We start from the raw sequence: 72089 nt of genomic DNA, 5'->3' as shown, positions 1-72089 counted from the left end.
CTAGTGCCAAATATGTTGAAGCCCCGAAAATCGGGTCGACAACAAGGGGGATACTTGCCCTGTCCTGACCTTGGTTGGCAGCTCCTTATCCGTTTGGTATAGTGAGTCCGACTGGGGATAATGGGACCAATTTCCCAATATACGAGTGTGTGTGTGTAGAATTTGATGTTCCTAGTCTAACAATTCGTAATTAAGATATTCTAATTCTAACTTTAATCTAATGCTATGCTATTGTAATCTAATAAGCAACACCATCTAAGTCTATACTAACCTGGGATGTAATTCTTCTATTATGCGATCTAAAGAGATTTCAAATAACAACTGGTAATAAAGATCATTCAGCGATTATAAGAAAGGAAAACAATAAGGATGAACCACTTTGCATAAAAAGTTAGACGAAACAGTTGTAAAAAACATATCGCATAATGAGCTATTCATACATTAAGCATAAATAAATAGCTATCACCGTATAAAAGTGCCAAATGATAACTCAGGCATTCATGCAATAATACATAAACAACTAAATACTGTATATCACTTTAACACATAAGAAGCAATGGTCAAGAGATAAAAGTACCATTTATAACTAGTCCTACTCATGAGCTTCAAGCGACAATGATTTATCTCTCCTTGCTTTAGCATCCACTAAGAGTACAGAAGTGCAACATCAGTAGCAGATATCAAATGCAAACATCAACAAATCTTGTTCCATTCATTCATCAAAACCTCCTCGGAGGGTGCAAAAGTGCAAGACATGAGGACAAGTTTTTGATAAATTTCTAGACCCTTCTCTAAATGCATGAGAAGGGTTTAAATACTACTAACTAAATAAATTAATTACACAGATTCAGGATACGGTTTAAATGACCACCCTTTTTCTAAGCAAAAATAAAACATTAATACATAAACAACTAAATACTGTATATCACTTTAACACATAAGCAGCAATGGTCAAGAGATAAAAGTACCATTTATGACTAGTCCTATTCATGTGCTTCAAGCGACAATGATTTATCTCTCCTTTCTTTAGCATCCACTAAGAGTACAGAAGTGCAACATCAGTAGCAGATATCAAATGCAAACATCAACAAATCTTCTTCCATTCATTCATCAAAACCTCCTCGGAGGGTGCAAAAGTGCAAGTTCTGAGGACAAGTTTTTGATAAATTTCTAGACGCTTCTCTAAATGCATGAGAAGGGTTTAAATACTACTAACTAAATAAATTAATTACACAGATTTAGGATACGGTTTAAATGACCACCCTTTTTCTAAGAAAAAATAAAACAAAACTATTTCTAAAATTAAATCTAATATCTAACTATTTCTGGATTTTCTCCTTAATATTGCAAGCATTCAGTATTTGCCTGGGTAGAGTCGGCTGACTGTCTTCCACTTTTGGTTGCGCTAAGCAAACATAATTGGTAAGAGATGGCACCACCTTCTCAGCAAAATCGATGATATGCTCGAGAGTCATCCTCTGACTATGTGGCTTTACCGCGTATGCCCAGTAATAATCCAAGTTCAACTTGGTTAACCCTTGAATTGCTTTCACCTTTTCTTTGGCTTTTGTTTCCAATTTGTTCTTTACCATTGGTTTCTTGCATTTTTTGGGCTTACAGGTGACTGAGCCGTTAGAGGCTTTACTTTTTGAGCAAGTTTTCTCTGCGATGCGCGATTAGCGCTAGGCGCTAATCGCGCATCGGAAACTGCCTCTGTTCCTTGATCCGGGCCTCTCTGATGCGTTTTTTGCCTTTTGCGCCTTTTTCTTCACTAGGTATAAAGCTTCAAAACTTGTAAAAATAAGGCTTTCGTGAGCTCTTGACCCTGAGCATTAAACTGTCTGTCTCTGATATCAGCATCGCTCAGTACCCATTCAACCATGGCTGTATATGAAAGATCTGTAATGGATGGCTCAGCAACATTCTGTGAATCTGTGGCTCTATTGCATGCGGTATCTATTTATGAGGGCGTCTTTTCTCTGTCTTTGAACATTGGAGCGTTACCCTTTTTCCTCATAGCTTCCTGCACATTGCTTTGTGTAACTTTTGTTTTTCGTTCCTGCAGTTCACAAGTGAGGAAAGAGTAATGACAATAAACAACGACAGGAAAGCTTTAAATGCTACGGATATGCAAAAACATGCCACCTGACGTGAACTGACTCTTCGAACAACACAAAACCATATTTTATTAACAACTGGCATATAATTCATTAATTATCATTAAAGCGTGTATCCAGTTCTTGGTTTATGGAAAAAAATTTCTTGAATGTTGAGCCGGGAAAATCTGCGATGGAATGTTTCTGCGATTTGCATCGCAGTATCGCATTTCGTAGTATCACATTACCGCAATTTCATCGTGCTGTGCTATCGCAAGGTTGGTTGATTGCGCTATTGCAAGATCGCAGATCGCAGTATCGAAGAATCACAGATCGCAGATCGCATTAATCGTTAAATCGTTATGTGTCTTTCATGCAATTTTGCGAGAAGCGATATGCGATATCGCATATCGGCGATTCTTTGAGGTTTTCCAACGTGAGTTTTTTATTAATGCATGCGATGTGATGGAGTTCACGTCGCAATCTCACAGTTTATCATTCTTACTCATAAGAAAATGCCCTATCATTCTTTGTGCGATGCGATGTTTCTTAAGGAGTAAGATATATGAGCACTAATTGATTTTTTGAATTTTTTGACTAAGGGTCCCCACTTACTTAGTGTTATTGCTAATACTAAATAAGGAGGGGGGTTGTTGGTGGCCACAATAGAAGGTTAAAGCTCTATGGAGTGATAACAGTGGTTAGTATCTCTCCAATGAGTTTAAGAAATTATGTGTAGCGGAAGGGATTAAATGCAAGTTGATGGCACCTCATAACCCTCAACAAAATGGGGTTGCTAAGAGGAAGAACAGAAGCATAGTAGGGGTAGCAAGGGCGATGTTGCATGATCAGGGCCTACCACTACACTTGTGGGCTGAGGCATGCAACACAACGGTTTATGTTCAAAACCGTAGCCCACATCAGATACTTGAGATGACTACACCAGAGGATGCTTATTCTGGTAAGAGGCCAGATGTTGGTCACTTTAGGATTTTTGGGTCATCGGTTTATTGCCATGTGACCAAAGATGCATGAAAGAAGCTTGAGCCAACAAAAGAGTTTAGGATGTTTGTGGGGTACACTAATACACCCAACAACTATCGGGTGTACATGCTAACCAGTCAGATGACAGTGGTTTGCAGGGATATCAGGTTCGATGAGGAGAAGGCCATGTGAGTATCCATTGAGAGGGAGCTTGAGCTACATGCATATGAGGAAATTTTAGCTCCTAAGGTTGAGGGGCCTCAGATTGATGTGGATTAGCCACATGCAGAGGTTTAAAGGGTGGAGACATTCACTCATGTAGAGTCTTCCAGAGAGGGAAGAAAGCGCACTAGAGACACTGACAAATTGTTGGATGATGCACAAAAGAATGTGGGAGCACCCTCTTCTCAGCGTGGACAGAGAAGGTCACCAGAGAAGTACACTGGATACATGGAACTTATGGGTGCATGTGTTGTGATAGAGCCATCTTTGTTTCAGGAACGGATGCAGCAGTTGGTTTGAGTTGATGTTATGGTGGAGGAGTATGACTCCATAGTTTGAAACAATGTTTGGGATGTGGTCCTGAGACCAGAGTACAAGTCAGTTATGAGCTCCCATTTGATTTACAAGGCAAAGAAAACTACAGATGGTAGTGTGGAGAAGCATAAGGCCATATTTGTGGCCCATGGCTTTTCATAGGTAGAGGGGATTGACTATGATGAGACCTTTGCTCCTGTTGCAAGGTACTTTTCAATCAGATCTATTTTCGCACTATCATCACATATGGGTTGGAATATCCATCATATGGATGTGAAGACTACCTTCCTCAATGGAATGATTGAGGAAGAGGTGTACATAGAGCAACCTAAAGGTTTTGAAACCTTGGACCATGAGTTGCATGTGTGCTGATGCAAGACAGTGTTGTATGGGCTGAAGCAAACACCCCACACTTGGTACACCGAGATAAATAACTACTTCTATTGGCTTATGGTGGTCCTAACCTAGGTTCAGAGTTAGTTGCACCAAAAACATCCCTACACTACTATCCCTTTCAACACGAATCCATGGTGCATGGACTGAAGTCTCACTTGATGTAGTATGGGGGGTTGCTGGAACGAAGTTTCCGCACCTATATATCAGTGCGATGTCCTTTTGTGACCTAGATCTAGCTACATGCAGATCAATAAGTCTTTATGGATTATCGATGTACTTTCTTTAATCAGCCTCTAGACCTCTGCAAAGGTCTATGACTGGCTTTTGCGGACCCTGAACAGGCGAATTAGCTACTTACATGCACCATAGATTACTCTTAGACCATTATTTGTTCAGATCTAATAAAGTGTTTGATAACTTTAACAAAAAGCGTTATAATCTTCACATAATCACTTATCATTAAATCCGTTCAGATAAAAATACAGATTAGGTAAATTTGCGCATCAATACATCATTATTTCACGAAACCATTATTCATCACAGCATAAAGCACATTCATACATAACATAAGTTAATAGATAAAACACAGGAATGTTTGCAACAATCTTCTTTTTTGGTATTCAGTTAATCTTACAAACTCAATACTTCCCTACGCACTCAACTGCATGGGTCCACGCACTCAGCTACGGACACTACTCTAGGCTTATGCGCACTCAGCTACGAATCCTTTCCCTCCTTTAAGACTTCTACTCCTGCACTAGACTTCTGCGCTCGTACCCATAGATTTCTTCAATTACTTGCCTTAGACTCTCTAAGACACACTTATTTATACAATCCCATGGTCCACGGACCATGGGTAGATCTTCAAAAGCCGACTCAAGTTACATAAAAGAAGGGTAAAACCCTTTTTGACTCTTAACTAGCTACGCGCTCCGTGACCACAATTTGTGGAGACTTTACATCTTTTTACATCAAAACTTGGGCTTTTTCCCCAAAACTAACCCAGGGGACCCCATCCCAATAGGTCCCCAACACAAAGATCATGAATCGCCCTCATGTCAGTTAGTTGGTGTAGAGATCTTGCTGCGAAGATCACCTAGCTCCACTTGCACCATTCCTACTTCAGCCACGCTTTGCCTGGCTTCCTGCTTCACCTGTTTGACCAACTGTTATGTGGCTGGTCCTTCACTATCCTACTTGATCTTCTGATGCGTAAGCTGCAAGTTCAACAACTTTTCTTGTATGCTGGAAGAGACTTGGTAGGCTTCTTCATCCCAAGGATCCAACCACACCTTAAGTACTGCCTCTTTTTTCTGTGTGGCTTCCTCTTGTGCAAGGAGTTGCTTCCCCTCCTGGAACTTAGCAAGGCACTGTGCTATAGCCAATGTGTGTGCCATCACCCTCACTTCGTCATACTATTGTTGATGCTCGCAGGTCTCTGTCTTTAATCTCTATAGGTTGGGATCTTCCTGTAGAGCTGTCACTACTTCTATGTCCTGCTCAAACAATGTTGTGCAGTCCACAACAACGACATCGATAGTAGCAATTCCATCCTTAACAGCTACTTCGCGTTGTTCCCTGACTGTTGGCGGGGTCAAAGACTATGACTTGAGCTCCAATTATGTGAATTTCATGTTTAGCTCAAACTAAACTCTAGCCACCTCTGCCTTGGCATCGCGGACACCCACTGTAAGATTCTTGATCTTCGCCTCAAGCAGTGCCTCCTAATGTATGTACAAATCCGACACTGTCTTGCATGCTTCGGCCACCCCGACCATGAGCTAGGCACTCTGTGCCTAGATTGTCTCCTTTGTCTTCAATGCCTCTGTCTTCTCGGTGAACATTTTCTCATTGTTCACGTGATATTCACTTATTAGGCTAAGAGCACGTTGCTCCCACACTCGTAACTCCGTTGTCACACCTGTTTGTAGTGGGTGAAGATACTCGTTAGGGAGCACTATGAGGTTGAGGCCAATATTACTCAGAGTAATTATGAAGACCTTGTCATCAGCTGATTCCATGGTCAAAGACCCTTCGGGTAGTGTGGCTACCCAGAGATCGACTTATTTGACCATCTCTATAGCCTAACTAGTCCCTAGTGCCAAGCTCTTCTATGCGGCAATCACTTGTCCTGTGCCCACTTGGATCCTACTGGTTTGGATCTGCAACTCACGCAGATCCTTCTTAAGAGTGCCTAGCGACTATAGGTGTTTCTGTTTGAACTACTCCAATAGTTCTGCTATGGTATCATGCAATTTATCTCCAATATTGTCGAGATTACCTTCTGTGAGTGTGATGGGATCCAGTGGTGGATTCGATGCTTTCAACTTATTTAGGGAACCCTCCTTCTGCTGTTCCCTGTACCTCTTCACTCGGAATGGAGTGCTTTGTTCTTCATCTCCACCACCTCCCTGCTTTGACTGCTCCTCTTCCTCAGTCTGGGGTGAAGGGGATTTACTGCTCCGCTCAAAGTCATGTTGTTCCTACTTAGCCTACTGCTTTGCAGCACACTCATTTTCCAGCCAGGCCTTCTCCTCGGCCTCCTTCCTTCACTTCTTGGCCAATTACTGGATTGTTTGTTTTGCTGCCTCCTTCTTATTTTTCTCCGCAGAACTCCTCGCACCTTTGCTAGTGCCTATGGCTAGATTATATGGAGAATGCCAATCTTCCATACAACACTTGATAACCTCCTGAATGGCATCGTCTATGGCAAGATAAGGCAGATCAAACCACTTCTGCTGTGGATACTTCTGCGCCCTGATATACATGCAGTGGAAGTTTGCCTTAAACTCCACGTACTTTGATAACTGCTCAAACATAGTTGAGGATAAACGTAGCTTTTGGTTGATGGCCATGTGAAGGCTCGCCTCCATCAGCACCCAGAAAATTTTTGTCTTTGTGACCCATGCAGAGTCCTTTGTGGCCCAAAGGGAGGAAAACTGTGTAGCCCCTTCGGCAATCCTTTCTCTAAGGGAGGAAACTGGCTGTCCTCCGGCAACTCCCAAGGTACTAGCAGGATGGAGAGAAAAAATCACGCATAGTGGAATGTTTTTCTCTCGTCCTAAGCCTCATGAAAATTCACAAGGAACTTATTATAGAGGTAGCGCAATAAGTTAAACTGCATGCCTTCTACACACTATGCAACTAACGAGATTACTGGCACTAGAACCTCGTCTACGCGACATTTCCTCATGACCTTACCAACGAGGATTTGTGTGGCAATTTTCACCGTGGGGTTGGTGATAGACGTGATGGAGTAACCACGTGGCTTCTCAACTAGCTTGAACTTCTCCTTCATTTTTTCTGCCAGGTCATGCTCACTGGTTTTTCTGCCAAACTCCTTGGATGGATTCAAGCTTGAATGTGGCAAGAGCATGATTCTATGGATCAGCATGTCTATAATTGGGATCGATGAACTCAGCCACAAAAATCCGTCATGTACTAGGGTCAAAAATTGCTTGATACTGATGATATTAATGTTGGAGCAGTGGTAGTGGGTAACCCACAGCAGGTTCAGCAACCTTGACTGATTCACTCCATGAATCCACTCGACTGGCTCCAACATAGTGACATTGGATTTTTTATAGTATACCCGCTTCATGTAGTTCTCCATTGCGAGGTGGGGGAACCTCTTATGGTCCTCCAAATCCCAGCCTTCCATTTTTAAATGGGGAATCCGTGCCAGGTACGAGCCTTCAAAGGTGATGCCTTTTGGTAGCAGGGGCATATTTATGAGGAATTTCCCCGCATTTGGGTCCTTAGTGACCTTCACCTTTCCCTTACATGGAGGGATGTAATCCGGCAGTTTGGAGATGGGCTCCATGCCCTCAGCATCTATATCCTCCGCACCCTCTTTGACCTCCAAATCTACAACTTTGTCCTTATCCTTCACCAAATGTTTATCTTTCTTTTGGGCCTAGGTAATAGAGTGCTTCCTCAGTGACTTGCGCATCAGCATTGGCCTCTTCTAATTGTCTTTCTTCAGCTTGGGATTTTCATGCACTGGTGTAGGCTTTGACCTAGGTGACCTCGATGTCGTAGGCACAAGAGTCAGAGCCCCCATGTTTACAACTTTTGGAGCCACTCCCTCGGAGGCAAAAGTTCCTCTAGTGCTTGCAGTCTCACCTGTTCCCGACATTATGCTAAGAAAAAACTACTGGGTATCCTTAGGAAAATTATGAAACATAGAGTTAGCAACTAAATCTGAAAAAAAATGAGGATTCATAAACGACGGACAACAAAACTTAAAAATTCTAAGGATGAAAAATGTTCTCTGTTGGATAGCGATGGGTCATTTAAAGGAGAATTTGAACTCAAATTCGATCGCCCCCCCGCCCAAAATCCACCCATACATGCTGATTTGGTAGCATATCTTCAAATATTTCAGCCTTAAATGCCCCCCCCAGCTCCTCTTAACTGTCTTTTAGCTATCAAATCATGAAAAATTATTGTAAAGGTCATTTTCTGGCTATGCTATGTAGTGTCTCCCCTCATAGCGCAGCTCCCTTCACGGGCCTTCTAATAACGTGACATCACCCTTTTCTGCACAACCCCTCTATCGCGTAGTTCCATGGACCGGGCAGTGTAGTTTATAGTCCCGTGCTCCCTTGTAGTTGCCTAGAGCGCTAAGACTGTCCTATCGTCATGTAGTCATTGAGACAAATTCCCTGTGAGTGGCTTCAACCAACTTCCATTTACCCTTCCCAGAAATGGTTCTCCATTCAACTTTGTGAGCTGAACTACACCACCATCTGTAATTTCTTTGATGACATATGGCCCCACCAGTGCATCTGAAACTTTCCTGGAAACTTAGCAAACTTACTATCATATAATAAAACTAAGTCATTTACCTTGAAGGTGCACAGTTTGATGTGCTGATCATGCCAAGATTTTTCACGTTCCTTCTGAACCTGCTAATGGAATCTAGCCAAAAACCTATCTTCTTTGAGCTCCATTAGCTACGTGAGTCATTCTTCTAAGGCTCCGCAATCCGCCATTCTTGTGAAAGCCACTATGCGTAGACTAGGCACGATATATGCCACAGGCATTACAACCTCTACACCATAAACCAATCAGAAAGGTTTCTGAATGGTTAGCTTTCTGCAAATAGTCATGTATGCCCATAATACTGCTGGTACATGCATGTCCCAGTCATTCGGCTATGCGTTGCAAATATTTTTCTGTTCATTCTCCAATATCTTATTGAAAGTCTCAACTATTCCATTGAGCTGAGGATGATATGGTGTACTTTTCTGATGGTAAACCTGGAACTCTTCAGTCAGCGTGCTGATCATTTCATTGAGAAAGTGTGCACTGCAGTCACTCATCAATACTTTTAGGCAACCGAACTTGGTCAACACATATTCAAACAAAAGCTTTGCTGTTGTTACCCCTGTATAGTCCTTCACAAGCTGTGCTTCCGCCGATCTGGTCAAATATTCTGTCACGTTGATGAGGTAGCGCACACCTGTTTTCTTACCTGGGGGCTGAATCGATCCTACAAAATCAATTGCCCATTTCTCAAATGGCTGTAATGACACTTGCGGATTCAATGTCAACTTATCCCTCCACGATGTGCTACCCATCCTCTTACATGCATCACATCCTTACAATATTCTTAGAATCTTTATGCAGCGTCAACCACTACAATCCAGCATGCAAAATTTTCTGCGTTGTTGCCTGTCCTACATAGTGCCCTCCCATGGCTCCTCCATAAGCTTCAGCGAGGATACTATTTCATTCAAAATTGGGCACATATCATTGAAGTATCTCAACTGATCCCATTTTATACAAATGTCCTGTAATTACTGAGAAATCGTCCATGCACACCACCAACTCTTTCTTCTACTTACTGGTGCATCCTTCTGGAGCCATCCCTATAGTTAAGAAGTCAATAATATCCATGAAGTGGTTATCTACTACACGCACTGTGAAGAGATTTGCATCGATCAACCCTTCCTCCAAATTAGTAGGCTCCTCTCCTGTCTCAATGTGCGACAGATGGTCAGGTCCTGCATTCAACATTCCTGGTTTCAAAATTACCTCAAAATCATATTCTTGGAATAACAATAGCCATCTGCATATTCCCCCCCCAACACAGGCTTATTGACTAGGTACTTCAAGGTGGAGTGGTTTGTCTACATATTGAAATGTCCACCCAACAGATAGTTCCTGAACTTTTGGAGTGTGTAGACCATAGCCAATCCTTTGTTCTACGTTGTGGAGTAATTCTTCTCAGCCTTTGACAATTTTCTGCTTGCAAATGCTATAGGGTGATCTAGTTCTCCTTCGCCAGCCTGTGTCAGCACTGCTCCCAATGCAATACACGAGGCATCAATGTGCACATGGAATTCTTTCTTCCAGTCTAGGAAGACCAAGATCAACATGGTAACCATTTTCTCCTTCAAGACATCCATACTGTGCTGACATTATTCATTCCAACAGAATGTAGCATCCTTCTTTAGCAACTTTTCCATGGGCACGGTAATCTGAGCATAAGCCTTGATGAACTTTCAATAATACCCGGTATGGCCTAGCGTTGTGTGCAGTTGTTTAACACTCCTTGGGGCTTCCAAATTGATTATTACCGAGATCTTGTCAGGGTCCACAATGAGTCCTTGCCTGCATACAACTTGGCCCAAAAAAATCCGAAAGGGGACACAAAATAAGCACTTCTTTAGGTTCAGTGCAACATGATATCTTCAGCACATATCCAACATTAATTGCAGACTATCTACATGGCACTTGACTAGCCCAAACACTGTCCAAACATTGAAATATACCTTAAAAGAATTGTGAATAAACTCTTTGAACACCACGATGACTACATAAGAGAATATTTCCGGCGCATCCTTGAGTCTGAAGGGCATCACCGTATACTAAAAACAACCCCATTCCATTGCAAAGGTTGTTTTACTCTTGTCTTCTGGCACGATCTTGATCTGATGGTATCTAGAGAACCCGTCAGTCAATGAATAGGCCTCCTTTCCTCCAACATTGTCCAGGACCTCATTAGTAAACGGTGTCGAGAAAGGATCATGGACACACACATCGTTAAGCTTTCTTAGATCTACAAAAATCCTTATTTCATCCTTCTGCTTCTTTTCCTAAACTACCATTGGGCTTGCACAATCAGATTCCTCGACTGGTTCAATAATACATGCTTCAAGCATCTTGTCCAACTCCAAGCAAACCTTTTCATTGTATTTGGGATTAAGGCGATATGGCCTCTTCTTGACAGGCTTCGCATCCAATTTCATAGTTATTTTCATCACTCCCAAATTGCCTATGATGCCTTTCAAGTCCGAAAATTTTGTATGGAATAAATCCTAATATTCGTGGAGCAACTCAGCTACTTTATCTATTGTAGCATCGTCCCAGTAATCCCCAATCTTCGCAAACTTTGGCTCCATCTCTATGCCAATGTTTACTTGCCTAGTTTTCAATGGTGTGGTGATGTCTAGATTCTCTATCTGCAGTCCCTCAACCTCGCTGGCCTTATTCCTCTGGGATGTTGATATTCCTTCGATCCTCATCCTCCACTTCAGTAGTCATATTATAGAGTTCCAGTGCATGGCGCAACTGGGTGCTCCAATGTAGTTGAATAAATTCCAAAGGATCATACAGGATTCAGAAGGTCGTTGCCTTAAACTCTTGCAGTGCCTCATTAATTCTTTCGAACCCGTCTTCAAAGATGAATGTCCTCACGAACCCTTCTCTTAATACATCCCACTTCGCGGTGCCGTGGCAGAGCTCCGTTTCCAAATACCAATTCATAGGGATTATGTCCAAAGTGTGAAAGAATAAATGCACCCATTTTGGCTGCGACTCCGTTCCATATACCTTAGTCCATTTGGCTAAATTATCACGTGGATCATTCCTCCCATCATATTTCTCAATTATCTATACTTTAGGATGACCAAATCGCATCCTCATCATCCTTTTGTAATCGTGCCACTCATCAAATTTGTCTTTGTGTGTACCCCACCACCGAGTGGGCGTAGCTCGCATTTCCCAATCCAATGCCTGATAGACATGATGGAGTACCCGTGCAGCTTCTTAACTAGCTTGAACTTCTCCTTCATTTTTTCTGCCAGGTCATGCTCATTGGTTTTTCCGCCAAACTCCTTCTCTGGATTCAAGCCTGAATGTGGCAGGAGTGTGATCTGATGGATCATCATGTCTATAATTGGGATTGGTGTGCTCAGCCACAAACATCCATCATGTAAAAGGGTCAGCTATTGCTTGATATTGATGATATTAATGTTGGAGCAGTGGTAGTGGGACGCCCACAACAAGTTCAACAGCCTCGACTGATTCACTCTGTGAATCCACTCAACTAGCTCTTGCATAATGACACCAAATAATTTATAGTACACCCGCTTCTTGTAGTTCTTCGTCACGAGGTGGGGGAACCTCTCATGGTTTTCCAAATCCAAGTCTTCCATTTTTAAATGGGGAATCCGTGCTAGATGCGGGCCTTCAAAGGTGATACCTTCTGGTAGCAGGGGCGTTTTTATGAGGAATTTCCCTGCATCTAGGTCCTTAGTGAACTTCACCTTTCCCTTACATGGAGGGATGTAATCCAACAGTTTGGAGATGGGCTCCACGCCCTCAGCATATATATCCTCCATGCCCTATTCGACCTCCAAATATACAACTTTGTCCTTATCCTTTGCCGACTTTTTATCTTTCTTTTGGGCCAAGGAAGCAGAGTTCTTCCTCGATGACTTGTGTACCAACATTGACCTCTTCTACTTATCTTTCTTGGGGTTGGGATTTTCACGCACTTGTGTAGGCTTCGACCTAGGTGACCTTAGCATCATAGGCATAGGAGTCGGAGCCTCCGTGCTTACAACTTCTGGAGCCACTCCCTCAGAAGCAACAGTTCCTCTGGTGATTGTAGTTTCACTTGGTTTAGACATAGTGCTGAGAATAAACTACTGGGTATCCCTAGGCAAATTATGAAACTCAGAGCTGGCAACTAAATCTACAAAAAAATGAGGATCCATAAACGACAGAAGACACAGCTAAAAAATTCTGAGGATGCAAAGTGTTCTCTGCTAGACAGCCACACATAATTTATAGGCAAATTTGAATTCAAATTCGATCGTTCCCCCCAAAATCCATCCATAAATGCTAATTTGGTGGCAGATCTTCAAATATTTCAACCTTAAATGCTGCCCCCCCCACTCCTCTTAACCATCTCTTGGCTGTCAAATCATGAAAAATTATTATAACGGTCATTTTCTGGCTGTGCTGTGCGGTGTCTCCCCTCATAGCGTAGCTCCCTTCGTGCACCTTCTGATACTGTGACATCACCCTTTTCCTCGCAACCCCTCTATTGCGTAGTTCTACCGACCGGGTAGTGTAGTTTATAGTCCTATGCTCCCTTGTAGCTGCCTGGAGTGCTAAGACTGTCCTACCATCATGTAGTCATTGAAATGGATCCCCTATGTATGGCTTCAACTAGCTTCCATTTACCCTTCCTGGAAATGGTTCTCCATTCAACTTTGCGAGTTGAACTATGCCACCATCTGTAATTTCTTTGACAACATATGGCCCTAGCCAGTGCATCTAAAACTTTCCTAGAAACTTAGCGAACTTGCTATCATATAATAAAACCAAGTCATTTACCTTGAAGGTGAGTAGTTTTATGTGCCAATAATACCAAGCTTTTTCATGTTCCTTCTGAACCTGTTGATGGAATCCAACCAAAAACCTATCTTCGTCGAGCTCCATTAGCTACGTGAGCCGTTATTTTACAGCTTCGCGATCTGCCATTCGTATGAAAGCCTCTATGCATAGATTAGGCACGATATATTCCATAGGAATTACAACCTCTACACAATAAACCAATCGGGCATCTGACCGGTCAAATTTTTGCAAGTAGTCCTGTATGCCCATAATATCGCTGGTACGCGCACGTCCTAGTCATTCCACTATGTGTTGCAAATCTTCATCAGCACACTATCTAATATCTTATTGAAAGCCTTAACTATTCCATTGGCTTGAGGATGATATGGTGTAATTTTATGATGGTAAACCTGGAACTCTTCAGTCAGCATGCTGATCGTTTCATTGAGAAAGTGTGTACCGCAGTCGCTCATCAATACTTTCGGGAAATTGGACCTAGTCAACACATATTCAAACAAAAATTTTGTTTTTGTTACCCCTGCATAGTCCTTCATAGGTTGTGCTTCCGCCCATCTGGTAAAATATTATGTCGTGGTGATGAGGTAGCGCACACCTGTTTTCTTACTTGGGGTTTGAATCAGTCCTACAAATTAAATTAGCCATTTCTAAAATGGCTGCAATGACACCTGCAAATTCAGTGACAGCTCATCCCTCCGTGACAACCTACCCATCCTCTGACATGCATCACATGCCTTACAATATGCTTTAGAATCTTTATGCAGTGTCAGCCACCACAACCCAGCACGCAAAATTTTTTGTGTTGTTGCCTGTCCTGCATAGTGCCCTACCGTGGCTCCTCCTTGAGCTTCAGTGAGGATACTATTTCATTCAAAATTGGGCACATATCATTGAAGTATCTCATCTGATCCAATTTTATACAAATGTCCTGCAATTACTGAGAAATCAACTGCATGCACCATGAACTTTTTCTTCTGTTGACTACTGTATCCTTCTGGAGTCATCCTTGTAGTCAAGAAGTGGATAATATCTGTGAAGTGGTTATCCGCTATGCAGACTGCAAAGAGCTACGCATTGAGCAACCCTTCCTCCAAATTAGTAGGCTCCTCTCCTGTCTCAATGCATGACAGATGGTCAGGTCCTGCATTCAACCTTCCTAGTTTCACAATTACCTCAAAATCATATTCTTGGAATAACAATAGCCATCAACATATATTCCCCCCCAACATAGGCTTATTGACAAGGTACTTCAAGGTGGAGTGGTCTGTGTGCATCTTGAAATGTCTGCCCAATAGATAATGCCTGAAATTTTGGAGCACGTACACCATAGCCAATCCCTCACACTATGTTGTGGAGTAATTCCTCTCAGCCAATTTTCTGCTTGCAAATGCTATAGGGTGTTCTATCTCTCCTTCACCATCCTGTGTCAGCACTGCTCTGAACACAATACACGAGGCATCAATGTGCACATGGAATTCTTTCTTCCAATCTGGGAAGAACAAGATTAGCGCGGTAACCATTCTTCTCCTTCAAGACATCTAGACTGTGATGACATTCTTCATTCCAACAGAATGTAGCGTCCTTCTTTACTAACTTTTCCATGGTCGTGGTAATATGAGCATAAGCCTTGATGAACTTTTGATAATACCTGGTATGGCCCAACGTTACGCGCAATTGTTTAATACTCCTTGGGGCTTCCAAATTGATTATTACCATGATCTTGGAAGGGTCCACCATGAGTCCTTACCTGCATACCACATGGCCCAACAAAATCCCAAAGGGGACACAAAATAAGCACTTCTTCAGGTTCAACACAATTTGATACCTTTGGTACGTATTGAACATTAAGCGCAGACAGTCTACATGGTGCTTGACTAGACCAAACATTGTGCAGTCATCGAAATAGACCTTCAAAAATTTGTGAATAAACTCTTTGAACGTCGCGATGACTACGCGAGAGAATATTGTCGGGGCATTCTTGAGTCTGAAGGGCATCATTTTATATTCAAAACAACCCCATTCTATCAGAAAGGTTGTTTTACTCTTGTCTTCTAGCGTGATCTTGATCTGATGGTATCTGGAGAACCCTTCAGCAAACGAATAGGCCTCCTATCCTTCAACATTGTCTAGGACCTCGTTAGTAAATGGTGTGGTGTAGGGAAAGGATCATGGACACAAGCATCATTAAGCTTTCTTAGATCTACAAAAATCCTTATTTCGTCCTTCTTCTTCTTTTCTTGAACTAACGTTGGGCTCACACAATTAGATTCCTCCATTGGTTCAATAATACCTACTTCAAGCATCTTTTCCAACTCCAAGCGAGCCTTTTCCTTGTATTTGGGATTAAGGTGATATGGCCTCTGATTAACAGGCTTTGTGTCCAGTTTCAGAGTTATTTTCGTCACTCCCAAATCGCCTATGATGCCTTTCAAGTCCAAAAAGTTTGTAGGGAATAAATCTTGATATTCACGGAGCAACTCAGCGACTTTATCTACTGTAGCATCATCCCAGTGATCCCCAATCTTCGCAAACTTCAGATCTTCCTCTATGCCAATATTTACTTGCCTAGTTTTCAATGGCACAATGATGTCTGGATTCTCTATCTGCAGTCCCTCAACCTTGTGGTGGCTTTCTTCCTCTAGGATATTAATATTCCTTGGATCCTCATCCTCTGCTTCAGCAGTCATATTATAGCATTCCAACACATGGCACAACTGTGTGCTCCAATCTAGTTGAATCAATTCCAAAGGATCTCGTAGGATTCAGAAGATCACTGCCTTAAACTCCTGCAGCACCTCATTAATTCTTTCGAACCCGTATTCAAAGCTGAATGCCCTCACAAACCCTTCTCTTAAGACATCCCACTCTATGGTGTTGTGGTGGAGCTCCATTTTCAAATACCAATTCATAGGGATTATGTACAGAGTGTGATAGAATAAATGCACCCATTCTGGCCGTGACTCAGTTCCATATACCTTAGTCCATTTGGCCAAATGATCGCGCGGATCATTCCTCCCATAATACTTCTCAGTTATCTGTACTTTAGGATGACCAAATCATGTCTTCATCATCCTTCTATAATCATGCCACTCATCAAAGTTGTCTTTGTGCGTACCCCACCACCGAGCGAGCGTAATGTGCATTGCCGAGTCCAACGCCTAAAAGCAGTAATCCTATGGAAATTCTCTTTCAAAAGCATCCAAAAATTTATCTACGTTAGTTAAATCATCATAATAAGGAAAATTTCTTACCTTCGATGACACACAATGCAATGATTTGGTCATCATGTTGCAACATAGTGTGGATACTTCTTGCAACCTCTTTTGCCAATGCTACAACTCTTCGTTGGAATTCAAGGTACACGAACTTTTGCGGTTCCGTGCTATTCATCCATCAGCTGTCGGATTAACCCAATCTTGGTCTCGCACTGTGATTTTATAGATCTGATCCAAATCATCATCACTCTCCTCATAGTCATGGACTGGTTCAGTATAACGCAGTCCTTCTGCAGGGTCCAATGGTACTACAACACAGAGCAATTTCCTTTCAAACGACATTGTCCACTTCTTCAAATTGATGACCCCATTCATGTCGATAGCCCAATAAATTCCTAGGAGCGTGGGGTATGGATTGCTATCATAAAAAATCTCTATTACTTCAAAATCAGCCAGCACGCTCGCACCTTCTATATCTACAGTAACTCCCTACAATCATCCCATAGGAATAATCTTCTGCTAGTTCACCATCCTCAGTTGAATCAAAGAGCACTGCAGTGCAGGTCTCTCCATTCTCTCCTAGGTTTGTTTAGTCAATATGTTCACGTCAGACCCCAAATCCAGAATAACCTGGTCCATCTCATAGTCTCATATTTGTGTGGTAAACCTCATCTCGTGCCCTATTCTTGCCTTATGCTTACCGATCTTTTTGACTACACGTGGTCCATCAGGAGAATTTTCCTTTCCAGCACACTTGTTTATCAACTCATGTAGCCATTTATAGCTTTGATATCGCGTAGTAGTTTCATACAAGTATCCAGTAAGGTGGTAAGCATAGAGGGGTCAACCTCTAGAGGAAATTTGTCCTAACTTCTTAAGGTAGAGGCCTCAGCGAAGCTTTTCTTTGCTTCCATGAACATTTTCTTTGCATGCTCCAGATCAAACCCATCCTCCTTTTCTGGAGCCTTGTGGACCCATCCACCTTCTTCAGGCGACTTTCTCTTATCATCACCAGTCATGATCCCGCTTCACAGTACAATATTCACATTTGGGTCTTCTGGGGCTCAACCCTCATCATCTACAGGTTATGGGTAGGATGCTGAGGTTGTGCCTTCTTCTCCTGCATCTTGGCCATCAGCATAGGACATTCTTTAATTTTGTGGTCAAACTAAGTACATTATTGACATGACAGGCGTTTCTGATTCGTACACTCCCACACATAGTGTCTTGGCATTCCACAATTGTAACAAATGACTTACCCAAAACCCTTACCAGGTCCTCCTCCTCCTTGGCCTCGTCCACACCCTTGATATCCTCTGCGCGTTCCCCCAACGCCCTGACCCGGAGGCTGAGTTTCTACTTGAATTTGATATGTAGGCATCCTCTCCATCATTAATTCATAGCTCTAACAATGGCACTCATCGTGGCCCACCGATTTGTAGAAATCACAAAACAATTGTTGTGGTGTCTATACAAACTTTTTCAGCAAATGACAATTGTCTGTTACATGTTTTTTGACTACTTGACAAATAGTGCACAATAGCGCAAGCCCCACAGTTGGTCCTGCTAGAGCTTCCTGCCTAAGGGGTATAGGACCCCCCTATGATGTAATTCGCAAAGACTGGGTAGTGATCTTTATCATGCCCCTAGTTTTTACACTTGAGACACCAAACTTCTTCGCGCACCTTTGGCCGAGCCACTTTTTCCTTTTTCAAGCTCTGCAACTCCAAGCAGAGGTTCTGCAACTCTGCATGAATCTGTTGAACTCCCAAAGAAGCATCCTGGATAGGTGACTCATGCAATCTCATCATGATTTCCAGGGCTTCCGCCTGAGTTCCTATATTTTTTTGTGATAACATAATCCTTAAGTGGGGCAAGAGCACAAATATAAACCAATCATGGTTCTGGCTATCTGTGAGATTCATATTAGCTTCACAGATCTCACACTTTAGTCTTTGATATAGATCTCATGGCATTTCACTGGGCCTCATCATGATTTCCTTAAATCCAATTATCGATTGTGATTCAGATTTAGGCTTACCGAATTCCTAGTTCAAAGCAATCTGAGTATTTGCCAACGACGCCAAAGAACTATCAGTTCAATACTTCACATACCATGTTAGTACGCAGTCCTACAGAGTGGTGACTAACTGTGCCTTCTTTATATTATCATCTATAATTTGTTTTTCTGTCCACACAACCTTCACAACAAACCAAAATTGATCCAGATCCTCACTTCCTAAGCCTTTGAAAATTGGAAACTTCATCGTATTTGACATGTTGACCAGTGGCGGTGGTGGCGACGGTGTGGGTGAAGGTGTATGTTATGGAGGCGAAGGTGGAGGTGGAGTGGACAGATGAGGTATCCATGAAAAACCATGCCTTATCAACTGGAAAATGCTTAGCAGTGAAGCTTGTGCTGCTCCTTCATCGTCACTTGAAGGAGGTCCAATCAATGGACTATATTCAGGACCTGTTTTTCCTTGATTTCTAAAGCTTCGTCCACTTTGCGTAGATCCAAACATCAAGGTAATGGAATAACCCTCTTTTCACACAAGAGCATCTTAATCCAAGTATTCAAAGATCTCAAATAATTACCTTGTGGTCCCTTGAAGAAGCATCGCTATGCTTCACTGTAACTGACTGAGGTATCAACTGCGAACTCTGTAACAAATCCTCTGATGACTTGATCAAGCCAGTGATCAAATGCACACATGATATTATCTTCAGAAGCTTCCAACCTCCACACGAGCTCCAGGGTGCACACTAATGGACCGTCAAGCCTCCACCTTCCTTCATTGTCTGCAAATTTAGCGATCCACTAGTATAGTTCAATCGGGAAGGTGGACAAGAAGATCTCGTGTATTTTTGTGTACAAGTATCTATCCAACCACTATTCTTTTGTGAGGTGCGAATTCCTATTTTCTTGCACTGCAAATTCGTGGATATTTCTATCCAACCACTTCTCAATTTCCTTCTTGGTCGGATTCCAATGATGCAACATCACACATCTCTTTATTCAAATCCCAGTCCCAACAATGGAACCATTTGTTGGCTTATGGGGGTCCTGACCCAGGTTCAGAGTTAGTTTTGCCAAAAAAATACCTACACTATTGGCCCATTTGACATCAATTCATGGTGCGTGGACTGAAGTCTCACCCAAAGCAGTATGGGGGGATGCTGGAACCAAGTTTATGCACCCAGAGATCGGTACGATGTCCTTTTGTGACCTATATCTACCTACATGCAGATCGATAATTCTTTATGGCTTATCGATGAACTTTCTTTAATCATCCTCTAGACCTCCGCGAAGGTCAACGACTGGCTTTTGTGGACTGAACAGGCGAATTAGCTACTTACGTGCACCATAAATTACTCTTAGACCATTATTTGTTCAGATCTACTTAAGTGTTTGATAACTTTAACAGAAAGCGTTATAATCTTCGCATAATCACTTATCATTAATTGCATTAAGATAACAATACATATTAGGTAAAGTCACGCAACAACACATCATTATTTCATAAAACCATTATTCATCACAGCATAAAGCGCATTCATACATAACATAAATTAATAGATAAAACACAGGAATTTCTACAACAATCTTCTTTATTGATATTTAGTTAAGCTTACAGACTCAAGAATTCCCTATGCAATCAGTTGCAGGGGTTCGTGGACTCAGCTGTGGACACTACTCTAGGCCTTTGCGCACTTAGCTGCAGAGCCTTTCCCTCCTTTAAGACTTCTAATCCTGCACTAGACTTTTGCACTCGTACCCATAGATTTCTTCAATTACTTGCCTTAGACTCTTTAAGACACACTTATTTATACAATCCCATGGTCCGTGGACCATGGGTAGATCTTCAAAAGCTGACTCAAGTTACATAAAATAAGGGTAAACCCCTTTTTGACTCTTAACTAGCTATGCACTCCACGACCAAAATTTGTAGAGACTTTACATCTTTTTACATCAAAACTTGGGCTTTTCCCCAAAACTGACCCAGGGGACCCCATCCCAACAATTTCCTAGATTGGGCTTCATTAAGATTGAAGCGGATGTGAACTTGTATCACATAGTGGTGGAAGGTAAGCTATTGATCATTATACTTTATGTAGATGATCTCATACTGACTGGTGATGATAAGCTCATCAAATCTTGCAAGGAGGACCTTGCAAGAGGGTTGAGATGAAGGACATGGGGCTCATGCATTACTTTATTGGCATGGAGGTATGGTAGGGAGATGGGGTTTTGTTTGTATATTAGGGAAAGTATGCCAAAGAGATACTTGACAGATTCCACATGGAGAGCAGTAAAACCATGGAGACTCCTCTAGCTAGTAATTGGAGGAAGGAGGATGCTACTTTAGGGGAAGTAGTGGAAGCTACTATTTATAGGCAGCTTCTGGGTTCACTCATGTACTTGGTTAACACACGATCATATATGTGCTATGCAGTTAACTAGCTTAGTCAAGCAATGGTTAGGCCTACCAAGTTGTACTTGAAGGTGGCAAAGCATGTATTGAGATACCTCAGAGGCACTACTCAGTTTGGGTTATGGTACAAATGGAAAGAGGGAGTGAATCTTTAAGGCTTCACCAATGCAGATTAGGCAGGGATTCCATCCGACAGGAAGAGCACATCAGAAGGGATCATTAGTATTGGGTCAACAACAATTTCTTGGTACAACAGGAAATAGAGTACATGGCTTCAAGTCAGGAAGCATGTGAGGCTATCTGGATGAGGAAGACCTTGGTTGGTTTGTTTGGTTAGCAGATGGATTCGAAAATGATTTATTATGATAATCAAAGTTGTATCAAACTCTCTGAAAATCCAGTCTTTCATGATCAGTCCAAGCATATTGATATCCGATATCATCATATTAAATATTATGTACTGAGGTAGATCATGTTGTTAGATTACATTCCCAAGGAAGAGAAAGATTCTCACATCTTGACAAAGGCATTTTCAATATGTAACTTTGAGTTTCACAGAGACAGGATCAGGGTAGTTGATAATCCATTTCTGTTGAGAGGGAGTGTTGAGAAATGGAAACAAGAAATTCTAGTTTAATTTGTCCTTGAATTAAAATGTGAATTAAATTCGAATTCTATTCTCATAGAAAATTAAAATAGTTAAATTAAGTTTATTAAACTTACTTAACTTAGGAAATTTGAGTTGGAAGTCTTTTGGAAGTCATGTATATGTTATCCATACTTTGTAGGAGTCCAGTATGAGTTAATTGTGAGTTGTAAAATATAATACTCAGTTTCATGAGTCAGTTTAGTTAAATTAGTTCTCAAGCCGATTAAGAGAACTAATAGTGAGTTAACAGTCAGTGGTGACACTAATGAAATCCACTAATGATACTCTAGTTAACTGAATATTTACTCATCAGGAACTCATGCATGTCGATTCTGAGAAAGACCCAATTGAGACTAGAGTCTAGGGATAGTGTACTATTTGTTTTAGATTTTTTTGAGTTGCACTAATAGTGCATGCAATCAAGAACTAATCCTTGAGGTATTGCACTATTTTTAGAGGCTTTATTTCCCTTTAAATACAAGCTATCCTTCATAGGAATTACACATTGGAATAGAGACTTGGAGATCTTATGAATTGGCTAATATTTGGCCTTGAGCTTGCTTATAAATTGGAGATTGAATTTGCTGAGTGTTGGGATTGTTCTAGAGAGAACAAGCATTATAATTTCATCTTGATTTTCTAGATTAATACAAAATAGATAGTGGGGTTTTGAGCTGTGGCTTTCCTGGGATATTTATTATGCTATGTGCCTTTGGTTCTCTTCCACTATTGATTATTGTTTGCTCGATGTTTATGGGCTTCCGCTATAAAGAGTATAATTATATTCTTGTCTCTTGCTTTAGAAAACTGCATTAGCTTGTGAATATACAGGATTTTCTACATCCTCTTCTTGTTTTTCTTGTTATTCTTGTTCTTCTAGTTCTTCCTCTTGGGGTGCATAGCTGACTGGATCATCTGATCTAACATATTATTTTCATCTTCCTTTGTGTATAGGTGCCTCATCAATTCTCACATAAATTCTTTCAACTATCTTGCAAATTATTTTGTTGTAGCATTTGTAGCCTTTACTCCTGGAGGAGAAACCAATAAAAATACCTTCATCTACACAGGAATCAAATTTTCTTAAGTTGTGCTCATTTCTTTTGATGTAACATTGGCTTCAACATTGAAGTGTTTTATTGAAGTTGGTCTTCCATACCATAGTTCATAGGGAATCTTGTTGTCATTTACTCTAATATGAGCCTTATTAAGGATGTTAACTATTGTTTGGATTGATTCTCCCCAAAAAGTATTTGGCACTTTTGACGCATCAAGCATTGCTCTGACCATTTCTTGAAAAATCATGTTTAGTCTCTCAACCACACCATTCTATTGAGGATTTTTTTCTATTGAAAATTATTTCTTAATCCCATGTCTCTCACAAAAATAATTGAATTCATCGGATATGAATTCTCTTCCTCTATCTGATCTTAAGCACTTAATATTCAAGTCCATTTCATTCTCAATCTATGCTTTGAAGGTCTTGAACTTATCAAAGGCTTTAGATTTCTCTTTTAGTAAACCAACCCATGTCATTCTAGTATAATCATCAATTATGAGCATGAAGTATCTCTCACCTTGTGGATATTGAGTTCTTGTGGGTCCACAGAGATCTATATGAATAAGTTATAAAGGTCATGTTGTTGAATGCTCCTTTTCCTTGAATTGAACTCTTGTTTTTTTTCCAAATTTACATGACTTGGAAATAATATTATTTGTCTTTGAGATATTGGGCATATCTTGCATACAAAATTTCTTTTCCCTAAAATGACAAGTTGATAAAAGTTGATATGACCTAGTCTCTTGTGCCATAACCAACTCTCATCCATTTTTCCCATACAACAACTCTCGTTTCCTCATCCAATACTTATGAATTACTTGAGGTTCTAATTTCCTTCACAATTATTTTACCTAAATCTTCCTTTTTTACTTCACAAAAATTTGAAGTGACATCATATCCTTAGTCACACATTTGGCTAAGACTTAAGAGATTATGTTTAAGACCATATGCAAACAATACATTCTAATATTTTGTCTTTCCCTTGTCTAAAAAAAATGTCCCTTTTCCGATTATTGTGATTGGTTCATTATTACCAAAAGTAACACTGCCTCTTTTGTATTCATTTAGAGAATAAAATTTCTCTTATCTCCCGTCATGTGATTTAAGTAGTCACTATAATGTGGCACTGGTTTGCTTGATTTTGAGCATATAGAAAAAATCCACACTCTTACAAATTCTTAGACTGCTTCCATACCTTAACGAATTATTTTGGCTTGTCTTATAAGAACTTATCATCTTTCTTCAACTCTGATTTTCCTTATGTCCAAAGTTATTACATACATAGAACTCAATTTCATCTAAGAGAGGAGAAAATACATTGTTCTTTCCAACATTATTAACAAAGAAAATTCTATATCAAGGCAGTACTAAGGATTAATCAAATATAACATTTATATTTATGATATATCTATATGATTTGCAATTTAAAAACTTATGACCAAAGTTATGACATGAAAAATAGTATCCATAAAAGATATTTGGGTATGTTGGTGTGAATAATCTTCTTGAAGGGATTGATATTTGATACTTGCTTTTTTTGTTGGCTTGAAGACATTTAGACTTCTGGTGTTTTCTCCATTGTTATTTGTGAGGTTGGTATAATTTTGATTTTACTAGCTTTTGGCTTCATTCCTTGCTTTGCTACACTAATTTCTTGGTCCTTTGAGCACATTATAATAAATCTTCGGTTCCTTTCTTCTTGATGTGATAGAGCTCGATTCTCTTTTGATAGCTTCAAGAATTTCTTTGTAGCAAAGTCTATCTTGATTTTTGGTGATATTTGATTACTGAGGACGATTATTTAAGCTTTCAAGCCCATTTAAAAACCTTAGGTTTAGATTCATTTGAGCCTTGATTTTCTTTAGATATTTTCTTAAAGAAACAACCTCTTCTTCTAATCTTTCAGAATTTCTTTATTTTTGTTGACACCTAATCATTAGGACGAGGTGAATATTTGTGAATAATGTAAATAGTAAATAATGAAGAATAGGAATATGAAGAGACACTGGGAGGTGAAGACTAAGAGTCTCTCCCTCCTTGTATATATCCATTAGCAATATTAATGAAGAAACATAATTCATTTTAGGATTTACCTCTTGGATTGACAATTTTCCCTTTAACTAATTCACCATAATGTCTTCTATTCTTTTGGCCTCTTCTAGCTGTGATTTTAAAAATAATTGTTGCCTCATGATATTTCTCCTCATAGGCTTGTAGTTGTTCCTTCTTCTTTTGGTTCTTCCTTCTTAGTTTGTGTATTTCATCTAAATCACTTAGGATTTCTCCTTCCATATCTACCTCTGCCTCACACTCTTCATCTTCTATATCAATCCTTTCTTGATTATAATTTTGATACTCAAGAGCCATGTGAAGATTTTTATCTTGATTTGAATCATATTCATAATATTCATCATATTTTGATGAGTTATTATCTTCTTTGGAATATAAGCTTATCTTTCTAACATATTTTCCTTTATTATTCTTCCTGGATGTCTTCCTTTCTTTTCTTCATTTTCCTCATTACTATTATATTTATATGAACATTTACAAGAAAAATGACCTATTCTACCATAGTTGAAGCATTTAAATGATAACTTACCTTTATATTTTCCAGAGCCTCTTTTTAGCTTTCTCACAAAGTTAGCTTCCTCTTCATCTAAATCATTGTTGGAGCAATCTAGTTGTTCTTTCTTTGTCCTTATTTCATATTAAGTAAGAATTCCATGAAACATATCCATAGTAATTTTATCTAGTTCCAGTAATTCTTCTATGGTAGAAACATTTCATTAAGTCTAGAGGGGAGATATCTCTACACCTTTTGTACAAGTATAGTTTCATCAATCTTTTCATCAAGTCCTTTAATGGTATTCACAATCTCATCTATTTTGAGGAAGAAACTAACTATATTCTCATCCTCATTCATTCTTAGACTTTCAAATTTCATTATGTGATTTTGAAGTTTTGAACAATTTACTAGTCATCTCCTTCATAACTTCTTAGAATCTTGTTCCACATCGCTTTTTCTAAGTCACAATGAATAACTTTAATGAACTCTGATTCTGTAAAGCCACATAGGATATCATTCACAACTTTTGCATTATTTTGAAATTTTTTCTTACCAAGTACTTCAGTAAGGGGATTTTTGAGAGTTTTTTAACTATCCATCACAAATTTCCACACTTTCACACCAAGATACATCAAGTAGGTCCTTATTTTGATTTTCCAAAAAGCATTATTTGTTCCATTGAACAAAGAAGGTCTATTTTAGGAAGAAGCATCTTATTTGTAATTGATCTTTCAGATCCATCCCATTCAAGTTGATTTTTAAATCGACGTTTCGAACCTACGACTGAGGTTCATCATCAGGAAATGAAAGTGTGAGGAAAATTGATTTGACCAAGGTATGATAAATAGGAATGTATTTTAGGGTTAAATGAGAAAAAAAGGGAAACATAAAAAATTGATTGAGAAAGGTTTTATTAAGAATATAATGAAAATGAGGGATATGTTAAAATTTAAGAAATGTGTATTCACATTTTTAAAATTTTAACATATCCCTCATTTTCATTATATTCTTAATAAAACCTTTCTCAATCAATTTTTAATGTCGGCCAATTTTTCTCATTTAACCCTAAAATACATTCCTATTTATCATACCTTGGTCAAATCAGTTTTCCTCATACTTTCATTTCCTCATGATGAACCTCAGTCGTAGGTTCGAAATGTCGATTTAAAAATCAACTTGAATGGGATGGATCTAGAAGATCAATTAAAAATAATGAATAGGCCCAAAAGAAGCATCTTAGTTGGCGATCTTCCTTGTAAGATTTCCCTTCTATCTATTAGAATGCCATTGAAGGAACCTTGCTTTGATACTAAATGTTGAATACTGAGAGAGGGAGGGGGGGATGGGAGGTTGTGAATCATTATTTTTAAATTATCTCTCAATGAATTGATTATTAATCTAGTTGCACAACTTTAATGAACAATCCTACGCATTCAAATACCATCAAGTGTGAACATAGAACACAATACTTAGAGTTTTACGTGGAAAAACAATTTGTAATAAAACCACAAAACATATTTTTCTTTATTAATGAATGTAGGAACCAACTTAACAATTTTTGCAAGAGCCAACTTGTAGGAGATACCATTCTCATTTCAAATTTCTAAGCACCAACTTTCAGGAGATACCAATCCCATTTCAAATTTCTAAGCATCAACCTGCTAAAAAAATGAATCCCCTTTCAAAGTTTTGCATGCACCCACTTGCAGGAGACTCCAACTGCCTTTCAAATCTCTAATTTGTCCTTTATTTGTTGTTGATGCAACCAACTCATCTTCAATTACTGTCACTATTCCCCAAATGCTAAATCTTAACTAGTTTCAACACCTTACAACTCTTTATACTATAATATGATCTCAACTAATATAGATATGATCTACCTTTCTAAAACATTCATCTCTCAATTATCCTTGTACTCTCTAAACAACACTCTTCATGTAATTTTTCTTTCAATAATCATGCTAACTCGCTCTTTCCTCAATTTGTTTGACCATGTATTTATAATTTGTTGTTGTATTATTTTGTACAACCTTTTCATTGATTCAGCACCCATGGTTTAAATCAATACTATTGTTTGGTATCATGATATTGTGTCTTGACTGTGGAAAAATCTATATTTCCAACAACATTGGAACCAATGCATGGAAAGATTGTAAGAGAAGGTTATGGAGTCATCAACTTATTTTCTTACCCAAAGATAGAAGGGGGAATTAATGAATTCATAATACTTCTCTGCCAAATCTTTTAATTTACTCTCATCCAAATATTTATTGGATTCATCTTTAACATGCAACCTAATATCCATAGCACTTCCAAGTGGTTCGTTATCTATTCAGATACCAAAAGCTCCACTAGATTTTGATTCCCACATGTATTGCTTGTCATAATTTTTCTTTTTAATAACTTACACATGGTAGAAACTAGGTCAAATGAATAAAATATGACTCCAAACTAACTAATAAGATTCAAATATACACCCTTTTTCATTTGTTCTAGAAAAACTAAAGTTTTAGATTTACCAATTTTCCTCAGATTTTTTTATGATTTATTCCTTGGTTACTCCTATCCCATGATCTCAGAATAAAGGTATATTTTTTCTTTATCGAATTTGATATTGGTGTTGAGCTTGGTGTTGTTTCCTTCTGCTAGCATATTCTTCTATGTGAGAGCTATAAATATATTTTTATTTAAAGAATCAAAGGCACTAGAGATGAGTTCCCATAATAAGATGTCCTTGTTGTTGTAAAGAGAGTTGATGAGGATGTCCATCAGCTTAGAACCTCTGCCTAGAACTTGAATTTATGGGAATTGGCCTGCAATGTCTTTTAGGAAGTAGACTCTAACTCCCTTCACAAAAAAATTTAATCTGTAGAGAGTTCATTAGGAATGGCCCCACCAATGCCTTCCTCCACCTTCAGAGGACTGACATTCTCATAGACTGGGCTCAATTCCTTCATATTAGCTCTTATATGGGGAGTGTGTTGTGGGTTAAATGTGAGAATGATGAGTGGTAATAGAGAACTTGGCACAATTGAGATGTTCATGTGGCCCCTCTTGAAAGTTTCCCTTGGTTACTAGATTACCTCTTATGACTTTCAAATTGGATGGGATAATTTCTTTGAATTCCACACCGCAGATGAGAAGCTTGCAATTGGGATTATTGTTATCTTCATACACATTCTGAATAACAACCTCATGGGCCTCAACAACTAATTTGAATCCCCAAGCATATGCATCTCGTCCACTGCCATCAAAACTTGTATATATGGAAAAAAAATGAGAATATGGTATTGCAATCATATTCAAATTTTTTGAATTTTTGTAGGTCATGACCATGTTAAATATGAGTGGGTAATTTTATCCATTCTTCAAGTTGTGGATTAGCTAGACTATCATCCCAACAATTTTGAGCCTTACATTATGCCCATTCTCTAGAACAAGCTACATTTGGTTAGAGGAGACATTATACTACCCCATCAGTTTTCCACTTGGATAATATATTTTGGCCCACAATCACATTTCCCACCATACTCAAAGTTTGAGGAGCCTCCTCAAAATTTCCTTTGGAGGTACACCATCTGTAGTTGTGGCAGTACCCCACCAAAAAAAAACAGTGAATAATCCAAATACTATATACAACGAACTTATATTTCTACATGTTAAAAAATGTAAAATTGGTTTTAATACAAATTTTGAGAAATGGAGAATAATAGAAGGGTATTCTGATAAGAAACTAAATTAATAAAGCATTTTTCATGATATTTTTATATATGCACAAAAATATGTTCAACGTTCTTTTCCTTAAATCCACTGTAGTGATAAGATTACAACTCTATTGCACATAATCACCCACCATAAGGTGGCTTTGGTTGTGAGTGTTAGACACCTAATCCTTGGGATTAAGGTTGGGTCAGTGTGTGTTATGGTAATTAGTTGTTAGAGTCCAAGAAGAACCATAAACCAAATCAACAATTTTCTTGTTGTATTAATATGTACATCATTCATTGACATCAATTCCTAATATAGTTGAGATGGTTTCAACTATTGTTGTCTTACACTGGTATTAGAGCGGAGGTTTATCTATTTTGTTGATTGAGTTGAGCCACTAGTTTTGTGGTCTCCTTCCACGCTCCATCTTTCTCAGACTTTTGGTCTTGAAATTTTGATCTGTTGAAGGAGGAATTTAAGCATTTGACTTGTTATTAGATATCAAACGTAAAGGTCAAATTGTGGTAAGCTGCAACAGGCTTGTCCTGTTATGTCCTTGGAAAACATCATGAGAAACGAGGAGATCATGGATGTTGCAAGAGTTCTGAGAAACAATTCTAAATCACCTATATTCTTCTATGCCGTTGTCTGTACTAGAATCCTTGCAGATGGTGAGTGCATTGAAGACTGTATAAACTGTGTTTTTGAGATTAATTGCATAAGTGAATTTGTAGTTGTGGCATATGACATGAAGGTATGGGGTGTGACTGTTTGGTTTTTATTTGATCATGTAGCCTGCGTTATGCTAAATAATGATTTAGTGACTAGAGACCTTGGAATATAGTAGTATATTCATATATTGTTCCTATTTTTTCGCGTGAAGCTTTTATGGTTTGTTAAAATACTACTTTGGAAGGTTTCATATTTTGCATTTCTCTGTCTACAACAGCGAACCACTTTTTTTTTTTTTGTTCAGATGGAGGCTAACAAGAAATGAACACAAAGATTCTTGCCATATAGATTATGCAGGGTGATTTTGGTGTTTGGACATGGAGGAACCCTACAAGAATCCCTGGTGTGATGGAGTGGTGGGATTTATTGGATAGAAATAGTTGGGTGTACTATGCTCACTATAGTTTCAAGATTCACAAATCCATCGATGTCTGATTTTTCATAGACGAGATATGTTTTTTTCTTATCGCACTCCAACCACAACATAGGATTCACAACTTTTCTTTTTAAATGTGAGACATAACAACGGTTCAGTGGCAGTTTAATGAGACACTCAAAGCACGTACGAATCAACAACATCCTTAACGGTAATTCAAATGTGATGCTCAATTACCAAGTTATATTTGCTAGAAACTGTTGGTCGAACTTGATACAATGGGCTACTGAGGAGATGTAAAAGTAGGTTGGGCCCATGATGAGGGCACTAGAAACCAAAATTTGATGGCATAAAGATTCATGGAGGTAAGAGAAAATTAAAGAGTTAAATATAATATCATATGGTTGATGTGTTGCGATAGAGGAAAATAATAATTCAATGAGAATAAATGGTTATAAACACATTTATTTATTGGTTGTTTATTAGATATTACTTTCTAAAATTTTTGTGGAGGGTTGGAGTTGCCAACGATAGGGACATAAACTATAGGAGTTGGTTGTTGGTGTTCGAGATTCATGTTACTGGGATTAAGGAGTGTGACCATACAAATGAATGATTGAATGCCTTTCTATTGCAAATTGGTTTATGTGAGTGGAAGCAATGGAAAATAAGTTTTTAAGGGTGTTTATTCTCACTTTGAAGAGTGTTTCCTTCCCATCTTCTTATTTTCATTAAATGGAGTAATTTTGATTTAGGGCAAGTGGAGAAAGGAGCTTCTATTTTTTTTTAAAGATTTTGTTGAAGTTTAAATCATAGAATTTATGGATACAAAATTAGAAAAAGAAAAGGGCATTGTGGTTAGAAAATCTTGTATTTTTACATTTGGCGTATTTATTGGTATATTTGGTGTAGTAAAGGTCAGAAGTTCAAATCCTTGTGCTTGGAAATTTTATTTTTACAAAACAAAAAAGGAAGTTGATTTTTGAGGTTGTGATACTGACTATATTGGTTAGGAAGTAAGAAGAGGACATTTTAGTCATATAAATTCCACTTTTATCTGAGCATGTCACTATTTTTTATCTGAATATTTCTTTTTTCATATTACTTTGTAAAATGGGTGCATTTTTGGTTGAACCCGACACTTGAGATTGACTAAAATGGCTCAAATTAAAAATGTATTAGAAATCTTAAACAATCTCATTAGTTCCACTGCTGATGAAATTGTAAATATCAGCAAAGTAAGTCTTGTTTATATTAGATTTTTTTTATATGATGCATTGGAGATAGTTGAATTTATACAGATTGAGTCTCAAGTACAATAACACGATCCTAATTCCAAACAACAATCGAAGAGTAATGAAGCCACTTCAGGAGCAAATATGGATGTAGCGGAAAGCCATGTTTAGACAAGGGTATGTAAGAGTCATTTTCATACAGCTATGAAGCCTATCTTTCCCAAAACCTTTAGAAGATTGTGGGAATAAATTGTACAAAACAAAAACATCACCAATTTGGGATATAATAAGGATGTTTTGGATGTATCTTTTCATGTTCCTGATTTTTCTAAACCTACACAATTTCATAGTGCTGTAATTCTGCATGATGTTGTTCCATAACAAATTGATTGATGCCAATATTGTGATAGAGTTGGATATGTGAAAGATTAGTGTTTTGATATTCACCTATGCGAGCATTGTGAAAGGCACAATCACCACTCAAACAAATGTTCCAAAAAGAATAATACTACAAGAGAGAAACTAAATTTTGGATGGATTGCTTCTTGGGATTGGTCCAAAACAACCAAAAGTTTTATAGGTGATCCTAACTAGATCATTATATTGTTCATCATCCATCTTGATGCACCTGGAGTGGAAAAAGTCGAGGAATCAACTCATAGGAACATTTTTACCGGCGGGACCCAGTTTGGCAAAACAAGGTTTGAAACCTTTTGGGAGCATTTTGAGGCATCAAATGACGCTTTTGAGGGGTAAAAATTTGTATCGTAAGTGCAGAAAATTTTCATCCTATTCTACACACAATTATGTTTCCAACAGTGTAAGAAGCATGTCAATCATAGTCCGTATGAAAATGTTATGCCACTCTGAAGTTAAGCTTTCTATTTTCACACTTATAATTCGGGAGGATGCCACGTTAACCCCCATTATTTATGGAAAAGGGGCTAGCCATGTGTTTATGATGTAAAATAATATATAAAAGTTTATATTGTAACTCTACTTAAGAGTTGACATGGTCAAAATTAACCACTAGTAGGCTATTGGGTTGTGTTATAATTGGGCCACTAGGAGGAAGAGGCATTCCATTCTTTTGTGAACATTTTGTTCCATAGCTAAGAAAATATAGCTAGGAGAGATAGGAGGTAGAGCAACCAAAGAGGATTTGTACACTATAACAGCTCACTAGCCACAGACATTACTTATTTGTACTTGTAGCCATATTTCCAGACACAGAAAGAGAGAGAAGTGACCTCACCTTCTAGTTGGGTTTTTTTTTTAAAAGGGTTTCCCATAGAGAATATATTATGTCTTATGAGTGTGTGTGTGCTTATTTTGTCGTTCTCTAATTTTCTGCATAATTTCCATTCACGTGCATGCACTAATTACAGTCAAATCCATAGATCTTAAAATTTAGTAAACTATAATAGTGTAGAATTTTCAGAGTTTTAATATAATATTATTAGATCTATTGTGACAAACTATCCATTGGAATATCCATAGAATTTTATGTATCAATAGGTCATACGACAGGATATGTTTGAGAGTATTGACCAACCTGTTGAGCCCCAAAATTGCATCTTTCCTATACACCTTTATAGACTTTTTCCATTTACCTGGACCTCCTAAGCTGTCAACATCATTGCATATTGAGTTTAAAAGAGCACATAAAGTGGTTTCCTAACTATGTTTTTTGTCTGCTGTTTGAATTAAATTTTCGCTCATTGAGTTACGGAATCTTGTCACTTTCCACAGCCAGTTCAACTTTCCGCAACCTTTTTGTTAAAGTCTATATTACAAGTGTCTTCAGGCCAATCGAGCCACATGGGCAAGTTGGAAATGACGTGGACATGGACCGAGTCCTATTGGCTCAGTCGAATTCATCAAAGAAGGTCGTGGTCAAAGGTGGTCAAGTGGTGGTCAAATATAAGAGTCCTACAGCAACAGGACTCTGTTTTTCAACACGTGAAGACTTGCGTGGCCGTTCCTAGATCTCTGGGGACATATCAACACCTGTGGACTGCTCCATGAGGCAAATCCAATAGCCACCCTCAATAGATTTAATCATCATGACAGCCGTGATGCTAGATCCCTGGACGTTGTTGTTCACGTGTCCTCTCTCAAGACAGTTTTTAGGAAATCAGTTATGTAAACGTTTGCTATAAATAATGTGTTTCCATACGCATAGTAGTTAGTCTTGGTAATGTAATTTTGCTGTTAAGAAAGCCCACTGTGCTGTGACACTGTTTTGTTGTTATGACTGTGTTTTGAATATATGAGAAGACCCTGTTTATAAGCACAATTCGTGGTTGATAGCTGTTGCCCGAGTTTGTGCAAAGGGCCCCTGCACACGCCGAGGTTTTGTTTATTGTTGTATAGTTTCATGCTATGTTTCCTTACATTCATTATGCCATAGTTATTCACATGTATATATTGCATTTCTTATGGTATTAACGTTTTATTTCTGTCCATAATTTTACATGCTTTATACTGCTATTAACGTTGATCAGTGTATTTGTTCCAGATTATAGTAGGCAACCCGAGCATTTGCATACAGTTTCCACAATGACTAATGACATGGAATCAATCTTGTCTTTTTGCTGATTTATTTTTCTTAGTTTTCAATTCCAGCACTGTTTTGTTTATTTCAGTTATGTTCATTGGCTTTATTAGTTAGATTAGATATTGAATTTCTCATGTCATTATCAGTTACCTTCAAAATCCATAGCGAGACTAATGGTGAGGGATTGAAGTATGAGTGTGTAATTTGATATTAGTTTATTTTTCTGCAAATTAGATATTGAATTGCTTATGTCATTATCAGTTACCTCTGAAAGCCATAGCGAGACTAATGGTGAGGGATTGAAGTATGAGTGTGTAATTTGATATTAGTTTATTTTTCTGCAAATTAGATATTGAATTGCTCATGTCATCATCAATTACCTCCGAAAGCCATAGAGAGACTAATGGTGAGGGATTGAAGTATGAGTGTGTAATTTGATATCATTTTATTTTTCTTCAAATTAGATATCAGATTGCTCAAGTTGTTTATGATTACCTCCGAAAGCCATAGCGAGACTAATGGTGAGGGGTCAGAATATGAGTTGATGTAATTTGACTTTAGCTTTACTTTGCTTGCAATTTTTGGATTTCTTTGAGTACAGTTTCTTTTGTATTTAGACAGCAGCAAGGATAATGGTTTCATGATCAATAGTTCATTGTTTGTTTAATTAGAATAGTGGTACATTTTCATTCTCTTTTAGGAATTAATTTCATCATTGCATGTTTTAAAACCTTTTTGAAAAGTTTGAAGTTTTGGAAATCATTTTAAAGGACATCATTTCCTTGAACATTTATATCCATACTTGTCTTTTAGAATTTCTATCTCACATTAGGAAATCAACGAAGATAAACCCAGAAACAAAATAAAAACCAAAAATGACAAAAAGTAAGAAATAAGTTATCTTGCACATATAGTGCGCCGCACTGCAACAGTTTAGGACTCTCGGATTGACAATTAATATAGCAGTTTAGGACACTCTAAATTGACCAAACATTTTGGTGCCATTTCTAGGGAAGTGTAACTAGGTAGCCAATTTCTTAAAAAAAAGGGAAAAAAAATTTAAAGAAGGGAAAAATTGATAACTTCTCAAAGTATGCTCTTCTCTTGCACCTAGTGTGATCTGAAGGATCAGAAAAGAGAGTTAATTGTTCAATAATTTCTTGAGTATGCTCTCTTCTTGCGCCTAGTGTGATCTGGAAGACCAGAAAGGGAATTATTAGCCTGACTTGAATAAAAATAAAAAATTACATGCTTAGAGCAAGAGATTCTAGGGGAAGGTTTATAGCTAGGGCCAAGAGTTCAATTTTTACAACTCCATCTACTTCAAGGCATAGAAAAGATACACCTCCATCATCTCCAACTCACACTCCCAGCCTTAGGATTCCTAGAATTCAAGGGGCAGCAACTGAATTAGGAGACTCTCCCACACTATCCACCAAATTTGACTTAGGAAAAGAACCTTTTCTCACTTTTACAGGGGAACATATTGTAATCAAAGAAGTAGAATCACCTGAAGAAGAAGAGGGAGAAATTCCTCCTCGTTCGCCATTAATAGAAGAACCAGAGGACTCTAAAATCTCTGAGGAAACTATCATGACAGAGGAAGTAGTAAACGAATTAGGAGGAGGAGGTAGAGGTAGAGGTAGAGGAGGAGGAAACAATGGAGGAGGTAGAGGTAACAATGGGGGAAATAGGGATGGAGATAACTCGTTTAGATTTCCTATAGTTGATGAGGAATCTCGTACAACAATGAAAAACGTCTCACCATCTGTCCTCCCAAACTTTTATGGGTTGCGAAGTGAGGATCCTAAAACATTTCTATTTGAGTTTGAAGTCGTGTGCCGAACTTATGACTATATGGAAGACTCTCAAAAACTCAAATTGTTTCCTTCAACATTGAAGGGAGCTGCTTTGAAATGGTTCATGGGATTAATCACTCAATCTATTAGGAATTGGAATGATATGAAACAAACATTTTTGGATAGATACCTGGACTATTGCATGCCCACCAACCATAAGGATGAGGTATTCAAAATGGTGCAAAAAGAAGATGAAAACTTGGAGGATTTACTTGAAATATTTCAATACAACTTAAAAAGAGCAAAAATGAGTAACTTAGATGAGGATACCTTGAAAGTCATTCTATTAAAAGCTATTAGATATGAATGGATAGATATTTTAAACATGATGGGAAAGGGAGATATTTCTCAACTTCCACTTCATGACATAGCAGAACTATGTGTCCATCTCTCAAGGGGAAAATATAAAACTGGAAAAGGGCCTAGAGATCCTTCTCTTATTAGAGAAAAAAAATCTGCAACTGGATCAGTAAGTAGGGCAGAGATTGGCAATATGCTTGATGAGTTCAAAACTGATATTTAAGGGAGCCTTAGTGAGCAACTAGACACCCTTAAAACACAAAACAAGCAGAAAGCGGAAGCTAAAGCTTTGGCCATCTTTTGTCCAAAATCTAGGAAGAAACATGCTCTAAGGGAATGCCCCTTGGATGAAAAAGTTGTAGAAACATGTATGATTTTCTTAGAAAGCCATGAGACCAAGGATTGTCCTTCAATTCCTGGGCTCAAAGCTATCTTTCAAGAAGATCCAAATTCAATAGAGTCTCTCTGTTTTATTTCAAGGAGACCTTGGCAGGGGCAACAAAATCAAGGGTTTAATAACCCCATGAACTTTCAACCTCCACCAAATTGGAATCCTTGGAAACAACCTTGGTCCCAACCTCAAAATCCATATCAATCATGGGTACAAGGTATGCAAAATCCTTATGGGAGATTTGCTCAATTTTATCGATATCCTCCATCTTTTCAAAGTCAACAAGCTCCACAACTTCCAAATCAAAAACCACAACTTTCATTTCCATTTCCACAACCACAACAACCTTCTCAACAAAATCCAAATTCTCAACTCTTGCCTCCATTCCAACAAAAGACAAATCAACTACTATCCCAGCCATTGCCAAATCCCAATAATAAAAATCCTCAGAATGCTTACATGGTAGAAGGACAACAATTTCCTACCTATATGATTGTTCCTCTCAATGATGTACAACTCAGATTTGGTAGAGTCTTAGAAAAACCTTCTATAGATGCTCAAAAGAAAAGTATTTCTGAGGAAGATTCTCTTAAAGCCAATAAAGGTTCTGAAGCATCTCTTCAAAACCCAAACACTAAAAAAGAAAAAGAAAAAGAGTCAACCCCTGCAACTCCTATAGTTGAGCAACCTGCATCTTCATCCACACCTCCTTTCCCTAAAAGATTACAAATTGACAAAGGGGTGGAAAAACAAATCTTGTTGCCTGATTATGATTTCCTAGATGAATTAAAGAATGTATGTATCAAGATTCCCTTGCTACAAGCCATTAGAGAGATTCCTATTCTAGCAAAAACAATAAAGGAGTTGAGTTTCAAAAGACCAGGAAGGAAACCAAGAGATACAAGAAGAATCCACCTGGTAGGAAAAATTGCAGATATCATGATGGGAAAAATTACCATGCAGAAATATGTAGATCCTGGTAGTCCAATTGTCAAAACACATATAAATGGGGCAGAAATTCCAAATACTTTGATTGACTTAGGGGCTGCTATCAACATTATGAATAGATAGACTATGGAATAGCTAAAACTTCCTAATCTTCTTTTTACACCTACTTTAATGCAACTTGCAGATCGATCAATTATCAAACCAGATGGTGTATTAGAAGATATTTCAGTCTCCTTATATTCTTGGGAATATCCAGTAAATTTCATGATTTTGACTCCCAAGAGTAATTTAGGAGGGCACCCACTCATCTTAGGAAGACCTTGGCTAGCCACAGTTGATGCTTTCATTAGTTGTAGATTGGAGATATGTACATTTCTAATGGCAATTCGACAAATAAGTTCAATTTGTATCCTCCAGCAAAAGCAATTATAGAAGTGGGAGATAATGAATGGGTCGATGATGAGGAAACTATACAACCTGTCTTTACCATTTCTGAAATCAGTGAAGATAGTCAAATTCTAAACACATTAGAAAATTTTGAAACATCTTCAGAATATGACCACACACAATTTCAGTTAGATTCTGACATTGAGTATCTATCATCAAGACAAATGTCTCTTTACTCTATGGAAGAGTTTGGTAGTTCTACCATTGAGATTTTTCCAGGTAAAACATTGAATATCAACAAAAACTTGGAAAAATCACAATAGGGAGAGCTAACAAAAATCTTGCAAAGACATTCTACTGCATTTGCATGGGAGTATACTGATATGAAAGGTATTGAACCTAAGACTTGCATTCATCACATCTACATTGAAGAAAACACTAGACCAATCAAACAACCTCAGAGAAGGATGAATCCAAACCTTAGAGAGATAGTGAAAGAAGAGCTCCAAAAACTACTCAATGTAAACTTCATTTATCCAATTTCAGATAGCCGATGGGTTTCTCTTTTGGTTATAGTACCTAAAAAGAATGGTAAATGGAGAGTATGCATTGATTACAGGGAATTGAATAAAGCAACTTTGAAGGATCACTTTCCTTTGCCCTTTATTGATCAAGTATTAGATACATTAGCAGGAAAAAAGTACTTTTCATTTTTGGATGGTTTTAGTGGCTATAATCAAATTCAGGTAGCACCTGAAGATCAAGATAAGACCACATTTACTTGTCCATGGGGAACTTTTTCTTATCAAGTATTTCCTTTTGGATTATGTAATGCACCTGCAACATTCCAAAGAGCAGTACTAGGAATCTTTTCTGATCTAATCCATGATTGTGTAGAGGTTTATATGGATGATTTTACAGTTTATGGTAATTCATTTGAAGAGGCATTAGAGAATTTGGAAAAAGTCCTTATAAGATGTAAAGAAATAAACCTTTCATTGAGTCATGAAAAATGCTTTATGATGTTTATTGAAGGTATTGTTTTGGGACATCACATTTCAGGGGATGGGATTAAATTCAATAGATCAAAAGTTGAAGTCATCTCCAAGTTGTATATTCCAAATTGTCAAAAGGATGTTAGAAGTTTTCTGGGATTTACTGGGTACTATAGAAGATTTATAGATTACTTCACTAAAATAACATCTCCACTCTTCAAATTACTTACAAAATACTGTGAATTCAAATGGGATCTTGATTGCCAATCAACATTTGAAACTTTGAAAACAAAAATAGCTGAAGCACCCATCTTGAGAGGGCCAAATTGGAAACTTCCTTTCCATATTTCTACAGATGCTTCAGATACAGCTCTATGGGCTGTGTTGGGTCAAAAGGATTTAGTTCCTTATGCCATTTACTATACCAGTAAAAACTTAACTACCACTGAGTTGAACTATACTGTGACTGAAAAAGAGTTCTTAGCTGTTGTTCATGCAATCAATAAGTTTAGACAATATATAACAGGCTATGAAACTTTTATCCATACTGATCGTTCTGCAATTACATATCTAATGAAAAAACCTGTTACTAATGGCAGAGTTACAAGATGGCTCTTACTTTTACAAGAATTCAATATTACTGTGTTGGATAGACCAGGGAAACAAAATACAATAGCTGATTTCTTGTCTAGGATCCAGAATACTAAAGAAGATTCTCCTGTAGAGGATAAGTTTCCAGATGAATATTTATTTGCAGTAACTACTAAAATCCCTTCGTATGCAGATATTGCTAACTATTTGGTTACAGGGAAACTACCTCCACATCTATTTCCTAGTGAAAGAAGAAAGATTATTCAGGAAAGTTCAAAATATTCATGGATTTCTAACGAATTGTTTAAAACAGGGCCAGATCTTGTGATCAGAAGATGTGTTAGGGAAGATGAAATTCCTGACATCCTCAAGGAATGGAATGATGAACCATGCGACGGACACTTTGCTGACAAAAGGACAACCTATAAAATCCTCTCTTTAGGATATCATTGGCCTTCCCTCTTCAGAGATGCAAAAGAATATGTCAAAAGGTGTGACAGCTGCCAAAGAGTAGGGAAACCGACCCTTTCAAATGAAATGCCATTGCAACCACAGGTACTCATCGAACCCTTTGAAAAATGGGATTTATATTTCATTGGACCTATTAATCGACCATCTAAACAAAAGAAGTATATATTGGTATGTACTGATTATGTCACTAAATGGGTAGAAGCCAAAGCATTACTTTCTGCTACTAAAAATTCAGTTGTTAATTTTCTTTATGAGGATATTTTTACTCGCTTTGGTGTTCCAAGAGAAATTGTGACAGATCAAGGAAGTCAATTCACATCCAACCTAGTGGAGAAGATGATGGAAGAATACAAAATCAAGCACATAAAATCTACTCCTTACCATCCGCAAGCAAATGGCCAAGTGGAGTCGACAAACAAAGTTATTGAAGGCATCATCACCAAAACTGTTCATCTACACAGAAGAGATTGGGCAGAAAGGCTTCCTGAAGCCTTATGGGCCTACAGAACTACATGGAGGAATACAACAGGACATTCTTCCTATGAACTTGTTTATGGGAAAGAAGTCCTGCTCCCCATTGAGTTTCAAGTCAAAACTTTCAAGATGGTAGTTCAGTTGGGGATGGATCTATCAGAAGCCCAAAAGCATAGAATGGAGCAGTTGAATGAGCTAGATGAGATCAGACAAGAAGCAATCCTGAGAACTGATCTAGTTCAGTATCAAAGAGCTAAGTGGCATGATAAATATATCAAAGAGAAAAAGTTTCAAGAAGGAGACTGGGCGTTGTTATTTGATTCCAAGTTTAAAGACTTCAAGGGCAAATTTCAGACTCATTGGCTTGGGCCATATGAGATTGACAAAGTCTTTAGCAATGGAGCGGTAAGAATCAAAACCATTGATGAATTTCAAACTCCTCTTATCGTGAATGGCCACAGATTAAAGGTTTATCATAAGCCACTCTCAAAAGAGGAATTTATCAAAATGTTTCAAGATAGTTTTGCAATAAGGCTGGTGAAGAAGAATCCTTCTTCTCCACCAGCCTAGCCTTTGTTGCTTTCTGTTTCTGAAAAAAAAAAAAAAAAAAAAAAAGAAAAAAAAAAAGAAAAAGAAAAAGAAAAAGAAATAAATAAATAAATAAATAAAATAAAATAAAATTTGTATAAGCCTAAAAACCAATCACTGATTGGCAGTCTTATACAGAAAATATAGAGCGAAAATTAGGAATACCTGACACCCTATATTTTCCAAAAACAAATAATTTCTCTCTCTCATTTCACAAGTTTTGTGACACTCCACTCCACTTCATTTCATTCCACTCCATTTCATCCATTTCATTTCATATCACCAATAAAAGTTTATTTCATAACCATTTTCACTCAGTCAGTTATCATCGCTCCATATCCATTCAGTCAAGTGGTTGCTGTGTCAGTTTCCGCAGCTGAAACTAGTTTTCGCAGCCAGAAGCAGTTTCCGCAGCCAACACTCTGTTTTTCAAATTCACAATCAAGATGTTAGTTCAATAATCATGAAAGCAAATGCAGGTATGACCGAGGACATATTATGAAGACATGGAGCACCTAAAGGCATCAATAAGGAGCAGTTGATCAAGGGTTAATGGATAAAAAATGGCAAAAATTCCAGGGTATGAGTAGAAATTTATTTCAAATAGCAATCAAAGCACATTTTTGCATAGTTATTAAGCCATGAGCTCCACTATATGCAATGATTGCCGTGATAGCCTCCATAACCATTCCACGACATTCCTCCATGAACCATGCATTTATTTTTCAAACGGTCTTATGATTAGCCTTCAGATTTAATTTGTGTTGGTTGCATTTTAACACTCCACCTGTAATCATGAGGACGTGGTCGATTTGACTACGGCTCTTCTCAGCCGCACAAAGTCCGTAGCCATTTCATCAACATGTTTGCATTTACTCTGTAGCCACCCAATTTAGAATTCCGCCGGATGCATTGTACTCTCCCTACTGTTCTATTGACATCACGACTGCATTTCCACCTTGCTCACATAAGCCTTCACCCCATTTCACGAATTCACTTCCGCTACCTGTCCTCTATTTTCTGCTCACAGTCACTAGTTGTCTCCATAAACTCTGTTCACTCCTATAACCCAGCCGTCTCACTTCCGCTAAACCCTCCTCATGCAGATGAGTTTTGAGAACAGAAGGAAGGATGGGTCTGTTGTTGAGGGCAGAACCAGAAGGGCCCAATTTTTTGGAAGGATTCCCGCAAGTGAAAGACATACTGAAGAAGGCAAGATGGCTACAGTTTGTACAAAAATTCAAAGGCCACAATAAGGAGATTACAAAGGCTTTTGCGAGGTCTTTTCACGGCTAGGAGGTGGAAATTGGGGACCTTAAGTTTACAGAACTTCCCCAGGAAGGTGAACGCTGGTTCAAGAACAAGATCTTTGACGAGAAGGCTTGGAGAGTCATACTACACAATCCAGGTATGGATGTAACTATATTCAAATGAGGAATTCCTGTCCATGCTTTAAAAGAGGAGCGGGCCAGTTTATTGTTAATTATTCAAAAGTTCATTACTTGTGAAGGCCGTTTTGGGGCAATGTATATGTATCATACCCGGTTGTTGATGAACTTTTTAGAAAACCAAACCCTCAATCTGCCCTACTTTTTATTGCTGAGCTTGAAAAAGATGTGCACAACAGTCCAAAAGAATATAGAAGACATAGAGCCCCATTTGTATCATCATGGGCTTGTGAAAATTCTAATTGAAGACCAATTGAAGAAAAATAGGGACATCTGGGAACGATTTGTGGTGAGAAACTACTTTCAAGAGCCACCCGAGGTACCTGAGAGTAGTACAACAAGAAGGAGTAGGAGGAAGGAGACAAGTGCAAGAATTCAAGACCCTCCTATTAGCAAAACCAAAGAATTTAATCAAGAAGAGAAGTTGGAAAGAACAAAGGATAGAAACCAAATAAAATCAAAAGGGAAACGAAACATAGAAGCTGTATATCAAACTTCAGAGCCTTCCCAAAAAGAAGACCACAAAACACTATCCGAAAGATTAGTTTATCTTCGAGAACAAGTGGCTACAACCAAGAAGAAACGGAAGGAAAAACAGATTAGGGAGGAAGATACTAGTCCACAACATGTAAGAAGAAGCTCTAGGCTTAAAGGCAAATTAAAGACAGTAAAAACCAAAGGGCCCCACTTTATTGATTTCGGGGGGGGGAAACCCTAGAAAAGCCTCCAGCAACCTCTCATGATTGTAGCCCACACCATACTTCCATTTCACAACCAGATGTTGACATGAGTCCCTCTCGGCTAGAGTTTGAAATCAGTCCTTCTCAATAGGATTTTGGGGTCATCCCAAGGAAGGCTACACCCGAGGTAGACCCAAATTAGCAGGAGATGTATGATTATATAGAATCCTTATAGAAGACAGTTGCAGGTCCAAGCACGTCATCCACTCAGCCTCACACAACACAAGAAGCTCTAGTCCAATCGTTGAAACAAGAAGTCTTTGAATTGGAGGTTTTAAATAGACATATTAAAAATGAAAATGAAGCATTAAAGGAGAAAAGCAGATTGGACAAGATCATTCATGACAACACTATGTTACATCTGGGACTGTGGCAGAAAAAGAACAGGAAATTGAAGAAGAAATGCAAGAGGTTGAATACAACACTTGTCAACCTCAAATTCAGATGCTTGATGAGGAAGCCCAGGATGGTAGTAGTACCAAGGAAGAGGAGAAGAGGACTGGATGTACTGGCAAAAGTTTCAGAGCACATGGAATAAAGGGAGGATGATCAAAATTTTGGTTGCATGGGGACATGCAACACCTTCACAGTGGGGGTATGTTGAGCCCCAAACTTGCATCTTTCCTATACACCTTTCTATACTTTTTCCATTTACCTGGACCTCCTAAGCTGTCAACATCGTTGCATATTGAGTTTAAAAGAGCACATAAAGTGGTTTCCTAACTATGTTTTGTGTCTGCTGTTTGAATTAGATTTTTGCTCATTGAGCTGCAGAATCTTGTCACTTTCTGCAGCTAGTTCAACTTTCCGCAACCTTTTTGTTAAAGTCTAGATTACAGGTGTCTTCAGGCCAATCGAGCCACATGGGCAAGTTGGAAATGACGTGGACATGGATTGAGTCCTATTGGCTCAGTCGAATTCATCAAAGAAGGTCGTGGTCAAAGGTGGTCAAGCGGTGGTCAAATATAAGAGTCCTAGAGCAACAGGACTCCGTTTTTCAACACGTGAAGACTTGCTTGGCCGTTCCTAGATCTCTAGGGACATATCAACACCTGTGGACTGCTCCATGAGGTGAATCCAATAGCCACCCTCAATAGATTTAATCATGACAGTAGCCATGATGCTAGATCCCTGGACGTTGTTGTTCACGTGTCCTTTGTCAGCACAGTTTTTAGGAAATCACTTATGTAAATGTTTGCTATAAATAATGCATTTCCATACGCATAGTAGTTAGTCTTGATAATGTAATTTTTCTGTTAAGAAAGCCCACTGTGCCATGACATTGTTTCGTTGTTATGACTATGTTTTGAATATATGAGAAGACCCTATTTATAAGCACAATTCGTGGTTGATAGCTGTTGCCCGAGGTTGTGCAGAGGGCCCCTGCACACGCCGAGGTTTTGTTTATTGTTGCATAGTTTCATGCTGTGTTTCCTTATGTTCATTATGCCATAGTTATTCACGTGTATATATTTCATTTCTTATGGTATTTAACGTTTTATTTCTGTCCATAATTTTACATGCTTTATACTGCTGTTAACACTGATCAGTGTATTTGTTCCAGATTACAGTAGGCAACCTGGGCATTTGCATATAGTTTCCACAATGACTAATGACATGGAATCAGTCTTGTCTTTCTGTTGATTTATTTTTCTTAGTTTTTAATTCCAGCACTGTTTTGTTTATTTCAGTTCTGTTCATTGGCTTTATTAGTTAGATTAGATATTGAATTGCTCATGTCATTATCAGTTACCTCTGAAAGCCATAGCGAGACTAATGGTGAGGGATTGAAGTATGAGTGTGTAATTTGATATTAGTTTATTATTCTGCAAATTAGATATTGAATTGCTCATGTCATTATCAGTTACCTCCGAAAGCCATAGCGAGATTAATGGTGAGGGATTGAAGTATGAGTGTTTAATTTGATATTAGTTTATTTTTCTGCAAATTAGATATTAAATTGCTCATGTCATTATCAGTTACCTCCGAAAGTCATAGCGAGACTAATGGTGAGGGCTTGAAGTATGAGTGTGTAATTTGATATTAGTTTATTTTTCTGTAAATTAGATATCAGATTGCTCAAGTTTTTTGTGATTACCTCTGAAAGCCATAGTGAGACTAATGCTGAGGGGTCAGAATATGAGTTGATGTAATTTGACTTTAGCTTTACTTTGCTTGCAATTTTTGGATTTCTTTGAGTACAATTTCTTTTGTATTTAGATAGCAACAAGGATAATGGTTTCATGATCAATAGTTCACTGTTTGTTTAATTAGAATAGTGGTACATTTTCATTCTCTTTTAGGAATTAATTTCATCATTGCATGTTTTAAAACCTTTTTGAAAAGTTTGAAGTTTTGGAAATCATTTTAAAGGACATCATTGCTTTGAACATTTATATCCATACTTGTCTTTTAGAATTTCCATCTCACATTAGGAAATCGATGAAGATAAACCCAAAAACAAAATAAAAACCAAAAATGAAAAAAAGTAAGAAATAGGTTATCTTGCACATATAGTGCGCCACACTTCAATAGTTTATGACTCCCGGATTGACAATTAATATAGCAATTTAGGACACTCTAAATTGACCAAACACAACCTTATAGTGATAAAGAGTATTTCATCTTCTCACCCTGTATCCGACAAGGGGGGAATTGAAGGAATTGATGGTCTGCTACAAGTTCAAAGATTTGTCAAATGAGCCCGCGACAAAGATAATTAAAGTTGTTTTCATTTATGCTATATGAGAATGAGCATGATTGCATGTTTTTTGCATGCTAAGTTAGTTTGTTCGATGAACTACATCGATGGTTCTGGAGTTGACATTTTTTATTGTTCTAAGAATTTCTATGAAGGTTCCAAATGTGGTTGAGACCTTAATTTCTCCCAAATTTTTGGTATCGTTTTTGTTTTTCTATTAAAAACTACCATCCTTGGTTTGTGGTCATCCTTGAAAACTATTTTTGAAAGACATTCAACTCTTGGCTGAGGTGCATTTTTGCATTTTTAGATCTCATTCTTGGACTTTGATACATCCCTTTGGATTAAGGGTGGAATTTTAGACAGCTAATCCTCATGATTAATGTTATGTTAATGTATATTATGGAAATTAGTTATTAGATTCCATGAAGACCCAGAAACTGAATCAACGATTTTCTTGTTATATTAATATGTACACTATGTACATCATTCATTTACATCAATTCTTAATATAGTTGAGTTCGTTTCCAATATTGTTGTCTTACAGTGAGATCAAGCAAAATTAAATGATGTAATTCCATGCACGGTGTTGAGCTAATTTATTAACACAAAATAACACAAGTATTCATTATCAATCCAGGTTTGTAAAACTTGGAGGCATGTCCACAGTAAATGGATATCAGATGTAGCCAAGCTTAGAAGATAAAATATAAGGAATTAAGGAAGTGCATATTACAAATATAAATCTATTTAAACAATTTCTAATTCACTTCTGCAATGTATGTGAGATGAAGTGGCTCTTCACTTAAGAGATCCATTTGTGTCCTTCTTCTACAATATTGCTTAATGAATAGAAATAAAAAATCATTAATTAACAACAACTCAAGATGCATGAATAAACAATGAAGGAGACTCCTAACTTAAGAGATATTTGGTATTCCTCATCACAATTCACTCATCATTATGCTATTGTTAGAAAACTAAAATTGTATAAAATTGGTTAAACACACTAAATATGAATTCTCGTTTTGATCCGTTAATTCAACAAAAGGAGAATTCAACTTGAATACTTTGTTGTCCCTTCTTATCAAAGTGATAAACAAACTAAGATTCATCAGAAATATAAATCATTACACATCAATTCAAGTAAGAAAATCTGAAACAAAACAAGTAAATAACTCTGAAGCAACTAGTACATGAAAATTAAGCTAGTTTAACAATGAAGTGTACTTAGCTTGGAGTGGGGGCCCTCCACCCTTGCCTTGCACACTTGAGGATGCTATCAACTACTGAAACTTCAGTCACTCATCCACACCAATGAACAACAAAATGGAAGTAGAACAAGTTCTTCAAATTAACTTCAAATATTGAAATGTCTCAGCATAAATTTATACAAAAACTACATAAACACATATTTCATTAAAATTGGAAAAATTCTATTACAAGGACTTTAGCAACAAACACATTTAATAAAATTTTGAATTATTCATTGGATCTAGAATTTAGAACTTTAACTAGATTAATTTTGAAAATCAGTTAGTTCACTACTTTGAATATATCTATTCACCATTTTTTGCATTAGAATTATCACGATAAACTATATAAAATAAATTTACATAAAAATGTAAAGCAAATATTTGACGTCTTAATCTTGGACTCCTTACAATGTTTCTCCTAATATTATTTATGGTTCCTTTTGAAAAGTTGATTAATATTAGTTGGTGACAAGAATATTCAGTATATTAGTATTGTTAAAAAATTAATTATAATTCGATATAGTAAATATGGCACTTGTTGGGTTGAATTATTATTCTAGTAGAAGGTTGGCACGATTTTAAAGTCTCCATAAAATTTATTTAATGATAGAATTACACTAGTATGTATGTTACCATAATAATTTTAATTTCAAGTACTTTTAGCAATTTTATTTTTATTGAGTATCATATTTATTATATAATTTAGGAGGTTGATAAAATTTATAATCGACAAAACAAAACATTACATAACACTCATATTATGTTTAAATTTATTCTTTCAACAATGAAAACCAACACAAGGACTTCATTAACATTAGTTATTTTGTAAACAAGCATATGTCCATTATGGAGTTAAGATAGATGTAATTTGGTAGTCTTATATTCCATAATGGATTTCCTCATATATCTTCAAAGATAATGAAAGTGACACTCTTCATCTAAAGATTGATAGGTGGAAGCCTATTTCAAGGAAACAATGAAATATTTTTAGAACAATATTGGGTACCAAAACCCAATGACACAAAACTTCACTCTATTCCAATCAATAGCGTAGTTTGGGCATGGATGCCAAAGAAAGAACATTGCATGAACATCCATATAAATAAATGTGATGTAGAGGTTGTTTTTGATCTACTTGAAAGAATTTCTTGAGATCAGGTGGAGGTGATTCATGAATGTAATTTTGTCTTTTGAAGGATCTACTAATATACTTTAGAAGACTTTTGAATGTTTTTTGTATATCAATATTCTATTCATATTATTCTTTGAGGAGTTTTATATTATTTAGTGCATATATGCACATTTTTGTTCAACTTCAATTTAATCATATGACAATACTTTATGTGAATTATATGACACTTTCATTCAACTTTTATGTTCCAATGTTTTTTGAACCAACATAACTTCTCACTATGTCAAATGAATGTAGTCAAATTCAATAATGCACATAAACACAATATATTTTAGACTTGTTATATTAAAACAATGTTGGAGTAGCTAGTTTCAATATAAACCATTTAAACACTTAATGAATAAACGATAGATAATTGAAATAATGTTTGAAGTGAGATTTCTTTAATATTTCTTATTATATTTGATATAAATTAAATACTACTGTTCCATCACATTCTAATTCATAAAAAAAAAATAAAAATAAAAAATAAAAAATAAAACTTGATCATCAAACTACACAAGTAGACTTACAAAATGTTTTTCTCTTTTAGACTTTGAAGGCATGTCAACATTGTTAAAATAGTTAATATTTATATGTTGTTAAATAGATTTTTAGGTAAGAATGCTCTTACACAAACTATTACTCATGAGTTAAATCTTGATGAACTTGGTTTTAATAGAAAAATATAAATACTAATTATAATAGAAATAATGTAAGCAATCTAAGTTTTAGAGGAATATCAATTATATGTTCTTTTCAATATAATATATTCAAACAGTTCAAGAATAAATATTGAACACTTGCTATAACTAGTTTAGTGAGTTTACCCTATTTCTTCTTATATTTGAAAAAATTAGTCTATATTACTCTATTGCTATTCTTATTCATAATTGATTTTGATTGCTAAAATGATTAATATTGGATATTACTAATGTCATTGTCGTTAATATTTTTTTAAGCAAGATATTTCTCGCACATTAATTTATTATTCATGAAGTAAACCTCAATCAACTTAGTTTTTAACAAAAAATTATAAATAATAAAAATAAATTATATTTTTATTCTAATTCATAATTTATTTTTCTCTTTTCAACTATAAAGTAGTGCAAATTTATTATAATAATATATAATAGGTAAGAAATTTCTTACACAATCTATTACTCATGAGTTAAATCTTGATGAACTTGGTTTTAATACAAAAATATAAATATTAATTATAATATAAATAATGTAGGCAATCTAATTTTTAGAGGAATATTATTTATATATATTTTTTGACATAATATATTGAAACAATTCAAAAATAAATATTGAACACTTGCAATAGTTTATCTTCTTTTCTCTTATATTTGGAAAAAATTCAATCTATATTACTCTATTGTTATTCTTATTCATAATTGATTTTGATTGTTAAATATATTAATAATAGATACTAGGCATTTCCAATTTCATTGTCATTAAATAATTTTATAAGATATTTCTCGCATATTAATTTATTATTCATAAAGTAATCTTTAATAAACTTATGTTTTAGCAAAAACATATAAATAATAAAAATAAATTATGTTACTACTCAAATTCCTAATTTATTTTTATCTTGTCAATTATAAAGTGATGTGAATTTCCTATAATAATATATAATTATGATAACAAAAATGACAATGATGATGATTAACATCCACTAAGAGTGAAATATGGTCTCTTAGACCTTTCTAGGGCATAAAGAAATTAATCATAATTCTTTAGAATTTTATTCCTATGCTTGAAAAGAATTAAGAGAAGCATCTCAAGATCAACATAGTTTTGTTAAGTCAAAAGGTCAAGAAGGTTGATAGTGTCATGATTTTTTTGAAATTTAGATCCCATTTGAGTGTGAGCTAGACAATCTAGGAGAACTTAGTGATTTTTATATTCACCCTCTTAGTGTTACAAATATGTTAGAAATTTTCCTCCCATGGTGTTTTGGAATTCACTGATTATGTCTAATATCACTATGGGGATCATGAGAGTTTTTTTTGTGTGGAAAAATCATAATTTTATTCATTAAAAATGATCAAAATTACATGTTGCAGATGCTAAAGAGCATATGCAATTGTTATGAAACAAGCTCACAAAAAGATAGAAACGATAGTTGAACGCCTTAGAATTCAGCCTCTTCGAGGGGGAAACCTCCTTTACATTACAGAAATCAACAATTCTCCGATGATTCAAATGAAAAAACCTCCTTTCTATATATAGGAGTCTAAGGGATCACAATATAACCAAGCCGACCTAACAATAATAATATAAAGGCACAAAAATAACAATAGAGGGATTCTATGGGGCACAGTAATAACAATATGGGGACAATAGGGGCACAACAATAATAATAAGGGAACAACTACAATATTAATGGGGGCGTCACTAGTATTATAGGGACCTAACATGTCCCTCTCCTTCAAAAAAGTGTTGTCCTCAATGCTTGAGTAGTTTTGGATGCTTCTGTATAAAATTCTCATCCTCCCATGTGGAATCTTTAGCGGATCGGTTCTTCCACTTTATGAGATACTCTGAAATGGATCGATTTCGTAGTTGTCGAGTTCTTGTTTCTATGATTGATTCTAGTTCCAATATAATTTTTCCTTCCTCGTTAAGTTCTGTAAATATTGTTTGAACTGGGAGCTTGTTGCCTATAACCTTCTTTAAACATGAAACATGGAAAATTGGGTGCACTCGAGAAGCTGCAGGAAGCTCCAATTTGTATGCCATAGTACCAATCTTTTGCAACACCTTGTACAGACCATAATACTTTGGTAACAATTTATTATCCTTCTTAGCTTGCTTGAGGGACATTTGTTTATATGGTTGTAGCCGTAGGAATACCCAATCACCTAAATCAAAACTTCTTTCACTGCGATGTTGATTTGCCTGTTGTTTCATTCTATTCTGCGCCAACACGAGGTTATACTTTAAGAGTTGGAGAACTTGTTGTTGATGCTCGATGTGATGTTCCACTGCTTGACCCTTAGAATTTTCTCTTAAATATGATGTGATGGATGGTGGCTGATATCCATAAAGTGCCATAAATGGGGTCATTTTTGTTGCAATATGGAAGGAAGTGTTATACCACCATTCATCTAGAGGCAACCATTTGACCCATTGTGTCTATTTATCAGATACAAAGCAACGAAGATATCCTTCCAAACATTTGTTTACTATCTCCATTTGCCCATCAGATTGAGGATGATAAGATGATCTATGAGCTAACTGAGTACCAAGACAAGAAAATAATTTTGTCCAAAAATTTCCTATAAAAATGGGATCTCTGTCACTTACAATAATCTTTGGGTTTCCATGTAGCTTTCGAATTGTTTCCATAAATGCCATAGAAACTGTATTGGCTTTAAATGGATGTGACAATGCACAAAAGTGTGCATACTTGGTAAGTCTGTCAACTACCACCATGATGACACTCTTTCCCTCAAACTTGGGTAAAACTGTGATAAAATCCATTGAAACCTCCTCCCAACGTTGGCTTGGAATGGATAAAGGTTGTAATAGACCTGGTGTCTTAATTTTTTCAGCTTTATTTTGTTGGCATACTAAACATTCCACCACAAACTTTTGAATATCCAATTTAAGGCCATCCCAAAAAAATTCCTTCTTAACCCTGTGGTAAGTTTTTAAAAATCCTGAGTGCCCTCCTAAGGGAGAAGCATGCAATTCCAGAAGAATCTTTTGTTTGAGTTGGGAATTATTATAGAGGTATAAGCGATCTTTGTACCATAACGAATCATTTTTCTAGCTAAATGTATCAGATGTACTGGAATCTTGATGTAACTTTTGAATTAGTTCCTACACTTCTTCGTCATTCTTCCATTCCTCCCTTGCTTCGCTTATCCAATCTGGTTGGATAATAGAAATGGCGCACAACAATGCTTCCACATCCTCATCCTTTCTTGAGAGTGCATCTGCCACAACATTTTGCTTCCCTTTTTTGTATACGATTTCAAAGTCATAACCCAACATCTTTGTGACCCATTTTTGTTGTTCTTAAGAGGATAATCTTTGTTCTAAAAAGTATTTAAGGCTATCATGATCCATTTTTACCTTGAAGTGTCTTCCCATTAGGTAGGGTTGCCATTTCTTAAGTGCGTGTAGTATTGCCAACATTTCCTTCTCATAAATAGATTTGTGTAAATACTTTCCCTTGATTGGTTGACTTTCGAAAGCAATGGGTCTTTCATCTTGCATTAAAATAGCACCAATTCCATTTTCGGAAGCATCAGTTTCCACAATAAAGGTTTTTGTGAAATCTGGTGTAGCTAAGACTGGTGCTTGGCACATTGCCCCTTTAAGATATTCGAAGGCCTTTGTTGCTTCTAGAGTCCATGAAAATGCATCTTTCTTCAACAATGTTGTTAGAGGTACTGCTATTTTCCCATAATTCTTAACAAACTTGCGATAATACCCTGTCAACCCGAGAAATCCTCACAAATGCTTTATGGATGTGGGGATTTCCCATTCCTTAATGGTTTTAATTTTGTTAGGGTCTACCTTAACTCCTTCATGAGATACAATATGACCCAAATATTCCACCTCTTGTACTCCAAAGAAACATGTGGATCTTTTTGCATATAATTGTTTCTCCTCCAATAGTTGTAGCACCCTGTCAACGTGTTCAACATGATCCTTCCAAGACTTGTTGTAGATTAGTATATCATCAAAAAATACTAACAAAAATTTTCTAAGGAAGGGTTTGAAAATGGAATTCATCAAACCTTGAAATGTAGAAGGTGCATTGGTAAGGCAAAAAGGCATGACCAAAAACTCATAGTGACCCTCATGAGTTCTAAAAGCTGTTTTCAGAATGTCTTGAGTCTTCATTTTGATTTGATGATATCCTGAACGAAGATCTAACTTGGTGAAGTAAATTGATCCATGCAATTCATCCAATAATTCATCAATGACGGGAATGGGAAACTTATCTTCAATAGTGAGCTTGTTGAGCTCCCTATAATCTGGACACATGCGCCATGATCCATCCTTCTTGTGCACCAATACTACTGGGGCAGAGAAAGAACTTTGGCTAGGTTGAATTATACTAGCCTCAAGCATTTCTCCCACCATAAGTTCATTTCACTCTTTTGGGCATAGGGATATCTGTACGGCCTGATGTTTGGAGGAACACTTCGTGGAATCAAATGAATAGCATGATCATGATCATGAATAGGTGGGAGACCTTTGGGAGTCTCAAATACCTTGGAATGATTGTCCAAGACTTTTTGGGGATCTGGAGAAATAGATGATTTTGATGTGGAAACATCTAGCGAACATAATTGTGCAATTAGACCTCGTTATTCCTTTTTTAGAAGCTTTGTCATACCATTAGAGCTTATTATCTTTCCCGGTTTCCCTGCAATACCCCTTAATTCAACTTCCTTTCCTTCTGCATACAATTTCATGAAAAGTTATTGAAAGTTAAAAGCTATTGTACCCAAGGATTGTAGCCATTGGACTCCTAGTACAACATCAACACCTCCCATTGGAATGGAAAGCATTGGGCTTTTCAATACATATTCTCCCATGGATAGCTTGATATTATGGCACTTTCCAGAGCAATTTATCATTCCTCCATTTGCAACCATCACTTGACACTCTGGTGATGGATATAGGAAGCGATTCAATTATTTTGCTATCTTACAATGAAGAAAATCGTGGGTACTTCCTGAATCAATCAACACTATTACATTTTTCTTCTTAATTTGTCCTTCTATCTTGATGGTTTGAGGAGTGGTAATTCCGACCAATGCATTACAAGATATGGTAGGATTCATTTCTTCTTTATCTAGGCTTTTTTCCTGGAGTATATCCTCTTCTTTTGACCTTTTTTGCTCCTTTTCTTCTTCCTCTTCACAATCTATGTAGAATAATTTATTCTTAGCACACTTATGACCTTTAGTGTATTTGCTATCACAACTGTAACAAAGCCATTTTCCTCTTTTTTCTTCCAATTGTTGTGGTTTCAACCTTATAGGTTGTGGAAGGCTAGGGGAAACAACACTTCCATCTTTATAGTTGTGAGTGGTATGCTTCCTGGTTTCCATAATTTTTCTTTCCATTTTTCTTGCTAACCTGAATGCCTTCTCTAATGAATCAGGTTACCAAAGGCGAACATCATGTTGGATATTATCCTTTAAAGTCCCTATGAACACATCAATCCTATGCTCCTCTGGAATATTTTTTACCCTTATGTTAAATTTTTGGAACTCCTCAATGTGCTCCATTATTGAACCCTTTTGTTTGAGACTTATCAATTGGCTAAAAAAAGTGTTGCTTTTTGTATCCTCATAATGTGTTGTCAATTCTTCCATAAAAATTGCCCAAGTGATAATTTGTTTACAAGAGCAAAGCCATTGATACCATACAAACTGATTTGGTTCCAAATATAAAGTTGCAATACGTACATTTTGTGTGTTTTGCACATTATTGAGATCGAAATTTTTTTCCATCTGTAATATCCATGTTGCAGGATCCTTGCCATCAAACTTCCTCATATCGATTTTTGGAATATGGTGGGTCTTTGATCCAACATTAGAGTCTATGAAATCATGATTAACATTTCTTTTGTTCTCCTCATGAGTTTCATTTACTACCCTTTCACCATTAGTGACCATTTCTTGTAGCAACTTATTCAAATTTATCTTCAATTCTAACATCTTATCATCCATACCATTCACCTTAGCATCCATGTCATTCATCTTAGCTTCCATGTCATCCATCTTAGCTTCTATGCCTTTATTTAAACAATCCATCTTAGCTTCTACGCCTTTCTTTAAACCATCCATCTTAGCCTCTACATCTTTCTTTAAACCATCCATCTTAGATTCTGTTACTTTTTGTGCAAGTGACAGTTATTGCACTTGGTCTCGTAATTTTGATATATCATGTTGCATTTCTTCCTCTTCTTCATGAGTCATGCTAGAGATTTCAGGTTGCTTACTAGATGTTTGCATTTTCTTTCCTCGGGGCATCAATTACTGATAATAATGCTTTACTATGCCCTTTAAATTCCTTCAAACTAATTTTTCAAACCAAGCTTATGCAAAAATTTTAAAAAAATACACACCATTTTTCACTTTGTAGGAGCTTGATATTGAATCTGATGTATCTCTGTAATTTCGAATCATCTAGTTCTGCAATTGTGTCTTATAGTAGCCCTCTGTCTCCTCTTTCCAATGCCACCAATCTGATCGAATTTAGATTCTCCAAGGCAGAGTTATGCACAATCTCCCAAGATGACCTGATTATAGACCTTTCTAGAAGAGCAAACTTGTATGAAGTGCCACGTGTCACTGTTTTGACCTTAGTATCTGAAAAATATACATAGAAAACTAAAGTCTGTGCTCTTTCTATAAATTCTTACGAAATTTCAATTTGATGCTCGAAACAAAAGTTATGACGATTTTCCCAATGTCACCTGTTTGGAATGTAATTCAGGAGTTTGCAAAAAGGCCAAATTCCGCAGATCATATCTCCGCAAATATAGTACAAAAAGTTCTGAAATTTAGACTCGAGGTTTAGCGCGATTTCGTCTAAAATGGGTTTTTTGTTTCGCTTCTGAAACGTTGCAAAAAAAAGGTTATAGCGAAAATTCCATGATGACCTATTTGGAGCATTGAAACCCTAGAATCCAAACCTCTGATACCAAATGTTATGAAACCAACTCACAAAAAGATAGAAAAGATAGTTGAACGCCTTAGAATTCAGCCTCTTTGAGGGGGCAACCTCCTTTACATTGCACAAATCAACAATTCTTTGATGATTCAAATGACAAAACCTCCTTTCTATATATAGGAGTCTAAGGGGTCACAATATAACCAAGCCGACCTAACAATAATAATATAAAGGCATAAAAATAACAATAGAGGGATTCTATGGGGCACAATAATAACAATATGGGGACAATAGTGGCATAACAATATTAATAAGGGAACAACTACAATATTAATGGGGGCGTCACTAGTATTATAGGGACCTAACAACAATAATAATAGGTTTTGATTTCTCAAAATCCATAATAAAAACTAATCTATTCTTTCCTACCTTTCCTTTTTTATACTTTTTGCCAATCACCAGTGTTGGGAGTGGATGTTATAATAGACATTTGATTCACATTGATATTAGCCTATCCTTCTTTGTCAGATTTAGATCCTTCTGAACCATGTACTCGTTTTCTGCCACTGACATCTTCTGTGTGTTGCTCGTGCCACTGTGGAAGATTGTTGGGACGCTAAATTAATGCTGAGTTGTGCTTTGTTTTTTCCTTATGTGGATTTATCTGTACAGTCTGATCCATATTGTCTGAAGTGTTCATTGTTAACTCCTCTTCTTCTTCTATCTCTTTGCATTGCCAACCTTTTGATTTTTGTGATGGTTTCTTATTTCTTTTGGTGTCTTTTTTAGCATGTGGATTGGCGCTGAGAAGGTGACCTATTTGTTGACATCCATGACATCAAAATGCCGTATTTTCATAATCTAGTCGCTGATTCCACTAGGTATCATTATGGATCATATTAATGTTGTCAGGAAATCCTTGACTAAGATCAACCTCGACACATATTCTGGCGAAAGTGAAAATTCCTTTTGATACTCTTTCTGCATCTGTCTTGAGATATTTTCCTAGTGCATTCCCCATTCTTTCTAATACTTTGGGATGCTAGAAATGTAATGGGAGATTGTGTATCTTGATCCAAACAGGTATTTTTGATACCACCATGGTATTGGCATCAAATCCTGGGAACCAAGGGACCATGAAAATTCCTGCGTTGCCCCAGAACCATGGACCTTCATTGAGTGTATATTCCTTGTCTTTGACTGTGTCGAATTTGACAATAAAAAACCCTTTAGAGCACAGATGGATATCAAAATTTGTAGTCCATGTGGAATAGATCCATTGATGTAATGCATCTGATTTGGGCCAGAAACCATTGAATTTGCATATGACAGCCTTAGTATAGAAATTTTCACAAAGCTCATTTACCTCAGGCAGTGAGACTGACAAGGCTGGGATCTGTGATTTTTGCTCCACTATGTAAGGTCTAGGTAGTTCTAGTGGTGGCGCTGGTTTTTTGTTGGCTTCTTCCTTCCCTTTGACAACATCTTTAAAAGAAGCTTTACCCTTTGAGCTAGATCGAGAGCATCCTCCTCTCAATCTCAAATTTAGATTGATGGTTGAATCTGTGACTATTCCATAGTCCTGTATAGTGTAATTATCCTGCAAAATTTTCCCTGCATATAGCAAGCTTTGAATACTTTCCATAATACCTATATGAGCTTGGATTTCATACTTTAGGTCTTTTATCATATTCCCCTTCCAGATTCGTGTGCAAACAATCATTCCATGCAATTCTTTAATGAAGATTTGTATCAGATCTGGATTTGTGGGGGGTAAATCTGGCCTTGACAGTGCTAGATCTGCTAAATGGGGTGTTGGATCTAATATATCTGGGCAGTGTGATTCCATATCCTTTACTTGATGCAGCCTTGTTGGGTCATCATGACCAAATCTTTTGGATTTATATGGGTGCTCTGCCCCCGTTTTGTCTTCAACCTGTGAGGAAAGCAGTGGAGTTTCCTCATCGCCAAATGTTGAAACCATTATGGGGGAAAATTCTTGATGTATGCCTATCACGAGGTCCATCCCATATAGGTGGATATCCACTTGTTGAAGGGGTGAAAAAGTAAGTATACTGTGAGCTGCTTCTGAAATTTTACCTAAAAATACATTGGACTTTAGATCTGACCGATGAGTAGCCAGATCTACTTGCAGTATGAATGCTACAGTGGTATCAGGATCATGAGAGTTTGTTCTATTTTTTTTACACTACTCAAAATAATGTGTACATACTTTTGGTTTTCAATATTTGGGGTGATTTCCTCAATATAAAATTTTAGTTTCCTTTTACCCTCTAACTCTTTATCACCCCATTACTTAATAATAATAAAATTTTGATGTAATGATATCTTTAATATTAATATCCTTTTTTCTGAAAAATGATCTCCTATATCTCCCAATGGTCTAGGCAAGGTCGCTCATGCTTATGCCATCCCCACTTGAGTTGAACATGGTTTTGGCTAGTGAGAAGAAATTTTAGGAAACTTCTTGTCTTCCATGTTATTTAACCACTTATTATACATATGATATTAATGTCATGCTTTCAATGGGAGAAACATATGTTTCTATGAAAAGGATATAAATCAGCATAAACAAAATAATTTACTATAACAATAATTGCAGTTGTTGTAAATTATAACAACCATAAAAATTGGTATTATGTCATTTAATAGTTTTATAGATCTGAAACTCTAAAATGGTGCCATCACCTAGAATTACTATAATAAATTAATCTATACATAATAGTTTTCATAATATCAAAATATAACTAAAATATACGTTAATAAATGTATCACCATTGATTATTATTAATGACATTATATAACGTTATATGTGATTTTTTTGGGTAGAATTTATTACTTTTTATGTAATCCTTGATCAACTTAGCTTTAAATTCATATAAAAGAAGAAATAATATTAATAGACATAATTATGTTTCTATAATTTATATTTTATAAAATTAACCATAATATGAGCCTATGAAATTTTCTCTTATCCATTATAAAATGTTACCAACCTCCTAATATAATAAAATATGGTACTCAACACAAACAACATTATTAATAGTAGTACTTAAACTTAAAATTGTTTCTAGTATAATTATATCATTAAATAAATTTTATGGACAATTTAAGAATTTTCCAACATTCTACTCGGATAGTAACTGAATACATAGTGTGGTATTCACTATATGAAATTATAATTAAATTGGTTAATGATGTTACATAGAGAATATTCCTGTCATCAAATAATATTAATCAAATTTTTAATATAAACCATAAATAATATTAGAAGAAATAATCTAACTTAGTCCAAGATTAAGACTTCAAAGAATTTATTATGCAAGTTTATATAAATTTGTTTTGATATAGTTTATGATGATAATTTTATCTAAAAAATGGTGATATTGTAGACCAAATGACAAATAATAACACTAGAGTCCCTAATAATGAATAAATCTTGAATATTCTCTCAGGGATAGGCTTTGCGAAAGGCCATAGGCATTTGCTTGCTTATTAGGTTTTTTTCAAAATCCCTACGTAAGATTTATAATTGACCAATAGGGTGAAAAATCAGTCATTCCCATGTTTATGTATTTATTAAATAATTAAATTAAATTAATTAATTAGTTGGTAAATGATTTAATAATAATTTATTAATTTATAAATTACTTAATAGGTAAAATTATTATTAATAGTTAATAATAATTATTATTATACATCATAATTATTATTAAATTACAAATATTACTAATTAATTTAAAAGGAATAATAGGAATTAAAAATAACTTATTATTATTCATTAAGGCATGAAATGTTTTCTTCTGCAAGTTTATATAAATTTGTGTTATATAGTTTGTTATGATAATTTTATCACAAAAATAGTAAATATATCCATTCAAAGTACTGAATATAATTCCTCATTTTGGAAAAACTCAATCTAGTTAAAGTAAAAAAATTCTAGGTCCACTGTACAATTCCAATTTTAATGAAATATGTGTTACATACATAAGCCTTCAGAGTTTTGGCTTTAAATAGAAGATCATGAAACACACTGATATAAAGTCTCCCTAACAACTCTATCTACTCATATCCATCTATCCAAGTCGAATCCATCCAATCTATCACTAAAAATATGGACAATCCCATGAAATCATAAAACTGCCATATTTCCTAGGGATTTTCTAGATGATTGGTCTTATTTGACCAACTTTGACCGGGCCTGTTTTAGCTTGTTTTGACCGAACCAATTGGAGTTAGTTCAGTCCTACTTCCCAATATTTCCATACATGTATCCAACTCGAACCCAAGTGTCCTGAAAATATGACATCCATATGGCTATTACGGGAATTTCTGATTTTGCCCAAAAACTGCACTTGAAATTCAATTTTCATAAAAACTTCTAGAATTGCAAAATTACAATTAAATACCTGAATGTGCATAAAATACATCAAAATGAGGTGGATGTGATGGAAAATGGATGGATAATATAAGAGTTAAGTAAGTTTCCTTAATGGACCAAAATTGAGGGTCAACACACGGGGCACTGTAAAAATGACTTACGTCAATGATACTAACTTTATTTGATAACCATTTTGGTTCGATCAATGGAAACACACGTTCAACACTCTAAACCCACCATTTGATATCAATGACAACATATGTTTAATGAATGATAAATACACAAAGAAAAAGTGAAAGAAGAAAGAATGATCGTGAACATGAAGGAATGAAGAAGAAAGAAGCAAAGCAAGGTAAGAATAAAGTACCATGTGTTCAAAATTGATATGCAATTGCAGTAAATCCATGACAACATCCCTAAAAATTTCAATGGTTTTGAATATTGTCTTTGATGATTGTTTTTCTTAGCGTCATATGTTTGTAAAATGGCTAAACTAGATTAAAATGAAAACATCTCTAAGAAGTTTAATGATCTTCAATAATTTTTTTGATGATGGAAAGAAAATAGTCTTGGTGATATGTTTGTAAAAGGGATAAATTAGATTGTAAAGGAAGTTAAAATTGAATGTACATGAGTCAATTTTGATATAACCTTGATGAATCAATTATACCCCCACAATTTAATTTTGAATGGTTCGTTATAAACCAATTGTCATGACATATGAATATTTATCGTTACCTAAAACCACTAATGTAATGGTTGGTTTATGGTAAACTAAAACCACTTAATATTTTGTGGTCATCCAAACCCACTTGATATCATTTATTATTCATGGTAGGCTAAAACCACTTTTCCTGAAAGAGGAAGGTTCATGGTTAGCCAGAAACCACTTGATTCAATGTATTGTCTCTAGTAAGATGAAGAAAGGAATTGAGGATTGTAATAATTAAGGGTAAACTGATGTAAAAACCTAAGGTGTTATGGTTGAGGATCGTCCACAAAAATTGATATGTGTAATGGTCGAAGATAATCCAAGAAAATCCAAAGTATGATTATGGATCATCCAAAGAGAACCAAGGATGTCGTTATGGGTCATCTAAAGAAAACCTAGGATGTGGTTATGGGTAATCTAAAGAAAACCTAGGATGATGATTGATCATGATGTAGGATGAGTGAAATTGTTTGTGATTAAAGATATTTCTTGTAGGTACAAGATTAAAATTGAATATGAATGAAGATGAAGAAAAAAAACAAATAAGAAGATTGCAGAAGGTAGAAGATAAGATAGAGCATTGAATGGAATAAACATAGAAGATGTAGATGAATAAGGGAATAATAAAAACAAAGTTGAGTAGTTCATGTTAATATCATAAGCACTAGTTAAGGGGGATAATAAAGGATTAAATCCTACTTTTGTTGTTTAATAATTAATATAATTCATGGAGAGATTCATGGAAATATTTAAGAAGTGCTTATGGAGATGGATAAACTTAGTGTCGAATTATGACATTGTTGTTATCATCACTTATGGATATATACAGGGAGAATCTATACAATAGAACTACACATGGAAATGATTGTGTTTATCTAATTTCTACTTCAAGGGTTTCTTGATCATATGCTCTTGATGTCCCTTGCTTCATATGGAGGTTCATATATATGTTTATGTGTATGTTGATGGTTATTGATGCCAACAAGGGTTGCCATACCCATGTTTAGTGCACCTATTTTATACAACACATGGAACCCTTCTCTTAGGTATGTACCACACTTTTGTTAGAAAATATGTTGCTCTTATTCATGCACTTTCACCTTTCTCAAGGAAATATCATGCTTATTGAGGCACTGCTACATTCTTCCAGGCACAAATGGGCTATTTATATTCACATGGATATCATATACATACTCCACAAGGAATACACTTGAGAACCATACTCATTTATCACTTCTAATCCAATTTTCATATGCTATGAGGGTAGGTCTGCATGTGTGAGCCCTTTATGATAACCATGAGGTTATTTTGAACATTTGAGGGCTTGGAATCATGTAAGTGACTTTCTATCCTAAAGTAATCGCATGGAACTAGAATAAACCAAGTTTGATGATGTGGAGGTGACTTAGAAGCAATGTTTGAGGAATTAAGAGCCCATTTGGAAGAGCCATTTTCTTAAAGGGGCCTTATTTTTTACTTTGGTAGAGGTCCTTCCACCTAAAATTATATGTTGGAGGGAAATTGGACAAGGAATCTTACTTACCATATTTCTAACCTTCTCCAAGACAAATTCAATGGAAATTTGTGTCTTTAAGGTTATTCATTTTCCTTCAAAGGGTGATGTCACCTCTTTTTAAGGGTTTCATGCATGTAAAAGCATAATCTACTCGTAATTTGACTTATTCTCCTTACTTATGTTGATGAAAAGTCACCTTTTTTGTTTATTTAACCTATTGTTAAGGAATAAGGAATGGGAAGGATTTAGAAGCATGATTTATAAATATAGGCATTCCTCTCATTTAAAATTAATGTGAATTGTTGGAGATCATATTAATGAGCCATTAATAGAGGATCTTTCTCATGTTTTGGTGTCAAATTTTTCTTAGTTCATTGAAGATATATTTATGAATGTTCACAATTTGTATTAGCTAGCAATATCAATCCATTTGAACGGAAACTTTGTCACTTGGAAGGAGGAAGTATATGATTTGTTTCTCTTCCATTCTCCTCATTTGGCATGGTAGATGCACAATCACTTGTTTTATTTATTTTCATGTTCTTTCGCAATGGATTTAAGTATTCTTTTCCAATATGTTATTGGTCTTATTGTTGAAGGCTATTCCTTTAAGGAATCCCTTATTATAGGGCCTTGGTTTTCATGACCTGTCTTGATTAGATAAGGGGATATTTAGTGTCTATGTCCTATTATCTCACTCTAATCCATAAGCTCCAAGTAACCAATTCATAGAGGGAAATTTTTCTTGAACACGTAAGCCCAAAATCGAGATAAGGCACAAAGTCTATTTCTAATAACCAATGAATAAAATCAAAATTCATGTAAAAGATAAAAATATAAATAAAAATCATAAAGATAAAATCAAATAAAAATATTTATCCATTGCCTAGAGGAATTAAATGATTTATTTCACTTTGTAGATGTATTTTTCGTAGGCATTATTCTTAGTTATTAAATTCTAAAACTAAGGATGCCAAAAAAAAACCCAAATAATTGTGCTAAAAGGTTTATCTAATATTTTTTTGGCATGATTTAAAGTGTTTACTAATTCTAAAAATTGAGTTGCAACATTAAACATTAGATATGGTGAAACCTTAAAAGTTAGTGGTTGACCCTAAAAGGTGCATTCTAACCCTATTGTAGATTATATTTCATTCCTATATTGTTTAAAAAGTTTATCTAATGCAATCTAATGGTGAAATTCATATACTAAGCGCTTAATAGTGTTTACACTTCAATTTGGATATTTTTGTTGGAAATAATACTAAAAGGGGGGTGAATCAGTATTAGCAATTTAACAATATTTCATTTCCATAAACAGATTTATATATGCTACTTCTGTTAATGAAACTCGCATGTATACACAACTGTGTTTAGAGCAACCAGTGTTTACCTTGAAAACTTATAATTTAGTTAATTCATCTTTAATCTGTGTATTAGAACCATATAACTAGTAATCAGGTACAATAAACAGAACAGGAAATCACACACATGAACACAAGATATAAGGTGGAAACCCAATGTGGGTGAAAACCCCCTGCTACAATCGTCTCTATCTTCCTTTCATAAGAAACTTCTTTTTACAAATTTTGTACTGGTCCAACCTTATACCAGTACGCAGGCTTCTACCTATAGAAGGATACAACCTTCTCTCATTCTCCAGCTTTTCCTGGAAGGGAGTTACAACCCCCTTAGCTCTTGTACTAGCTGATGTGTTTACTAGTATGTAGGTGCTGACCTACAGAAGGCTACAACTTATCTTTTCTTCCACGGACCACATTTCATAAATTTTCAGTCTGGTTCCATCAATAACATCAATCAAACATCAAATATATCTACATCAACCAATCTCTTATGTACCGACCAAAACTGAATCAAACAATCACTTTTCTGAATGTTGTAACCAAAATATAGTAACAGTAACTAGAACCCAATCCAGAACCCAAAACACTCCAACAGCAAATAGAAGTAGCTAAAACATATTTTATGAGACGCACGCTACTTCAATGTGTCGAACCTGCATTCATACGCTGTTATATGAAGGAAGACCTGCGTATACGCTATTTTGAAATTCCGAACTAGCGTCTATACACGCCTTGGCTATACTGAACCTGCGTACAGATCTGTAAAAGATGATTTAACCTTTACAACTATTTAGACATCAGTTATACCCAGATCATTAGATTTACAGATTACGACATGTGCCAATTATAAAAGATCAAAATCACACAAAGATACTTCTGTTCAAGCCTTAAGATCTTGACCCATCAATAGAACTTATCCTTCTTCAAGCACTCAGGTTCCTCCTTGATTCAGATCTAGCTATGCACCATAACCCAATGACCAGTATTTTAGATCTTGCTTTTCATTAGATATTCAATACTTGAGTGCCTTTGGCTAATGATCTCCTCCTCCTTTTATAGTCTTAGGCCTTACTCAATACCATGGTCCAAAACCACTTAGAACCAATACCTTGGACCAAATACCTGGGGTCCACACGTCGGAAAAGATACCTTGGACCAATGCCATGGATCACAATACCACGGACCAAATACCACGGACCAAAACCAAGTTCTCCAACATGTATGTCCCTTTCCTTGCATGAAAGTGCGTGTATACGCATACGGGCCTTTTGGTCAGCGAACCCGCGTGTATATGCGGTTTGGTTAAGGGGAACCTGTGTATACCTCTTTTTCTTTCATTCTGTGATCCTGAACTGTGATCTGTCATCTGAGTGAGTTGCCATCAAGGACAACATCTATGTCATAGCACCAAACCTGTGTCATAATGCCAAAAATTTTTAGTGAAACCCTAGGTGATTCACCAACTCTTTTTACAAGTTTGTGCTAATTCCATGCTTATTTATCATTTATACTTGCAATAATTGTTGGGTTTTTTTTTTTTTTAAACTTGGTGGTGCTTCCTCTATTTATATTAGCTATTCAAAATTAGTACTTCCATTTGCTCTAGGTGGCTTAGCTGCCCAAAGGAAACCAGATAGCCACCTGTTTGCATTAAACCCTGTCCAAAATTTGAAAAGGTCTTTCTCTATCCATCTAGCAACATTGTCTTTACTGTCTATACTACTGTTCAAATTAAACAAGTAAAAGATGTTCATCAAAATTTTATCAGAAATGTACTGGACCTCTGCTTCAATCCTCATCCAAGGATATTACTGGGGCTGGCGCTTTGGCACTGGAGCCAAGCATCTCGCTCCTCTTCATGTCTTGTAGTGTTTGCTCAATTCTTCCCAAAGCCAAGTTGTTTCTATAAGTTTGTATCTGGATTGTTGCAATTTCCCTGAGGAGTTCTGCCCTGACAGGATCCTTTTCCTTGGCATCCTCCTTTACCTCTGGTCCTCTACTAGCTGCTTGTTCCTGATTAAGGGTCATGGCCCGTGCCACCACGTTCTTCATGACCCAATACTGTTGTATTGTCTGTCTGAAGAGGGAGTGTCATCCTCGAGAGTTCCCTGGATCTGGAACCATACTCTCCCACTCCTCCATGGGGATGTCTTGGTTCCTTATATTGTCGTTTAGTTCTCGCTCCCATCCAGCAATTTGGGCTCTGATGTCCGGTGGGTTCCTTGCCATGTAGGCGTCAATGAGGGTTTTCATATGTTCACAACCTGACTTTCTCCCTTTTTTCCTTTTCTCTTTGTTTGAGCCGCTCGCTCCCTCTGCCATCTTTTTGTCTCTCTTGCCCTTCCTGGTCGCCATGTTGTCTGCGTGCCTGTTGCTGGCTGCTTCTTTTTGTTCACTGTCTTCCTCACTGTGCTGGGCGTGGTGTGAGGTGAGACCTATCACATAACCATTACGATTATCAGTTTGATAATAATAAAACAAAACAATTTCCCTTTTACCTGTGTCCCTTTTGTTATCCCTTTTAGTGCCAGAACTTGTGCTCTTCGAGATTTCTTTTAGAATTTCCCCAATCCTCTCATAGTTATGGGTTCTTTCCATTCTTACTACTCTTGAAGTTTTTCCCTCACGGCAACAAACGTCACGCAAACAACCCGTCCGAGGCATCCACTTAGGTTCACCTCCAGGGTAGGTTGGTTTGTTGTTTCTCGCATCGCAGGGAGTCTTGGTCATGGATATGTTTTCCCTCAAAATGCTGACCCTATGTTTTTCCACCCCTAGAGGTCTTTTGTTTCCCTATTTCCCTCTTTTCTCAGTTCTACTTGCTCTCTGAGGTTTTTCCTTTTTTTCTTTTGGTTTTCTCTCAGAGTTCCCAACAAGGATCATTATAGTCTCGCTCTTCCTTGTTTCGTTTCGAGAATTTGTCGTGGTGGAAACCTTTCCCTTCCTGGAATCTATTCCCTCCCTTCCTAGCTTACTCCCTAGGATTTTCATTGCCCATTCTATAGTTTTCGACCAACCAGGATCCCAGGAGTTCCTGGGTGCCTCCCTACTAGACTCATACCTTCTCCTAAACAAATTTCCTAGATTAATGCAAAAATTCATCCTATGCCTTACAAAGCTAGGGGCCAGAGGATAAACATACCAACTTACAAGACTAGCTCCGCTTCTGTCTGCAGGCTGCAACGTCATTCTTCGGCCACCTTTCCTCTCTCCGGTTCTCGTCTCCTTCCTCTGCATGCATCTGTCTATGGCCTGTTTTCCCTTATGATTTATTCCCCTCCCCTTTCTATCCTTTTTTTTTGCTGCCACCTGTCTGGCACTAATCCCTACGTCGTCACCTTGGAATGGTTACCCTCCATCCTGACTTCGACCTCCTCGCATTAACCCTCGTTCCCAGTTGCTCTTGTTGTATGATCGCGTCCCTCACCCTGCCACTTGATGGCGTCCTTATTCCCACCCTCTTGCTAACCCCCCTGCCATCTTTGTGATCCTTCTTATCCATCTCCACCCTCCTTCTCTTGGGGGTTGTTAATTCTCTACCCTTCTTCTCCACTTGCCTTCGCTCCTGTCCTCTCACTCCATTTCCCTCACCTATCCTTTCACACACTTGGATGCTTCCTCCCCCTTCCCGGTCCCATCTCCTCGGTCCCTCTTCCTCCCTTGTGTTATACCCTGATCAGGGGATCCCCTCCCCTTCCTTGTCTTGTTCCAGGATTTTTACTAAGTTTTCCATCTCCTCCATCTGATGTAGCTCTTCCTCGTTTATGTCTACAGTTCTTCCTACATGGCTGCTTCCCCAATTTGCCAGGTTGTCAGCTGCCGCATTGCCTTTCCTTCGTACGTGTGTGGGGAGGATGTAGTCTATCTGTCTGGTTAGTTTACCAATCTCCTGCACCAGCCATGTGGTTCTCCAACTTCAACTGATCTTCTCCCACTGAGTTCCTTGTTGTAGCTTTTTTACTATTTCGATCGCCATTTTCGAATTGCCTTCAACCTGTAATTTTTGATATTTCTCTCTTATTGTGATTTCCAACCCTTTTTTTAGGGCGTGAAGCTCTACTTCATTATTTGTCGCATTGCCACAGTCCATCATGTAGATTCTGAGTGTCCTCCCCCTATCGTCTCTGAATACTCCTCCTGTCCTCACCTTGCTAGGATTCCCTTTAGCAGCACCGTCAAAGTTTAGTTTGATGAAATCCTTCTGTGGTCTTCTGAATTGGTTAACTTCCTCCTCTTTATTGGTTTGGTGCTTCCTAGAAGGCTTATGCATCATGCTTGGTTTTAGGTTTAGGCAGGTCATTATCTTTGCTTCCTTCGGGTTAGTTTTCCAATCCTCCTCGAACCAATTCTCTGTAAGAATAGTCTCTCTGATGTTTTGGATTATCTGGTTCCATTTTTCTGTTTTTTCTCTACCTTCGTCCTTGAAGATCAGTTTGTTTCATTCTTTCCATATATTCCACAGGACAAATCCTAGCGAGAGTCTCCAGGCCCGGTTCAGGATCATGTTCTGGTATGGTTTTTTCCTCTAGTTCTCTATTGTTGTTTGCATGTTGTTTGGATTCCTATCACTAATTTCAAAAAGTTGATGGTGTTGTTTCCACAGGTTATCGCTGAAATTGCAAGCATTGGTAAGGTGCTCCATTGTCTCTTCCTGTTCTCGGCAGAGGACACATATCGATGGGCCTTGCATTCCTTTTTTTTGTAGTTGGTCCCATGTTAATGCTCGCCCATGGCTCAGGATCCAGACGAAGAAGGCTATCTTCAACCATGTTTTTACTTTCCATATGCTTTCCCATTTATTTATTTCTAGATGTCTATTGTGTTCTGCTTTTAATTGGTAGCCTTCTCCTATTGTAAACATTCCTTTGATTCTATGGCCCCATCTTAGGATGTCCAATCCTTCTTTTGTATCTATTTTCCTTGTTTCCATTTCCTTGTCATAAAGCTCCCATTGGGGTATTTCTGGCGCTTCTGGCCAATCCTGTTGTTGTTTCCACTTTCTCCAGTATCCTTCTGGTTCCAAGCACCAGTAGTTTTGTACTATGTTTCCCCCATGGAGGTTGGTGAATTGGTGGATTTCTGCTAGTTGCAGCTGGTTGTTGAGTTTTCCCCTCTGTTGCCACGCTTCTTCCTAGAAGTTGTCTTTGTCCCCTCCTCTTACTTCCCAAAAGCTATGGTTTCTAATCAGATCCCTGTTGGAACTAGCTTGATTCCAGATTGCAGAGCCTTTCTAATCCGAAATTGATCTAAGACAATTAATAGGGTATTACAAACTCATGTGCATGGATGTGCCTATGTTATTTTATGCAACGGATCAATAAGATTGTGAAATACACAGGCAATGAAGCAGTTAAGGAAAACATAATAGGTAACACATATAAAAAAACAAGTTTAATAAGGAGTTCACCCAATACTCCTGCGCTACATCTCTTGGTCCAACCTTCAGTGGTGGCCTCTCTATTATGTTTTCAAAGCAGATTTTTTACAACAATGAGCTCAAATTGAGTCTCACTCAATAGGTATAAATTAGTAGGCTTGTACTTCGATCCCCCAAGTCTCTGGAGTACACAGACACTCCTTACTGACTCTTGACCTTTATTGGTCATAATAATATGAGCCCAATCTGAGACTCATACATGATAGGCATTATAGAGGAGTGTGCTTGAACCTCTCAAGCCTTCTCTGGAGTATAGAGACTCTTTGACCCTCTCTATCTCTCTCCTGGCTCGATGCTACCTTTTCTTTTGTATGTCAGCTCAGATTCTTCTCTATGCTTTCAGCTTGCTGCCTACTGCTTACTGCTCTTCTCTACTCTGCCCTCTCTCTATCAGTTTGTGACTTTAAAGCCAATCTGCTTCCTAACTGTTCATTTCTGCTTCCTGGCCTTTCGGTTCCCCGACCTCTGTCCATTTTAATCCCTCTATCCTGCGTAATCAGTCACTATATAACACCTCATAGGGAGGTGGCCACCTATTTCATAACGGATGAGTGTCAGTTCTCTTGGAAATATTTGAAACGGCCATTTTTTCCGTTAACTCCAAGAATGCCCGCGAAGCATGACCTTCTACCAATGCATCGCCCATACCGGACTTCAAATCCTATGTGATCTTGCTTTATAATCTTGTCAAATCTGGTCATCCATCAGAACGCATCTCCGTCGTTGATTTGGAGGCCCCAGATCCTAGAGTCATCATTCATATCGGGTGGCTAAGTAGCATGATGTTTACTCGTCCAATGTGAGCAGTTCTCTCTCTCTCTTCCCCGGGACGAGTGGAAATCGTTGTATGTCATCGGGCGAAACTCGGGTTAAACTGCTTACCGCTCGAAGCCCATTTGATATCCTACTGGTTTTGTGGAATCCCGCTCCCATGGAACAGAAACAATATTTTCCGAGTATTATAATTATTTTGGGTCGGGTGCTCGGGGCTTCTCTTCACTAAGAGGTTTTCCTTGCGATATATCAGAAACTACCTTCGCTACTTAAATTTGTCCCTGCATTTGTTGGTTGGTGTCAGGATGCATTACCATGGTCCGCTGTTTTGCGTGCTAGATCGATGACCGTCGTTGATCCGCACTGATCGTCATTGCAACTGTCTGATGATTCCCTCCGATAGCTTGATCTTTATAAGACTTTGAATCTTTAGCATGATTTTTAGAGAGTTCATGAAAACTTAGAGAGTGTTCTAGGATCCATTTTGGATCATGCCTTCCCACTAAAAAATCTTTTGGACCACCAAAAGTTTGTTTTTAAGCATCAATCAAGTGAGGATATAGATTCCCCCATTGCCCAATTTCTATCCATATTGCATTGCTTGGTTTTGAACCATTGAGTCCAATCCTGAGGTACTCAACATCCCCTCTGTGTGTAGTTCTCACCTTCTTGTCCAGAACTGTATCTTCCTGCAATTCATTGAGATATTCAGGCAACAGATCATCAATAGAAGGCAATTGACTCTGCTCTTCGAGATCTTCAACCAATGAAGGTTCAAACAATATCAAGCATTCTACATTAACTATTGAATAGATGTGCATGTAACCTCGCAAATCAAGGTGAAAAGCGTTCTCACCAATTTTCTCAAGTATCTTGAAAGGTCCATACCTTATTGGCTTCAGCTTCTTACCTTCACCTTGCATTTTGTCTTTACTGATATACAGCGAAACTTGATCACCAACTTGGAAACTATGCTCAATTCGATGCTTATCATGCCTTGCCTTGTACTTGGATTGGCTCTTTTCCAGCTGTTCTTATACTGCCTGATGAATCTCTTGGATTTGTTCAATGAACTTGGTTGCCTTGTCCACATCACTGTGTCCATCAACTGCTATGTCTTTACCAAAGACAAAATCCAAGGGAGACCTTGGGGTGAAACCAAAACAAGTCTCAAAAGGAGATCTATGTGTAGAAGAATGTTTAGCCCAATTGTAAGCATGTTGCGCATAACATAAATGTTAGTCCCAAAGCTTGGGATGCTTGCTGCAATAGCCTCTGAGCGACTGGATCACTGTCTGGTTGACCACCTCTATTTGGCCATCTGTTTATGGATGAAAGGTTGTGCTCTTCTTCAGTCTAGTGTCCATCAATTCCCATAGACTTGACCAAAACTTCCCAACTAATCAGGAATCTCGATCAGATACAATGGAAGTGGGTAATCCAAAATGAACCCATACATGTTGAAAGAACAACTTTGCTGTTTGTTCAGCTATAATCTATTTGTTACAAGGTATTAAAATACACATTTTGCTGAACATATCCACAATAATAGATAAATAGTCATGACCTTTTCTAGATTTAGGTAGTCCCCCAACAAAGTCCATGGAAACACTTTCCCAAGGATGAGAAGGAACTGGTAGTGGAGTGTACAAGCCTAGTTTCCTATTTTTGGGCTTGCTTTTAGCACACATGGTACACCCT

This window comes from Pinus tabuliformis, chromosome 6 (assembly GCF_031772625.1).
Source record: "Pinus tabuliformis cultivar Carrire ecotype Pingquan chromosome 6, CPIR1, whole genome shotgun sequence".
Taxonomy (NCBI): domain Eukaryota; kingdom Viridiplantae; phylum Streptophyta; class Pinopsida; order Pinales; family Pinaceae; genus Pinus; species Pinus tabuliformis.
Note: the sequence above shows the minus strand (reverse complement) of the source record.